General features: G+C 41.9%; 5 protein-coding genes across 7 annotated transcripts; 3 read left to right on the forward strand and 2 right to left on the reverse strand.

Moving 5' to 3' along the window:
* Nucleotides 1-23,281: 23,281 nt before the first annotated feature.
* On the forward strand, nucleotides 23,282-28,108 carry LOC105042147 (auxin-responsive protein IAA27). The gene is made up of 5 exons (XM_010919260.4): nucleotides 23,282-23,932; nucleotides 24,934-25,163; nucleotides 26,182-26,323; nucleotides 26,948-27,009; nucleotides 27,774-28,108. The coding sequence occupies exons 1-5, from the start codon at nucleotides 23,448-23,450 to the stop codon at nucleotides 27,809-27,811; spliced, it is 957 nt and encodes a 318-aa protein (XP_010917562.1). The 5' UTR covers nucleotides 23,282-23,447; the 3' UTR covers nucleotides 27,812-28,108.
* Nucleotides 28,109-34,432: 6,324 nt separating this feature from the next.
* LOC140855372 (uncharacterized) lies at nucleotides 34,433-35,017 on the reverse strand. The gene has a single exon (XM_073251257.1). The coding sequence runs from the start codon at nucleotides 35,015-35,017 to the stop codon at nucleotides 34,433-34,435; it is 585 nt and encodes a 194-aa protein (XP_073107358.1).
* A 3,687-nt stretch (nucleotides 35,018-38,704) lies between these two features.
* On the forward strand, nucleotides 38,705-40,357 carry LOC105042156 (uncharacterized). Its single transcript, XM_029264821.2, has one exon. The coding sequence runs from the start codon at nucleotides 38,949-38,951 to the stop codon at nucleotides 39,981-39,983; it is 1,035 nt and encodes a 344-aa protein (XP_029120654.1). The 5' UTR covers nucleotides 38,705-38,948; the 3' UTR covers nucleotides 39,984-40,357.
* Nucleotides 40,358-46,878: 6,521 nt separating this feature from the next.
* On the forward strand, nucleotides 46,879-50,239 carry LOC105042184 (L-gulonolactone oxidase 3). Its single transcript, XM_010919309.4, has 3 exons — nucleotides 46,879-47,547; nucleotides 49,032-49,287; nucleotides 49,369-50,239. The coding sequence occupies exons 1-3, from the start codon at nucleotides 46,879-46,881 to the stop codon at nucleotides 50,181-50,183; spliced, it is 1,740 nt and encodes a 579-aa protein (XP_010917611.1). The 3' UTR covers nucleotides 50,184-50,239.
* LOC105042165 (uncharacterized) lies at nucleotides 48,481-59,706 on the reverse strand. 3 transcript variants are annotated; one of them, XM_010919287.4, is made up of 5 exons: nucleotides 59,157-59,706; nucleotides 58,022-58,466; nucleotides 57,090-57,205; nucleotides 51,735-52,177; nucleotides 48,481-48,847 (listed from the first exon to the last, which is right to left on the reverse strand). In XM_010919287.4, the coding sequence occupies exons 1-4, from the start codon at nucleotides 59,470-59,472 to the stop codon at nucleotides 51,756-51,758; spliced, it is 1,299 nt and encodes a 432-aa protein (XP_010917589.1). In that variant the 5' UTR covers nucleotides 59,473-59,706; the 3' UTR covers nucleotides 48,481-48,847; nucleotides 51,735-51,755. The 3 variants fall into 3 exon arrangements, with proteins under 3 accessions (XP_010917589.1, XP_073108912.1, XP_010917582.1); XM_073252811.1 differs by lacking the exon at nucleotides 48,481-48,847 and adding an exon at nucleotides 50,892-51,596; XM_010919280.4 differs by lacking the exon at nucleotides 48,481-48,847 and having other exon boundaries at nucleotides 50,892-52,177; nucleotides 59,157-59,705.
* Between the last annotated feature and the right edge of the window lie 12,223 nt (nucleotides 59,707-71,929).

A 71,929-nucleotide genomic window follows, 5' to 3' on the forward strand; every position in this document is an offset into this window, starting at 1 on the left:
CAATAAATATATTTCATTTCAGTTCTGTCCAGTGTGGAGATAACTAATAAATAATTAAAAGGGTCATGAATGTTATATTTTATCAAAAAGATAAATAAATCACTGGCCCAATTTATTGGATGATGCGTGTTAGTTATCATGACCGTTGAGCTCGTCAAAGCCGGTCGGGCAGAGATACGTCTCTTTCCCCATTGACCCGGCCCATTAGACACAGTCATAACTTAGCCTAAATATGAGAGGGAGTAAAATAATTCATATACTTCATTAGTATTTTGGTGTTTTAAATGGGCTTCCTTGACGTTGGTTAGCAATAAAAGTCATTTCTTTTTGGCCGTATTGAATTCGGCTTGACAGTGATCTTAGTGTGATCTTTTTCTGCATTTGGACTTAATGATCCATTGCAACTTGTACGTTTGAAATCTGCATTAAGATGACCAAGCACAGACACCGTTAGACTTTCTTGTAACTTCTATTGATGTTATAATTAGACACTCTCCATAACGTGTGAACCTTGGACTCTCATGAGAGTTTCGAACGGATTTGTTGCAGTGACATGCGGAGTGATTTGGATATTAGTCACTAAAAAAGTAATTTGATTGATTTGACAGTTTTTTAAATTTATTTATTAATTTTTTTTAGTTAGAATGGATGAATTAATTATTCAAAATGAATATAAATGCATCCATAAAAATCAAAAAAAATAAATATTAAAAAATATTTTTTAAAAAAGATGGTACTATTTATTTATTTATAAAGAAGTTGATGTGAATATATACTTGTAAAGCCACTATGCTACGCGGCAGGAGAGGGTTAATGTAACTCCTGAAAATTTGTGTGAGACATGAAAAGTAGCCGAATATAGAGTTGCTTACTATCATTAACGAAATCTCATGAACACCAGATGGATGCCTTAAAGTATGTTTTTTTTTTAAAAAAAAAAAAAAAAACAAAGTTCGAGTGATTAGAAGCCATCAGTTTATAATATTCTTAATTCTTGCTTTCGTATGCAAAATTCGCATCATAATAAACTGTGATTGTATCTCAAGAGAAAGTCAGCAGCATGAACATGTACGTGCATTGAAAGAGGCTTAACCTACTCATGCCAACATTAGTTAGACCAATTCAAAAAACTTTTTACTACGTATCCGTTGATATGATATATTTCTAAATCATGTATACACGATTCTTGGTATTTTTTTAAGATCAGTACATTTGGTGATTGCAGCTCACCGGAGGACGATGATGGGAGGTGCAGGTATGTGAACCCACTGCCCTCATGCATTCGTCGTTTCTCGTGTAAAGGATTGCGATCGCCATATGTGTCGACCTAAATCATTCCCATATTATATTTATTCTTCAACAAACACCACATTCTTGTTGTTTTCAAGGGTACCCATTATTTTTTGAGGTGTGATTAGAAACAAATGAAAGTTTCAGAAAGGTTCTTATGGACAAGGGCTACACATGATGAAGTCTAGCAAGGCCTGTTCCAACTTGGCTAATTAGTTATGTCAATATGGTATTCAATTCTTGTCTCTTGGACAAAGTCTGATAGATAACTGTTTTCACACTTGGCTCTTGATGTTGAAACAAGAGAGCTCTCAGAGTGAGCCATGTAGGTCAACTTAATCTAGGTTAGGTTGTATGATGGGTGATTACCCTCTCCTAAACGTGCCTCAGGGGTCAAGCACAGCTTGGAGGCCATGTTTGGTTGGAATTTGCTTCATTCTGGCCAAGTCAACTCATGCCATATGCCTTTACTAGAATATTTGAACCTGGAAACCTTGGCAAATTGCAAGGCAGAGAGGCTTTAAACCATCTGAATTATAGAATGATCCATTTGCCGAGTCATTTGAGACTATACTTTGTTGGGCAAGCTAGGTGACATTCAAATTGGTTCATCTTTATCATGCTTTAAAATGTGGATTGGCCCTGATTCATTGTTAGAACAAACAACAAAGGCAAGCGAGCTACTAAGCAAATCATGCCTTCGTTTCTCATGATTAGTTCCGCTCATCAATAGCCATATTCTCGACGGTAACAAATTCTGCAATCATGAATAAATCAACTATAGGCAAAGATGGACAATATGGAAGAATGTAAAAAAATTCATTTAGAAAGACCTTGAATAATAAATGACCAAAGATATATTCATTTAGTTTTTTTTTTCTTGCTAGGATTTTTTTTTTTTTTTTTTGGGGGTTGGGGCTTACATGAAAACAAGAAAGTAAAAACACGCATGTATGCTAAGAAACCACAATGGGCCTAAACAACATTAACAGATAACCCAATTAAAGAATCACAAATGATGAGAAATCCCACTCATGTCTACCTGCAACAGTCTTGTGAATTATAAAATCACCATGAAAAATTTGAGCAGCAAGCTAGTCTACAACCTAATTCCTTATCAGCTTAATGTAAGAAACCTGCAAAGAATGAAGCAGATATCTCCAGGCTGAGAAATCCTTCAACAAATGGTGGTTATTGAAGCTGCAAATGTGAAATTTTGACAAGCAAAAGATAACAGTGGCTGAATCACTCTCAAGCCATATGTCTATTGCATTATAGATATTGAGAGCATAATGCATCCCTATCCATGCGCCTACTAGTTCTGCATGGTGTACTAAATAGAGAGGGAGTGATCTACCACTCACCCAAATGAGGCATCTTATATTCATTTAGTTATTTACACCAAAACAAGTATGGAGGACCACATTTAGGGGAAAGGGGAAGAGATAATAATGATAATTGCAAAAACATAACCATCATTACCAACATAAAGCATCATCAACTTGCAATTTGTACATGTTTATTGAATTGATCATAAATAATTTATATTTTGCAAATTATTGAATAATCAAAGCATATTATTTGTTATGGTCAATTGAATGTAGAAAAGGAGAGACACAAGGAAACAAGGAAGCCTAGATGACCATAACTAACTGCTTATATCCTAATTGTGACTAAATTAATGAAATGAAAGAAAAAAAAATGCTTTGGTATGCCCCTTATGCGCACACGAAACTGATGCTAACTTGCCAATATCCTAATTGTGACTAAATTAATGTTTTCATACTGTAGAATGAAATTAAATGTTGGAGAGAAAAGCTACAGAAGTTTGAGCAAGAGTGCAGTTTATATAATTAGATAACCTAATTGTATGTTTTTGGTTGATTTACAAACATTTTCATGTTATATATAATAAATCAGAGTCCCAGAGACGACGATTGTTCTTCCTCACTTTGCTCTCTATATATTTCTGGCTCACTGTTTAAGCAAATAGAAAATTAAATCCAAGCATTTCATTGGGTTTGCTCTCTCTCCAAGTGGAATGTTTCTGGCTCTTCTGCTTAAATATCCCAAGGGCATAGTGAAAGGACCTACCAGATTTCATCCTTTGGTGTGCAAATTCATTTTACTATATTCGGTTATTCATTCCTTTTTACTTGTTATCCAGCAGTCAATTTGATCTCATGTGGAATTCAAAAGCTTTGTATCAGCATGCACCGAACTTAAGTAATAATAATATGATATGGTCTTTAATTGAGTTTTACCAGTTATCCTAACTTTGTGCATGGCAATGTGGTATAGTTAGATTGCAGTCCTTAATGTCTTGATATTGCCTTTATTTCCACATATGACTTGATATACATCTGATGGAGCACACAGGACAATTTTTGAAGGTTGCTCAAGAGAAGATTATGGCGAACACCGATGTCTATTGCCTTCCCCCTTAATCATCCTTGAAGAGTTCTCAACTTTGAATTGCAATAGAGAAGGCTTGGCTGATGTTGATGATGATAAATTTAAATTGTAGGTTTAACCAAACCCTCATGAGTTTCTGAATCTATTTTTATTGTTGCAAATGAAGGGATTGGCTTCCCAGGTTTTAACTGCACAACTGAGTGTTGTTTTCACGTTCTTACAACCTTGGAATTTGATTTTTATACTGAAAGCATTTGGAAGTACAATGCGAAACAACTTTTCTCGGCGCTCCAACAAGCAGGAAGATAACGTGTAATTCCACAGAGGAGAAATTTATCACTTGGTCTATACAGAGATGTTATGTAAAAAATTAACCATTGAATTATCTGGATTCAGATCTCTACATCTGTGACATCCATGGTGCATAAGTCTATATGTTAGGTTCCATACTCATTGAAATAACCTTGGATAGCAACTCAGTGTTGTATGTATTCACAATGACAGTGCTTGTAATGGTTTCTTATGCAGACGTTTCTGCTTTGTTTCAACAAAAATGTTCATTTCCGGCCTAACATAGTCAAATGATATGTTGGGACTTGGGAAAGATAGCCTTATGTATCAAATTGATAATGTTTTGGGGAAATATAATCTTCTTAAAGGCTTCCTAATTTATGAAAATATACGTGAAACTCTAGTCATTACTGTTTGAGCTACTACGACTACGAGGTGGCTTTTGACTTTAAATCCTACTGGAATTCGAGTAAAAACTGCAGTTTAGCATGGCATAGTCGAAAGCAGCAGGCTATCTATTGTTTCATTGGAACTGCGTTTCCAGGCATATATTTTCCATAACTAAGCTAGCGTTAAAGAGGAAAAAGTTCCATAGAATTGATTGCCTACGTAGGAAAAACCAAGATTGGTTATACATTATGAGAGTTTAACCAGCTCTGGAATGTCTATAAGCTTCCAACCATGGCAAGTCCTATCTTTGGAATCTCCAGACGGGAAAACGCTTCAGGTCATAAGACAGCTGTTGCTTTTCTGTGGTGCTATTCGGTCCTCTAACTCTTTTATGATGGTATTATAAAGGCAAAAATTGAGGGCGAAACCATAGTATAGCATGTTCGGCAGGAAAAAAAAGATGGAAACTTTAGTTACAGCTGTAACAAATTGCAGATAATTTTTTTTTCTTTTCTTTCTTCTATATCTAATGTAGTTCTTATATTTTGCTTTCCTTAAAATTATAATTTTGATTTTTTTTACCAACAATAAAAGGGGGATTAGCATCCTGCTATCTCCGGTTTCAATTCAAAAAAAAAAAAAACAAACAATTTGATTGGATAAAATGATTTGGCATTCAAAAAAAATAGAAAATTAATTTGTCAAAAGTTTCAGAAAAACTCTGATAACAAATGGTTAAACTAAAATATATATTCTAAAATATTCATAACCTTATTTATTTAAAAAATAAGTGTAGCGGAGGCCAAATCAACAAATGATAGGTAAAAAAATTTTTTTTTTTTTGGCATAATATATGGTATCATTAATTTATAACATGTAAAATTTTTTAAATCAGTCAAAAATAATTTTATGAATAAATCATAAAATTTGCATATAATTGGATGATAATCATAAAATTTTACGCCTCCATGAAGATGGGTCCACCACCTCCGTGGCTCACCCAAACTCGACACGTATACACTGGAGGATAATAGGCCCACGTGGAGTTGGAGCCGATGACAAAGGAAAAAGGATGTGGGGATGCTATTGGGCACGGGACACCTAACGAACGGCTGGAAGAGACCTTAAAACGCAAACCAGCTGCATCCGTCCGGTTCAGCGTATTTGGCAAGTGATGACAAATCTGCCAGCTAAACCGTCTTCCATGGTTTTGATGGGCAATGCAGCGTACTCCAACTACTTCCTGTGTCGTAAATTATAGCAAGCATAAGTACACTAATGGATGTATACTGAACAAACCATGGGTCCACAAGATTCAATAGTTAAAACATAGCTATAAATTATCATGTATTGTTTGTTTTGTTTTCTTAGATATACATAGGATTATTTAGCTTGACTTTTCAGAAAAAAAAAGTTGTTTCCTAACATTTTAAAGCTGTCAAGACCAGTCTATTCTATCTATCTAAGATTCCAATTTCCAGCTTGTGTTATAATATTTTACATTCCACAAATGAGTACGGCAGTTTGTATGGACGTCCACTCTTTTTCTAGTTTTTACGGCTATTCCAGACACTTGTGATGCTGACTACTACTTGTACCATGGAAAGCATCTAGGGGTACTTACAGTACTACTAGACTGCATAAATTTTCTGAAAACACTATGTGACCATTGCCTCTATCCTATAGTTGTTTTATAACTGCTTCATGGGCTACAAGGTGTTTCCATGCTCTGTCAACAAGAATAACTATTTAATTGGCCTGAAGTTGCCGACGTCCTCAGATTATATTTATTGTTGATAAAATAAATTTAATTTAAATTAAAAATTTAAGCTACATGATTATGGATACATAGAGATGAAAATATTATTTAGATTAGTTATTATCTTATTTTATTTATTTATATTTTAAATTAAATTTTAAAATTGTATGTAATCAATCCGTCAAAAAATAAAAATTGCATAATTTCACTCTTTCCAAACTTCATCTTTTTTTTCTTCTTTTCTCTTTATTTTAGGATTTCTTCTTTTATCATTTCTACCTTAACTATTGCTTCTTGCTCTTTTGAAATGCATTCACTACCCTGATAATATGTAGATCTGTTACGGTGTAGAAAAGACCTCTTTAGTCCCACATCGATTATGAGTTAAGAGGGAATATGCTTATATGGAGTGGAATCTTCTCTTCCAATGTGAGGTGCTTTTTAAAGGACAAAACCGTGAGGCTCTAAATGATCAAGACGCATTGAAGCCTAAAAGTTTACTGAAGCCTAAAGATGGTCAGAGTCAAAGCAGACAATACCTCACGTATGCGGAGGCGGAGGCATAAGCCAACCATCTGAGCTATTTGACCCCTTGACGCATGACCGCAACATTAACGCCGTCTGTGGGATTGCCTCCTATCCACATATACTCCCTCTTGACTAGGGGACTGTGTTATAGTATAGAGAGGGCCTCTTTAGTCCCACATCGATTATGAGTCAAGAGGGAATATGCTTATATAGAGTGGAACCTTCTTTTCCAACATGAGGCGCCTTTTAAAGGACAAAATGGTGAGGCTCTAAATGATTAAGATCCATTGAAACCTAAAGGCCCATTGAAGCCTAAAGGTTCACTGAAGCCTAAAGATGGCCATGAGTCAAAGCAAACAATACCTCACGTATGCGGAGGCGGAGGCATAAGCCAACTATCTGAGCCATTCGACCTCTTGACCTATGATCGCAACATTCGGACATGTGGCAAAAAATCTGCTTGTCAGAATCATATCGTCCGACGTCGAATCGCCTTCCTGAAACGACGTCTGATACTGACATCTGATACTGAATTATCCTGCCAACATGATAATTTAAAGACGACTCTGTACCCACCAAAATGATAAAGTGGTCAATCGCCTGTACCTTAAAAAAAATGACTGCAGAATTGAGATTCGATATGACAAGAAATAACTCCCTTCATCCAATATGACAAACCATGTGGCAATATACACATTAGTTCATCTTGAACTTAAGAGTGGGGGGTAGAATCGGGGTTCGATATGGCAAGAAATAACTCCCTTCGTCTAACATGATAAACCACGTGGCAATATACATGATAGTTCACCTTGGACTTGAAAGTGGGGGGCAACCATTAGAGCAAACCAATCAACCTCCGACTTTGATCACCACGACTCCGACTGTGCATCGGCTGAACATGCAATTTCGACTCTTTATCAATCAACTGAGTAAATCGCATCGACTTATGATTGGCTGACCGATGAATGTTCGACTACTACCAATCAACAGCGAATGACTTGAATCATCGGCATAATTGGACTACTAGCCAACGGTCGCTTATAGATTCTACAGATATATGGTCGGCTCTACTGACATATGGTCGGTTAATCTGCTTAACATACCATAATCGTTGTGAATGGTTATTGACTACGTGTCATGACTATCCAGGAGAATTAACGATCCACTAACTCCATATTTATGGCCTGATAATTCAGCATCATAAAAAGCGGGACCATGTGCTCGATGGTTACATCAGAATTATCTATAAAAAGAAAAGATAAGTGAACCAGAGGAGAAGACACTTTTGAGCCAGAGCTCTGCTACTTTCAACTTTCAAATCTACTGTTCACCAATTTTCTTTCCGACTTAAGTATCGGAGGATCCCTGCCAAACACAACTCCGATCTGTGAGGACGCTGTTTTTGCAGGTGCATCGGAGGGTTTCCGTCGGACACAACTTCGGTCTGTGAGGATGTGGGTGCTCATCACCGACGGTAGGCAATAGAAAATTGACCGCAACAGGATCGATGCAGTTCGACCATTATATGTTTTGCTTGATGAACTTATAAGGTTGCATGTTTTTTCTATTTTCATGTCTTGATGTATAGAAGATACCAAACCAGTAGCCTCGAAGTAATTGACATACATTCTTCTAGGTTCATTCACTATCTCGAGCAAGATTAAATGCAAGGAGATCACAGTATTAAATACAATTGCTGGTAGGCACCCCTTTCCTAATGCTCGCTCTTGGGAGAGATTCAAGGTTCAAAACTCTAGTCTAGGCTTGGGCTTTTGAATTCCAATATCTTTTTTTTTTCTTTCTCTACCTTTTCTTTTCACTCTTTGCCACAAAGGTTGTGCAGGACGTTCATTAATTGTTGACTAAATGATGAACATGAGGAGAAAAAGATTTTTTTTATTTTAGGAGGGTATACAAGAGGCCTATAAATACAAGTATGTAGATCCAAATATAGACAGGAATAACAAGAATATGTCAAGGAATAATATTCAAGGATCCTTAATTAGACATCTTTCTAATTAGATCCAACCTTTCCAACACTCCCCCTCAAGATGAAGCGAAGATATCTCGAAGTCCTATCTTGTCAATCAATTCAGAAAAGGAGGATAAACTAAGCTCTTTGGTCAGAATATCCACCACCTGATCAGATGACCGAATGAAGGTAATGCAGATCTGACCCTGATCAACCTTCTCCTTGATAAAATGATGGTCAATCTCGATGTGCTTGGTACGATCATGCTGTACCAGATTGCTTACAATCTCAATTGCCGCTTTGCTGTCACAATGCAATCGAAGAGAAAACTTGTTCAGAAATTGTAACTCCTGAAGCAGCTTCTGAAGCCAAAGAAGTTCACATATGCCTAAGGCTATTGCTCTATATTTAGCTTCTGCCGATGATCTAGCCACCACTAACTATTTCTTGCTCCTTCAGATAACTAAATTACCCCCTACATATGTGAAATATCCAGAGGTAGATCGCCTATCATCCAGTGATCCAGCCCAATCTGTATTAGTAAATTTCTTTACCTGGAAGGTGTTGTATCGTGAGAACAACAAACCATGACCAGGACATTCTTTCAAGTAGCGCAATACTCTGAAAGCTCCCTCCATGTGAGATTCTCATGGATCATGCATGTACTGACTAATGATACTGACAGCATAGGCTATGTTGAATCTCGTATGTGAGAGATATATCAACCTTCCAACCAGCCGCTGGTACCTTCTTCGATCAACAGGAGCTCCATCATCCATCACTGTCCGATGACTCTGGTTTATTGGGGTAGCAGCAGGTTTACACCCCAATATCTCAGTCTCAGACAGCAAATCTAGTACATACTTTTATTGTGATAGAAAAATCTCTCTGGATGATCGTCCAACTTCTATGTTCAAAAAATACCTTAATGGACCCAGGTCTTTCACCTCAAATGCTTGCTTCAGTTTTTCTTTGAGTTGCTTAATCTCATAATGGTCATCTCTTATTATTACAATATCATCAACATAAACCAAAAGTATAGTTTTCTTTCCCTTAAAATGCCTATAGAACAGAGTATCATCGGTATTACTCTGTCTATATCCCATTTCTTTCATAGTCCAACTGAATCAAACAAATCAGATCCGAGAAGACTGTTTGAGGCCATAAAGTGAGCGCTTTAGCTTGTAAATTTTTTCAACAGTTGCTCTGATCTCAAATCCCAGTGGTATCTGTATGCATACCTCCTTCTGAAGGTTCTCGTAAAGAAATGCATTCTTCACATCTAACTGATGTCATTTCCAGCCAAAGTTAGCAGCACATGATGTTAATATTTGAACAGAGTTCATCTTGACTACTGGAGCAAAGGTCTCAACATAGTCTACCTCATATGTTTGAGTGTAGCCCTTTGCTACTAGCCAAGCTTTATATCTTTCCATCTTGCCTTCTAGAGTTTGCTTTATAGTGTACACCCACTTACACCCCATAGGATGCTTATCAGCTGGCAGGGTGACCAGATCCCACGTCTGACTTTTGGATAAAACAGTCATCTCTTCTAACATTGCTTTCTTCTACTTAGGTTCTGCCATAACCTTTTGCCAGGTACTAGGAATACAGATGGAGTCTAATGCAGCTACAAAGCTTTGATAAGATAGAGACAAATTCTTATATGAAACATAGTTAGCTATATCGTAACGGTAACGAGCAGGAGGAACAATTGGACGAGTACCCTTCTACTTTGCAATAGGAATATCAAGATCAGAATTGGAAGGAGTAGCAGAAATAGTGTTACCATTACAGTTAGAGGACTCTAGGAAAGAAGATTTTGAAGAAGAAGCTTCAAGCGGTGAAGGCACCTGGGCAGTTGGTGGATGCACATTGGACTCTTCTAGTGGATGCACACTGGACTCTTCTGGTGGATGCATACTGGACTCTTCAGCTATCCCAATACCAGGCTCCTCCTGGACATTATTACTATGATACTCCCCCTGGACACTAAAATATCCAGGAGTGCATAGAGAGTCATCCGAAAGAAGTAATTCTGGTGTTCCACTATCAGATGGACGACTTCCATAGTAGGCTTCAGTTTTTCGAAAAGTAACATCCATAGTAACAAGCATTCGCCGCTTAGAGGGGTAATAACACTTGTACCCCTTCTGAGTAGCAGGGTAACCGACAAAGACACACTTTAATGCTCATGGATCTAGTTTTTCTATTGAGGGTCTATGATCTCGAGCAAAACAAATACACCCAAAGACTCTAGGAAGGATCACATAATCGGTAGACCCCTTCAAGCACTGTATGGAAGACTTAAATCCGAGTGTCCTGAGAGGCATACGATTGATCAAGTATGCAGCGGTCAAGACAGCCTCATCCCAAAAGAACTTAGGAACTTGCATGGTAAAGAGTAAGGATCAGACTACTTCCAATAAGTACCTATTTTTTCGTTCGATAACTCCATTTTGAGCAGGAGTATTAACACAAGTGGTTTGATGAAGAATTTCGTGAGTGTGAAGATACGCATGGAACTCCTGATTAATATATTCAGTGCCATTGTCAGAACATAAAATTTTAATCTTGCCACCAAACTGAGTACCCACAAGTTTATGAAACTCCTTAAAGCAGTTTAAAACTTCAGTCTTTTTCTTCAATAAATAGACCCAAGTTATTCGACTAAAATAATCAATAAAAGTAACAAACCACCTATGGCCCATAAGAGTAGTAGTACTACATGGTTTCCATACATCAGAGTGAATTATAACAAAAGGTTCAGAATTTTTAACCTCAGACATAGGAAACACTCCCCTGATGTGTTTAGCCAACTCACAATGATCACAAACTAACAAATTTTTATTGCAATTTTTTGGTAAAGAAGAAAATAAATGACTAAGAACAGAAAAAGGAATATAACCCAGCCTATGATGGTGTAACATAAGTTCTGAAGTGGCACCTTCAGCAGACAATGCATACCCCGTCAAAGAAGATTTCATACTATTCTCATCAGCTGATAGATAATAGAGTCCATTGTGCAGCCTACCACCCCCAAGTATCTTCTTCATTTTTAGCTCTTGAAATAGACAATGAGAAGGCCAAAATATGACAGAGCAATTAAAATCTCTAGCAACGGAGCTAATAGAGAGTAAATTTGTAGGAAAAGATGAAACATGCAATACTGATGACAATCTCAAATTAGGGGTACAGTCAATGGATCCTTTTTCTAAAACAGAGGTAAAGGATCCATCAGCTATTCGGACCTTGTCCTGATCTGAACATGGTGAATATGAAATAAAACTATTAGATGCCCCTGTCATATGACTGGATGCTCCTAAGTTTATTACCCAGGAGTTGGATGTTCCACAAATAAATGCATTTGATAAACTATATAGAGTACCTGAGTGTGCAAAAAGAGAGGAATCAAGATATCCATTCTGGTGGCTAGGCTATCTCAGAGTAGAGGGTATAGTGCTAGAAGATGACTCATACTTTTTCATCATTCGTCGGAGGGTCTGATACTCCTCTACAGATAAGCTGTATATAGCACCCTCAGTCTCTTCAGAGAGATTGGCTTGGGCAGGTCTATGACCATGACTTTGATCTCCAGTTCTTCCACCACTACGACGACCACCATGGCCTCGACTACCACACTCAGGCTGTTTTGGGCGACCATGGAAATCCCAGCAAAATGCCTTGGTGTGTCCAGGCTTGTTGCAATAAAAACACACCTTCTCACCTATCTACTGTGGTTGCACAGTAAGAGCAGATCTTATAGAACTACTAGAGTCGGAAGTCACTCGTCGTCGTGTCTCCTCGCTCAAAACAGTAGAGAAGACTTGACCCAAACTAGGTAACATATCTCTGACGAGAAGCTGAACTCTGACAGACTCAAATTTCAGATTCAGACCATATAGAAAGTCCTGAACCCGTTCTTCTTCTAAATACTTCTGAAATCCATCAATATCAATAGGACATTGTGGAACAAAAGTTCTATAATGATCAGCCTCAGACCAGAGACGCTTCAACTCGGTGGTATATTCAGTGACAGATAAATCTTCCTGACGAAGTTGACGCAATTGAGAACGAATCTCAAATGCTTGAGCAGAATTCTACTTCTGTGAGAACATTTGGGCCACCGTCTCCCAGACCTCCTGTGCAATCTCCAGCAGCTGCACACTTCTGGCTATACTCTGTGTCATGGTATTGAGAAGAAATATCAGAACAATAGAATTTTTCATTCTCCATTGAGCCATATCCTACTCACCATTAGCAGGTTTCCATTTTGTGTCGGTGAGATATCCTTCGAAACTTCGTCCAGATATGTCGCTGGGTCATCAAGTTTTATAGCCACCTGAAGAGCATTCAGCGATCTACTATCTCTTGACGAACCACCAGATTGAGTGGCAACTGTAATAAGCCGATCCAATAGACTTTCAAGATCTTGCATAGTTATTGGATTGGCCATCTCCAAAACAAAGTATGATAATCTCACCGACACACTATCAATCAATCACCGGATACTCCTTAACTACAGACTTCCAAGCATCTAGCTATAAAATTTCTCTTTTTTTTTTTTGAAAAAAAAAGAAGAAAAAAAATAAATTAAAGGAAGGGGCTTACGTTTCCTTCCTTACCGATGACATGTTTTCATTTCTTGCCGATGAAAGACACTCGTGAACCACGGGATTGCCGAAAGATGCGAAGAGAAAAGGAAAGGTTGGTGGATTGAAGGTAGTGTTAGGATGGCGGCAGTGGCATGGACGGAGGTGGCGGTAGCAGTGGAGATAGCGGCTTGCACGAAGATGGCTGCGGCAGCAATGATGCTCGGAGAAGATAGCGTGCACAGAGTGCTGCGTGCACGAAAATGATGGCTTGATCAGAGGGGCGGATGATAGCGTGCACGGCGGAGGGGAACGAGTGCCGGATCGAAGTGGCGGCGACGTGCACGGAGGATGGGCGGATGAAATAGACAGGTGCCAAGGTGATGCTGGGAACGGTCGGATGCCGAGATGGTGTGGTGAGGTGAGGACGACGGGTGGAGACCAGACGATGGGCGTAGAGAAGGAGATCAGAATGGCAAGACGCTGGAGATGCCAGAGATTGGACGACGGAGAGGCGGAGGAGGCGGTCGTGCCGGCGGAAATGGAAATGAACGGGAAAGGAGACGGTCGTGCGTAGAGGTAGGAGGACAGATCATGCAGAGAGAAACGTGATGTGGCCTATAAATACAGGTATGTAGACCCAAATATAGATAGGGAATAACAAGAATATGTCAAGGAATAATATCCAAGGATCCTTAATTAGACATCTTTCTAATTAGATCCAACCTTTCCAACACTAAACAAGCTAATATATATGTTTGAGATGACATTTTCAAATCTTGCATTTCCTGCAACTAGAACTTATGGTATCTAAATGTTGAATATTGTTTGAAAAATAATGAGGATAACTCTTTCTCATCGGCAAATTAAAAGAGATGTATGTAGTAAAAAAAGGGATGAAGCATCAACAGGCATGCCTTTCCGCTGGATCCCTCCCCTCCCCATATAGGACCGGCGTTATCTAATTTTAAACATGCCATTTGTTTTTTTTTTTTGTGTCAAAAAGTCTAACCCAAAAAAATTTAAGCTTGAAAGTAGGAGGAGCATGGAGGGGGGAGGAAGAGAGTTAATTAGTGGGGCTCTAATACCATATTAAAATCCAATCCAAAAACTTAAGCTTAAGATGGTTATAACAGGTACAAAATATGACACACATAAATTCGTACAATCATACAGAATAAAAAAGCGAAGAAAAATAGACACATGATTTACGTGGTTCGATTGTAAACCCTATGTCCACGGGCAAGATACGAGAAAAAAAATTTACTATGATGAAAAGAGAGATACGATCACTCAAAACTCTCCAAATCTTAATTCCGGTTTGATTTCCCAAATCTTTTACAAAAACTGTCGAGATTGATAGAAAATATAATATTTATATATACCGTAGGAGTTGCCTCCCGCACCCTCCAATGATGTTAGTAATGGGCTTTGGGCCCAGTCCTATCGGCCCATGCCCTCTGCTATTACCACAAACCTCATAAAATATTTCATTCCGATCACAATGCGGGTTCTTCGGATCAGATCATAATTCGAACTCATAAAAATATCCAAAATTCAAACCACATTAATATGTCCATAAATATATAGGATTAAATAGAGTCCCTAAGTGACTTAGTATAGGATTATTCGTCGACACTTTGGAATGTTCACTTGACAACATTCTCAAATATGATGATGCATTGAATCCATAAAGAAGCACGAGTAGTTTATGGCTCCAGTAATAGGATGCATGATATTGACTAATTGTTATGATGGGATTATTGACTAGTTGGACTAGTTAAAATGTTTTCTCACTATGGGCGTGATTTATTCATCAGCCAACAGCTCCAAATCTTTAACTGCCATAGCAGGACTTGATTTTTTTGTAACTATCAATCATCTTGAAATAATATGGTAAATGTGCTATATTATAAGTCCATTTATCTTTGCATCGCTGCAAATCCAATCACAAAATTCAAGATCAACTTGTGGTGATCTATCCCTCGGTCTATATGGGTCACGAGCTTGGTCTACTCTAATATCATTTATAAAGATCAAAGATTTTACTCAAAAAGACTAAGCCTTTTGATTGATCAAGAAAGTGTTTGTGATTGGATTTGGTCATTTAGTCTGATCAGGATGTTAGAGATTTAAACTAGAAAGCATGTGAGAACTCATACAGGGATGTGTTTAGTTCCATGTCAGTTGTACTCTACGAAGATTTTGTATATTTAAACATAACCGATGAATCCAGATAATTAATACTTTCTAACTATATATTTTTGGTTATCATACACGTGAATGCGGAAACTACTCTTACCACAAACTTCACATCCACAAACTCCTACTCAGCTAAGCAAAAGCAATCCAGACGATGACGGCCACCCAGGTACATGGCTCGGCATAAACCGATGGAAGACCGCAAGTACCCTCAGGGTCTTTCAGTCATATTGTTTTAGATGGCTGCCATGAAATTTCAAGTCTCATCCAACTACTTGACAGGAGGTTTGATCCTTGGATGCTGCTAGAAGGTCAGTATGCGAATCTTACCTGGTCAATTAGAAGGTGGCAAGCAAGCGAATCACTCGGCATAGGAAAAAAAATGGTCGATCCAAAATGTGGCCAATAAACCCTACAAGGGTTGTGAAATGATTTGGAGAAAAAGTTGGCAGTGGCAGCAAATTCAGCTCTTAATTTGAACGTGTGGTAGAAAAGAATGCATGAAGTTGACATGCAAAATATATAGTTCCAACGAAGCTTGTAGATCATGGTTGCGGGATGGTCTTGGGCTCTTCAAATAGGGAGGGACAGCCTACGTAGAAGAAGCGAGCACGTATTCTAATATCAGAAGGGATGTGAAATAACGTGGGCCATGGTGGAAGGCACTTTTAACCTTATCGCTGTAACGGAGAATTTTGGACCAGTCTTAATGCCTTCGCACTTGGTCATCATCTCTCTGCTTTCTAAAGCTTTTGGTGGTGGATCCTTTTGGTGTTCTGGTTCTTGATTCTAATCAATGGTTTCCATTGCGAAAACTCCATGAAGGCCTACCACCACTTCCCTCGCCCTTCTTCCCCAGGGTCCATCTGAAGTGATGGTGTTTCCACTTCCTTGAGCTGCCTCCAAATTGCACTCCCCTCACTCATGAAGTGTTCATTGATTCAGCCCCACACATTGAAAGGATCTGCTTTTATTCACTTTACATGATGGCTGGATTCCATCAGACAAGATTGCAGTTGGGACAAGCATAGTTGGATCCTATCTGTGACTAGAATGCTGTCTGCTGTTTGTGCTGGATTGCCGAGCCAAGCCCATGTTGGTGAACCACAGCATAGACGGGGGCTAATACTACTAGCTAGGCTAGATGTCAGTGCTGGTTTTGGTGCAATGCATGCATGCACTTTTGGTTATTGGTTTTTGGCTGCTATATATAGCTATGACCACAATGCCAGCTGTTTTTGTGGTTCAGGTACAAATTGGCTGGTGGAACAGGAAGAAGGATCTGTTCTAAATGTTAACAAAACCTATGTGTATATCATAAAAGATTGGCAATTATTTATCCGTTTAACCTTGGGAGCTGTTTGCCTTGCCCGGATTCAGTGAACCAAATCCTCCTTATAAAGCATGAAATTTGTGAAAGTACTATATAGAATTTGTGAACCAAATCCATTGCCCGCATTCTACCATGGTGGGCAATGGAGGCCAGCTTGATGAAACCATCAGGAAGAAGAGGTTGAAGGGGACTGCTAATCGTCCTGCCATGCAAACCACCTACAAGAGGGCCCTGCCCGCCTAGATTGACCATCCAACAGCCTATCTCTTGGAACCACACCTTCTTTAATCCTTTCGTGATTGGACTAATCGTGGTAACCACCATGGAATGAGTCCATCAATCAAGTTTTTAGCCTTGCCAAATAAGATTCCATCATTACTCACAAGGTGATGCACTAACAATTTCAGTTGACTAGTCACATTATGGTGGTCCTCCATTCAATCAACCAAGAGTTGCAATAACTTTTGCATAATCTATGGGACCAACCTTCCTTACGGTAACTGTTGGTTGTAATTCAAAAATTAAAAGCTGTCATTGGATTTTTGTTGGCAAGAAAAGATCTTAATAGATTTCCTATAGAGAGAAATTTCCTCATAGCTATCAAACTCCTCCAAAACATGACATATTTGTATATATCTATACTATACTAAAAAGAGTGTGGAGGTCTTTTGTATTTGTCCATTATGCCCATACATGAAATATTTTTTGATTCGCAAAATGAACTCATATTATTTGATTCACAAAACAAATTTTGCTATATAATAATTATAATTATAATGTGTTATTTTTGAAGAGAAATATATGCATATAACTAATCAATCCTCTCTATCTTAACGGAATCCCATATCCAAACTCCTCCAAATCCCTCCTTATTCATATCCTAACTAATCTTTCCCTATATGACAAACTTACCCCTCTACAGATCCAATTCCCCATCTAATAATCGTATCTACAATCTCCATGTCCCGCAAACCAGCCTTTAGAATCAAACTCTCTCTCCGATCAATACTTCAAAATCTAAATATTTATTTACTGTTTATTCTCTATTTATAAATTTTAATGATGATCAAGTAAAATATCTATCTAAAATACATAATAATATTTATCTTAAAGATATATTAAAATAAATTTATTTTACTTCTACTGCAATGCATGTGTTTGGTATTCCAGTACTACTAAACAAATGAAGCTTTTGTTGAAAGAGAAGAGAGAGTCATTCATCTTTTTTCAAAAAAAAATGAAGAAAAAAATAAAAAGAATTTTTTTTTGTCCAACCTCTCTCTCTCCCACACATCCACCCCCCTTCTCTGGTGCCGGGCAATGTTATATTTTCTGATTCTTTTAGTTTATCATTAAATAAGAATTCTATCGAATTTAAAACTAATAAACAAGCACTAGCTTATGATTATACCATCTATTACTTGAGAGCTCCATCTTCAAACATAGATATTGAGAGGTAGTTCCCTATAGTGTTTAACTAGGACAACTCCTCCATTCTTATTAATAATTGGCAGTCTTATATATCATTATTTTAGAAAAAAATTTCTTTCAAAAATAATTTTAATTTAATTAAAATAACTATATTATCAAATTTAAAATATTATACATATGGATATGCTTCCCTCGGGAGAAGAGAATATTTAGTTCTCTTGAGTCCAAAATCAATAATACATGGGATACATAAATAAATATCTATACTATTGATCATAATCTATGCTATTAAAATATATATATATATATATATATATATATGCATGTGTGTGTGGGCGTGCGCGCGCATATATGTGTATCATATATTTTTATAGTTTCTAACTTATGTATCAGTTGGATGCAAAAAGAGATGATTCTTATTATGCTAGTATGCCAAAATACATGATAAAATATTTAAATTAAATCCATCTTATTGATTCTAATCTATATATGATAAAATATATGTGAATCGAGCATTGATAGATTTTAGTGTTTAAGATCATAGCAAATAATGATGTTACATCATTTTAACTGTTTATTTTTCAATCACTTGATACATGAGTTAGAGGTTTGCTAAATATATATCTTTTGATGTCTTTGTTTTTTTATAGATATAGATCATGATCAATAGTATGAATTTTTAATTTAGATGCCCCACAATTGATTTTGTACTTAGGATGAGTACATATGCTTTTCCCTTGTGAGGAGCAAAGTCTATATATATATATATATATATATATATATATATAAATGGTTAAAATGAAAATTGTATGTTCTAGTATTCTTTAATGTATACATTAAATTAGTATAAAAATAAATGGTTAAAATGATATGAGATTATGTTTTACTATGATCTAAATATTATATTTATTGATTTTTAATACATATAGATTTAATATGCGTAAATCATGATCATTAAAATGGATTCTCAATTAGATGTTTTGCCATATATTTTGCACACCGGCATTATAGAATTCAATAATTTTTGTGTCCATCCATAGCATAGATAAAAGACCAATAAAGTATGTGATATTTGGTTTGCGAGCATTTTTAATATGTAAATCACAATCGATAATGTGAATCTTTCATTTAAATGGGTCATTACTAATTTTAAATTTGAGCAAAATAGATACCATCTTTTCTCAAGAGAAGCATAGCCTCATATATACATGCATGTGTGCATACACACATGTATGCACATATATGTATATGTATGTATGTATGTATAGCTATCATATCATAACTGACCATCTATCTAGTCACAACTTAATCTATTAGCTAGCTTTATTTGGCAATTAAAGATTTGTGCAGCATGTGAGATAAGGTGATAGAAAATTAGGGTCCCATGTACTACTTATCCAATCACAGATTCCCACAATCGACCAATGAATTGAACTGTGCCTGGACAGGTAGCCTTTAGCAACTTTCTAGTTGAATTAGCTAGATTATTGTGCCTTTAGTAAGCCACAGCACACCCACCATTGTTCCATCATTTTCGGTGCATATGATCAAATATAGTGACCTATGAATGAGCTAACAGGACGCTGATCAGAAATTTGTTTTGTTCCATGTTATCCTTCTTAGCAAATTGCCCACAAACAGATAACCATCAGAAATGGATGATTTGGACGATTCATGACCTGCCTAACCAAGCATTTAAATACTAATAAAATGGCATTTTTGAGCCATAACATCAGCCGCGGCATCTTAGTAGATAAAATGACCATAATACCCTTGAGGCGGTCTCTCGCCAACGGTAAGAAATGGAGTCGATGGATTCCCGTTATTCCTCACCTTGGGTGCGGTCCCCTCGCTTGCACCGGGTGCAATAATTGAGATAGGCTTTGGATGTCAAATTTTGTAATTTTAACCAAGGTTAGGGTCAAGATGTGCGAGTGCCGCCACCCCACAATTCGGCCGTTGAGGGATGAGGCCGAAGGCTCTCGATTCAATCCGATATGGAGCTTTATTCCGTGGGGCACCACTGGGGCCTCGCTGCATGGACGGCCAGTGGACAGGGTGGTCCAATGAAGGGTACAGTAGACAAATATCATGTACCATCACTGAACAAGAACAAGGAGCACGGATGGCGAAGGGGAGTGTGATTGTGCCTTTAATTTCCAATAGCTACTTGCCGCATGTGCTCAGCGTTACGCATTCCATTCGTATTAAATACGACTTTAAAATTTGGCAGGGAGTTGGAACCATAGATTGTGCTATCACCAGATTTACGATTCCATCTGCCCTTGGCGTGGGAAGAGGGTGTAATCTTGTGGTGTTTTCCTCATAAGTGGACGTAGGGAGCCACCGAGTTGTCTTGTACTCAACAGGACACGGTGTTGAGTTAAAAGACCGTGGCTGATTAGGTCAAGAGGGGTGGTCCATTCCGTAGGCCATCTTGTTCCATGTCACGACAAAACTGTTGGCTGTGAATGACTCCATTGGATAAGACGATCTCATACTGCTCATCGATGGGATAAGAATTTTGGCTCATGAACAATGCTTGAATTGATGCTAGAAGTTGCTAAACTATTGTTCCTAGCACATTGACGTATAACATTCACCAAGAGACACTTACTGCTCGATTAATTATTCATTTGATCATCATTTTACATTTAGCCCCTTACACCGCTCTGTCGAGTGTTATGCACAGTGATATTGCAGTATTAGCATATGTATTTATTGTTAGACCATGTATTAAACATAATGACTCTATGCCTATTCTACGATATATACAGGATCAGGTGATCAAATTTGGCAGCCTTCGATGTTTTATCTCTTGTTTGCAAGTTAAACCTTTACCTCTCAGTAGACCGGTCTGAGCAGATTAATCCGGGCAAAACTCCAGCTTATTTAGCTCCATCAGATTAGTTTTTAGTGGCAATAATATTTATATAAAATTTTCAGTCAACATGGATAAGGTGACAGTTGGCAGGTCAATGCAGATGGAAGACGTCAATTCTCCCATCCAAAATAAATGGACCTGGGCAGTTCATGAGTCACACAATAAACAAAACAATTTATGGCTTTCGTGGGGGATTCACATGGAGTTCTACACCGTGGGAAGGAGATTGACAGCATACCTCTACCACCCACACGAGGGGGGCTTTTAATGCTCCAAGGCCCAGGAATTAATGACCATTTTCGCTTTCACGACTTACTACTTCACATTCTCCTCGCTTTTGTGTCATAATCCATCACCGATCCAGTGGCACTTCTCCTTTCGCCGAGAGAAGTTTAAGTGGTTCGTCAACGCATTCGTTGTCAAAGAAATATATACTTCAAGAATCATTGACGGGTAATATAGAACAAGACGGCGTTCCTTGTCGGCAGTCCTGCCAGCTGTCGGTCAACGTCGTCGGTCTTCATCGGTCACCGGCAGTTGCCGGTGGACGGCCGGTCAGCCACCCTCCAACGGCTGCCGTCAACCCGGGCGCCAAGCATTGCCCGTCGTCGCAGTGACGCGACCGATCCATGCCGTCCAAATCATGATCACAGTGAGCTTCGCATCAGATCAGGTGTCCGTGCCGAACACCGGGCACACGGAATTCTTTCTCTAGGCCGGTGGCGGGCAGAGCTGAGCAGCGCGATGGTGACTGCTTGGCTTCATGGCATTGGAAGAGTACGGTGTTCGGTATCTTATGGGACGGCACGGCTTGCTATGGCTTGGTTGGATGGTTTGGCATCGGACGCTGGGGTGAGATCCTTAGTAGTGCATGGATGGCGAGCCGTTCGATGCGGTGGTTCAACGCTGCGGAACACAATAATGACGGATGATTCAGGCGTGGGTGGTGAAGAATTAGAAAGCTGCGTGCGAGTCTCACGCCCAAAGGAGAAAGAGAGACACTCAAAGATCATGTCCCATTTCTTTCTTTTCTTAATTTTTTATTTAAAAATGCCATTCCTGATGATCCAAGGCAGGGTAATTAATTGTCGAAAAATATGTGTTTACTGAAAATAGTTTTTTTTTTTCTTTTGTATTTTTAATTTAGGAACAAACAGACAATCGTGTTAAAGAGTCCTCTTGTTCTTTCTGGTTAGCATATGTCTTACTTTTTGTTTCTTTATTTTTCATGTCGTGTAGCTTCCGAAAGAAAAATATATTCTAAGTTTCTTAAGAAGAGATGCGGTAAATATGCAAATCTAGAATAGAAGTTTACTTCTTGGACCAGATACTATAATGCTCAACATTCATTTTATGCAATCAAAATAACTTGCGCTTTTATTTCCATGCACACTGGTTGCCCAGCAACATTATTAATTATCATTAATTTTTTTGATTTTTTTCAATGAATAATTTTATTATGGTTATTACTTTCTATATTAATAGAGACTTGTGCGGAAGTACTTGGTACCGCTGCAAAAGGAATTTATACCACTTTAAACTTTAGTCGGCGATTAATTTTCTATTTTATGTCCCTTAAAAGGTTGGTGCAATACAAAGGAAAAAGTATGTATTGGTTGGGGGGAGAGTTGGATTATTCTTTGCACGCATCCCACATACAAAGATAGGATTCAGTGGTGCTGCATCACATTTGCCCGCCATAAAGTTGATGTTTTCGTTATTTTATCCGATTCTTTTCTGAAATAAAGAAACAAAATATTATCTTTTCTTGCACCGAAAAGAGTTGAAAACAAAAATGAGATAAATGCGCACTTGGACACACTCTAATTTTAAAGGCCGACCGTTGAAAAGAACAGCACACTTATCAGAATTCCAGATATTAAAAAAAAAAGAACAAAATCAGAAAATTATGAACAGAGCGAACGTTACCTGAAACCCTGTCGGGAACTTTCAGTCCGCTGTCGGTAGGTCGGCCCCCAAAGGTATATACGCTTCCATCAAGTTCTCCTCTCTCCTAATTTCGCTCTTTTTCTTTATGATCAATAGTTTTCCTCTCCAAACACTAATATAACGAAGATCATTACCCTGTAGAACTAAGCAACAAAAACAACAAAAAGAAAAACTAAAAAAGGAAATAAAAAGACCAAAGCTTTCTCACATCTTTACCACAAAACCAACTCTATTATAGGCCTCTCTCTCCCCTCACTCACAACCCCCACTCAAACAAAGTTCGCTTTTTTCCTCCTCCTCCTCTCGTCTTCTTCTCTCTCTATCAATTCTCCATCAATTCTCAATTTCTCTTTCCGCACTATTGCTTCCTGTTCGCTGGAATTCCTCTGAGAAACCACGGCTAAGTTTGGATGACATCGCCCTTGGAACACGACTACATCGGCCTTTCGGAGCTCTCCTCCATGGAGAGCTCCGACAAGCTCTGCTCCTCCTCGTCCTCGCTCTCCGCCGAGGACGATCCAAAGGTCGGCGCGCGGGCGCCGGCGCTCAACCTCAAGGAGACTGAGCTCCGCCTGGGACTCCCGGGGTCCCAGTCCCCTGAGCGGGAGGACGGCCCGGGCCTGACCCTGGGGCTCCCAAAAAGCTTCGTCTCCGGCGCTAAGAGGGGGTTCTCGGACGCCATTGATGGTTCCGGAAAGTGGGGGTTCTCCGGAGGGAGTGGATCTGAGGTGGAATTGGGGAAAGGCGGCAACTTGTTCTCGCCCAGGGGGGAGAATGGCGGGGGGAAGCACACGGGGCCGACGGGCTTGGTGAAGGATGTCGGTGGGGCGGCTGGAGCGGCGGGACAGGAAAAGAAGGCCCAGGCTTCGGCAGCTGGAGTTGCACCTGCTGCAAAGTAAGTTCTTTTGTTTATTCTTAGCATTTGGAGTGCTTTGATAATGGAGAAATGGTAAGGTGATCTATGAAGTTGTTTTGCTCCTTTACTTTATTTTAAGGTTAGAGGTCATGTCCTTGCGATTTTTTCATGGTAATGAGAAGGGAAAAAAATGGGTAATTACCTGTTTTCCTTGGAATACTGTTGCAACGGTTCATATTTTTGTGGATTTTACTTTGTTACTGGTGGTTTCGATGAATTGATGTCATCACAACTGCTCAGGTGTCTTTGTATCGCATGCTTGCGTTGCGTTGATTTGTTGCTAACTATTTTGTTCGATAATCCGCAGAAAGACTGAGGGAATTGAGATATAGCAAAAGTTTTCTGGTTGCTTTAGTTATTTCTACTCTGGATGCTTATGAATTGGGAGATACGTGGTTGTGATTGCTTTAAAATAAAGAAATGATCCATGTAATTGCTGATTTCTTTTGAGATTGTGAAGATTATATCGTGGTTATTTGATGAAGTTTGCCCTGTTTTATTGTGGCTATTTTAAAATCTTATCCTGTGGTCTCTCTCTCACATCCTCGTTATATCTCATTATGATGTTTCTGGTGTGGTTTGAGTCAGACCCAATCTCCACAATTATTCTGAAAAATTGACCTTTTATCAATTTTTTGCTCAATCTAAAGACATAGTTTCTCCTTGTTGCCTCTCTATTTCTTAATTGGTTCTCTGTTCTTAACTTATGGAATTTATGGATCGAACTTTGATGCATACGCTATGTTCTTGCAATGAAAATTTTCATGTTTGCTAATTTGTGGATATAATATAAAATTTAAGCTATACTTTTAAAAAAAAAAAAAAAAACTTTCACTACCCTGTTTTCTTGTTCCTCTTGAAGCATAGAAAATATATCTTGGGTTCTTCATGAGCATTGTGTTTAGATATGTTATTATGCTCATAATAGGGTAGTCTACAGGTTATGTTTATTGTTGCCTAAGAAAAATGTTATCCAACAGGGCACAGGTAGTTGGTTGGCCCCCAATCCGTAGCTACCGGAAGAATACAATGGCTTCAAACCCATCAAAGAACAAAGAGGATACTGAAGGGAAACAAGGAACAGGATGCCTTTATGTCAAGGTTAGCATGGATGGAGCCCCATATCTCAGAAAAGTTGACCTCAAAACATACTTGAACTATAAGGAGCTCTCATCAGCACTTGAGAAGATGTTCAGCTGCTTTACCATTGGTGAGCTGTGTTAATTTTCAGTGTTCTTAGATTTTGCCCCTTAATTGTGGTCTTGTGGGAAGATTTTAGATATGGGTTTGGCATCTTAGGCTCATTTCCAACACCCTGCTCCACAAACCCCAAAGGGCGTTCACTCCTCCCCCCATATAACACACACACACACACAAAAAAAAAAAAGCACGATCATGCACACAAAAGGTCCTCCCACCCTCTCACTCTCTTCTCTTCCTTTTTTTTTTCTCTCTCTAATCACCATATAAGCATCCTATTTAGAGGTCATACCAAGTTCAAATGAAAAACTCTTGCATATGAAATTATCATGTTGGCTATACTCTTATGTATTTTTTCATTTACATGCACTTGAATAGACATGAAGGTACACCATGATTGCTTTACTGTCTCTATTACTTTTTTATATCTGTATGGTCTTGTAGATTATTGTTTGAAAAGTAATATATCTGTATGGCCTTGTCGATTATTGTTTGAAAAGTAATATATCTGTATGGCCTTGTAGATTATTGCTTGAATGTAATATCGTAAAGATAAAACTACTAAGAAAATCTTATTTACTATTCATGTAAATCTTTTGGAGCCATTCCTGCATATGTTAACTATAAGATTATAGTGCTGCATCTTTTTACTTCTGTATTTTTCAAATTGAATTTATGCAGGGATACTCAATGAAAAGAGCTTACCTCCAAAATAGGAGGTTTAACTTTAGCATTCTTTTTCAATTTATTATTCTTCGGATGAAAGGATATTCAGAACATTGCTTCAGTAGTATTTTTATTTCAATTCTTCTTTCTTCACTGTGGATGTTAAAAACTTTTCAGAAAGCTTGCATAAGGCAATATCCTCTGGTTTTGCTTTTGTTTATCTCAAGCCATAGTTTTTATGCAACCCAAGAATGTCCCATCATGATGAGTAAAAATTATTATTTTCCTCAATATTATTCTGTGGCTCGTGCAAGTGTCTTTATGCAAGGATGAGTTTACTCTTTTAATACGTGGCATTCCAGGCCAGTGTGGTTCACATGAAATACCAGGCAGAGATGGGCTAAGTGAGAGCCGGATGATGGATCTTCTTCAAGGATCTGAGTACGTCCTTACATATGAAGACAAGGATGGTGATTGGATGCTTGTTGGTGATGTTCCGTGGAAGTAAGTACAATCTTCAGCAGATTTATGAATTTTATAGTTACAATGAAGAAGGATAGATCGTAAAGATGTAGTTGTGAGGATCTATCATTTAAATCGATTTCGATGCTGCAATGATGTTAGCAAGTGAGCATGTCAAAAGGTCCCTAGCTATCAAGATGGTAGAAAATAAACCTAATCTGACCCATATATAGATCAATATTATTGAGCTGTTTTAAGCTAATCATCATCATTTAAACAAATACAGTATGAATCATTTAAGTGTTCCACTAATTTTCACGTATTGAATCTTTTGTGAAGTGAGTTCCTCAATGTTAACCTTGGCTTCGGTCAATTTGATCTGTGATTTATAGAGGTAATGTCTAAGTTAAGACTCGGGCAACATCATCATCATCATCATTATTATTTTTTTGGCGAGGCTATACCATGTGCTTTTCCAGCTTGACGTAAATTTCTTCATTTTTTTAAATTTTTTTTCTTGTGGTATCATGATGGATAACTTGGATATTTGTTTTTCTACTTCTTTCTACTGTTTCTGTTAGTTCTGATCCATTCCTACTAGATGATTTTTCATTGTCGTGTTTCATTTAATTTGACAACTGGTTATTCACTTGTTGTCATTTGCAGTATGTTCACTGACTCTTGTAGGAGGCTCAGGATCATGAGAGGTTCAGAAGCAGTTGGAATTGGTATGTACAAACATGAATAGCTTTCATCTTTTATTGATTCTTGTATCTCTACTGCTTTTACTTGGTTAATGGACTGCTTGCATTATCGGTTACCCTTCATCTGCAACATCATAGATGTACTATTTCTTCTAATGTGTTTCTAGTCTAATTCTCCTCATCCGACCAATTATCAGAGCTAAGCATAAACTAGTGCTTTTGTCTGGAATGATGCTTTGCATCGTTGGTAATATTTGAAATGATGTTAATATGGCATACTTTATGTGAGGATCTTTCTTTTAATGCATTTTGGGGCAAGCATAATTACCTGAACAGAGTTCCTCAGGCATAATTATGAACTCTTCCATGATTGTCCTGCTGTTGTGTTATTGATTCTTTAACTAAAGGCATAATTATGAACAAAACTAGAAAGGTGTAAAAAGGGAATCATTATGAAGTTAAAGGATCTTTACAATCTGTATGCGTTTAGAGGCTACTGTTTGTTTTTTACTGTTTAAACAATTTTGTAAAATTGCATCACCCATCAAGTATTTGTGGGGCCTATATCAAAATTTTGTTTTTTAGAGTTCATGATTACTGCACCGCATAAATTCTACCAGGTATATCTGGAATGTATGTCCTCTTGAATTTTATAATAATTGTTTCTAAATTATCCAGTAACAAGAACTGAAAATGTTAAATTTTTGGAGCATCGCTCCCTACCATCGTATGGTTATCATTAATATATTATATCTTACATTTAATGGGCTGTGTCTGTCTACTTGCAGCCCCAAGAGCCATGGAGAAGTGCAAGAGTCGGAACTAGCTGCATTTTCATCCAACAGCTAAGACAAGTGGATCTAATGTCTGCAGGGGCCCTTCTTAAAAGATGTAAGGATTCATCCAAGTGCTCTCTTTATACCTTATGGTTTGTTATACATGGAGTGAAACTTGTATGTAACTTTCTCTTATTTCCTAGGGACATAATGTTTGTTAGGTTGTGTCAGTCTCTGTTTCCCTGCCTTGTCATTTCTGTATGTGTAGATGATTGGCTTGCTGTCTGTAACTGCTATGTTTGAGCATTACTTCCCGTGTGCTAATGACAATTGCAGGTTTCTTCTTATTTTGGTAGATAAAGTTATTCGGATGCAAGTCTATACCCTTGTCATGTCCTATATAAACCAGGCCTTTTGGTTACCACATGTATCTGAGTACATGATGAAAGGCCTAAACTTTATTTTGTATGGATTATAAAGTACATTTCAGCTGAAATGCTACAAATATTATGCTATCCTTTGGTGATGATTTAGAACATATATGGGTCAAAATGATGAAACGGCCTGGACCAGGTGGACATTGTTACGATGATTTTGTTGATAATTTGATGATTTGAATTTTTAGGGGTTTCTGATGCTTACCCCCCCTCCCCTCTTTTTTTTTTTCAAACCAAGTCCCACTCGGAACCTCATCTTTTAGCAAAGAGATTTTTACTAATGAGAATCAAGACGCACCTAAACGCATGATGTTCCAATTCTGTGATATGTTCTTTAATAAGAAACCTTATAATTAATATATACATATTGGATCATCAGACAAACAGTGCAACCCTTGCCCCACTTCTAGCTTTAGAAGCATGGTGTAGGGGCCTGCATTTGTGGTCTGTACTTTAGTGTTATGATATTGTAAAATGAAGGCACTAAAGTCCTCTACGGTCATCATTCAGCTACAATGATGAATGGAAGGAAAATTGGGAAGGTTGGTACGTTTATGTACACTCAGAACCAAGCTTCTTCTCCCTTTTCTATTTGTCATTATAATAAAATGAAATGATGTTTCTGTTTTCTTTCACTTATGATGATGTCTCTTTGTTGGTGGGCATGTGAAGCAGTGAAACTTTGAACCCTCCCATTTCTTGTGAAATGATGTCTCTTATTAAACAAATTGTATCCAAAGACATCATCTTCTGGTTATATAATCTGATTGTACTCTCCGTATGCAATGAAAAGTTGTAATTTCTGTGGATGTCAAAATTATTCATGTGATTAACAATCTAACTGTGCACCTATTCTTATGTTATTTTTCCTCCTCCAATCAAATTGTTAAGATCCTACATGAAAACCGGATATTTAGATGAATGAGCTCAAGACTAAATAAGCACCACAAGAGTTCTTAATATATCCGATGTGGGATTATTATTCTTCAACACAAGTCTTTCCATTTAATGAAAGGATATCGTCTTGGCGGATGAATTATTTTTATCATTTTATCAGTCTGCACTCGGTGTAAGAGTTTCCAATCCATATTTTTGAATTAGAATATTAAATCCTTTTGGCACTTAACATTTTCTTCTCTTGAATTCTTATTATTATATGAACACTCCCTTCAGTGAGAGCTGGTTAGGCATTTTAGGATGGTATGAGAATACATTCAAGATAATGGCCTTTAAAGATATAACATGATTTATCTTGGGATAATTGGCTAATGTGATATCAATATGCCAGCTGAGCCTTTTTTTTAAAAAAAAAAAAAATAGTTCTCTATTCAGGTAATAATTATTAGCTATCGAAAAATAAAGTCTCAAAATGCCAATTGAACTTTTTACACTATATCAGCTGATATTTCTATATTGCTTTTAGATATTATATATCAATCTAAATTTGTTGATAGATTTCTTGAATCTCTCTATCCTTTATCTTGGTTGAAACTGGACCTGGGCATTGTCTGGTACCTGTTTAGGTTAAGCTAAGGTTTAGCATCATTCCTGATATGCAATAAAACATATTTGCAGGGGCATGAATTAAAAAAAAAAAAAAATCCAGTTTTGATCTACATGGTGTAGATCTTTTTCTTAGCATGATTTTACATGAGATTATCGGATGTTCGATGGACAACACACTGAAGAGTTTTCATTATATATAATAGAAAATTTTGGTAAGAGATAGTAAGAGATTTCAGATAATGCAAAAAATTGTAATATAATGATTTGGTGATCTATCTGATATTTAATGTATGTCATTTTTTTATTGTCATTTAACATTGGATCAGGTCAGGGCTTGCTTCAAAGTTGCTCAGGCCTTAAACTTTGGGCCCAATCTGCCCTGATGAACAGGAACTGCAATGTCTAAGGTACCCAAAAACTGATAAATCATATATCAGTTCATGTGTATGTGCCATCTGACCAAGCTGCTAAAGTTTTTGATAATTGTACCAAAAGACTTGAGATCAAATCCCATCTTCACCGACGGTTTGGAGGGTTAGGGTTGGGGGGAAATTATCATACAACAAAAAATATCGATTCATGCCATCAATCAGCAAACCACTTGGCTATCAAAACCTTACAGGGTTGGGGGTATTTGTGGAGTCCTACTCCTACCTCTTGTTTTGTGGTTCATTGTCTATAATCCTTTTATTAACACAAAAAGAAAAAAAAAATCTTATGGCTCCTCGGTCAGTAGGTACATGAGCTAACATTCTCTCCTTTCTGGACCTGACGGAGAAGCTCTAATTTATATTTGGTGGTCATCTTGTATTATACTTGATACATTTGTGAAATACTTGGAAAATGAAAATTAATAAAGCTAACTCCAAACAATTGGGACAAGATTTAATAAACATGATTGTAAATGTTTAAAATGCTGGCACAACCAATTGTCACAGAGATCCTTGTAACACAACCAAAACTGTAGAAAGCACTCGATGGTTCTCTGTCATCCTCTGAGGAATCGGTCCTGGCAAATTCTGGACCCCAAACAATAAAGCCTGTAATTTGCTCATTTGAAGTCAGCCACTGGTACAAGTTTAAAGCCTGGTAGATTTGTCAGGCCCTGCTAAAAGCCTGGGCGGGTCCAGGATAATTTCATCTTGATAATTCCACCACTTTTAAACTTATAGTTTACTACCCATAATCCTCTTTAATTAGGACATTAATATTGATTTTTTTAATATAAATGGGTATTTATACCAATCTAGCATGAGTGCATCTTAAAATGTTGAAAAATAAAATATCCTGCAAGGCTTGGGGGCCGATTTGGCCCTGATGCCAAGTCCATTCACCAGTATGCTCAGCCACAAAAGAAGCAATCCAGTCAACGGTGCTGTTTGCCTTTCAAAAGATATGCCAAACAGAAACCACAATGAAGTCATAAAAATAGAGCCGAATATCATAGAGAAATGGATGGGCCTAGGACTGCGATGTGTCACTCCGAATCCAGTCTATCATGGTAGCCGAATCTCCCTCAATCATGATCTTCTTTGCCCGCAACTCCTGCTGGGCACAGATAATGCCTGCCCAAGCGACACGGAGCTCAGCACCTGGGACAGAAGGCTCCAATAAGGTTGATCCCCCTGCTACCTCTGACACTGCCATCAAAGTTTATCTTGATACATTCTGGAAGAGGAGGCACTTAGGAAATAAAAATAACCCTCCAGATCGCTGCAGGAGCAACAAAGGGGCCCTAGGAGTCAAATGCATCAAGGTGCGGCCGACAGCGTCAAAGTGGCTGAACTCAGTGGCTAAGTAGTAGGCCCTCTCTAATACAAAGTGAGCAGGAGTCACCTCAGCATCAAAGATCAGAATATTCTTAGAGAGCCAGATCTGGTAGGTGACATACACCATCCTACCTCCTCTCCCTAGGCACAGGTAGACCTCTCTGCTATGCTTCGACGGATTGCATCCAGAAAATGATCCAGCCAAGGACCACCGCTTGCCTCCCACGATTGTTTGTCCACACATCTCCATATCATCCTTGCTCTTGGGCATCGCAAGAGAGCGCATACCCTATCGACTCATCCTCCAACCTACATATCTGATAAGACACATCGAGCTCCATACCTCTGTCCTAGAGTAAAGTGCACGTTGGAAGATGGTTCCAAGCAACCTTTCAAAGAAAGAGCTGTACCTTGGGATGGGCAGTCACCCTCCAGATCTAGGCAGCATCAATCCTGGCACTCACCAGTCGCCACATGCCTACAGATCTCGGACAGATCTTTCGAGGGGGTTTTTGGGCAACAAGATCGACCCCACACCCTCACATCATGGCTGCGATGGATAGGAATCGGAATGGTGAAGATCTGATCTGCAAGTGGGCCATTGAATAAATGGGTGATATCCTGAGCTCTCCAACCCCTAGCGTCAAAAGTAATCAGGTCATAGACATGAAGCTGGTCCGCCATCTTAGTACTGATGAAAGTCGGTCATCGGACAAGTGACAAACTAAAAATTCAGGCATCTTGACTCACATCCACTGACCTCTCATCTCCAATCAACCATCAAACCTGAGCCAAGACTGTCGGGGCACGAGCATAAATCTCCTTCCAGATGAAAAAGTAACTGCGAGCAGCCTGCACCCCTGACTCCACGTTCCATATCGAGCCCTCATCATCTTTCTCCACAAACCATGCGACTGAAAAAGAAATCTGATAGCATGCCTGATAATCGGAGCCTCCCTCCTGACAAACTGAGACTGAATCCCAAAGCCTCTATCCTCGACAGACTGACAGACCACCTCCCAGGACAGCAAATGGATCCCATGACCATTGCATCCTTAGCCCCATAGGAACTGTCGGAAAAGCTGCTCTAACCACCTCAGACAAGAGCTCGACACAATTATGTTCGCCAGAAGGTAAACAAGAATGGTACTTAAGATCGATCTCACAAGCGTCGTTCTACCCATCATGGAGAAGGTGTTGGCATGCCTGCCCTCAAGATGATCTTAGATCCACTGCTCCATGTGCCTACAGTCAGTCCTTCGAAGGTGCCGCCCAATGAGAGGAACACCTAGATAGGTCAGGACTTCAATCTGCTCCTAGATCCCTCATCTCTTTCGAATCGCCCACTTTACCTGGTTCTTCATCTTGGGACTGAAAATGATTGTAGATTTCTGTAGGTTCACTAGCTAGTCTGAAGTCCGACAATAGGCCTCTACGATAGAGGTAAAATACCTCGTATTCTGAACCGTAGCTCACCCAATCAAGAAACAGTTATTTGCAAAAAGGAGATATGATAGAGGCTGAACTCTAGGGGTGGGCTAATAGGGCTCCTCTACGACTCTTGAACCATCGCCCTCAATATTCAGGATAGAGCATTAGCACATAAAATAAATAAGGAGAAAGAGGACAACTTTGTCGTAACCTAACTGTCGAGTGAAAAAACTCTGTTGAAGCACATTTATCAAAATGACAAAACTTGGGTGCTCCACATAGTCCATGATCCTGTCGATGCATCTATCCTGGAAGCCGAGCTCCTGAAGCATCTAACATAGGAAGCGCCAGTCCATCCGATCATATGCCTGCTCCATGTCAAGCTTAATCATCATAAGATTTCGACAGTCAGGGCCGTGCTGTAGGTCATGCATAAACTCATGAACAATCAGGATATTATCGGAGATGCACTGGCCACTAACAAAAGCTCCCTACTCAGGATTGATCAGATGAGGGACAATCGGCTTCAATCTCCTAACCAAAATTCTAGCACACACTTCATAGAGAGTGTTGAAAAGGCTGATCAATCTGAAGTACCCCAGATTGGATGCATCGGGATGCTTCTGAATGAGAGTAATCAAGGTCTTCTTCTACTCAGTCGGGATACCTCTGGAGTCAAAGACCATCTGCATAGCCTCCACCACCTCCCCCGGATGATAGGCCAATATCGATGAAAGAAGGAGGGAAACCATCCAACCCAATGGCCTTATCCTCCCCCAGAGACCAAAAAGCTTCTAAAACCTCCTCAGCGGACATCGAACAAGCTAGGGCCTCATTCTCTTAATCGAAGACATGGACCACAGGCCGGGATCCCTGGAAGGGCATGCCCTTACCCAAAGATGCTGTCCATCACACTCTGAAGAATTGAAAGATCTGTTCTTTGATCTCCTCACTGTCATCTACCAGTCTACTGCCTAATACGGTTGGTAGACCTCTGAATCATAATGAACTGATGGAAGAATCTAGTATTTCTATCACCCTCCTTGATCTATTGCATTCTGGACTTTTGCCTCCACAGTGTCTCCTGCTGTCTCAGTAAAGAATAGTGCTCCGAGGGCTTCTAGTGGAGCTCCCTCAAGTCAGACCTCTGGAAGCTCCCTTTCTGATCCTCTCTCCTCTGTAACTCCATAATATCTGCCTCCGTCCCCTCAATCCGTCTAAAGATATCACCGATCTCACGCATGTTCCACCAAAGGAGTCTGCATCTGGTAAGCTCTAGCCTTCAGAACATCTAGTATCGTGCATCTCCATGAACTGACATCCTCTAAACCTCCCTAACTAGCTCCCACGATCTCGGATAGAGGGTCCAAAACTTCTCAAACCTGAATGGATCCCTAGGAATGCGTGGACTATCTGTGATAATGAGAATCGGATAATGATCAGATGCAATCCTCGGTATGTGTTGAATCTAGTGCCTCAGAAAGCGTTGGATCTAGTCAGCAATGGCAAAATTCCGATCAATACTCTCTCAAATCCTAGCCATCCCATCTTGATTGTTGCACCAGATGAATTTAGGACCAGAGTAGCCCAGATCAATCAGGCCTGCATCATCGATGAACTTCCTGAACTCTCTGGACTCAATGCCGTCAGTATATTGCCTATTGCCCATCTTCTCGTGGGACTCCATAATGCAATTGAAGTCTCCAGCAACAAGTGAGGGTAGGCCCAATGATACCATCCTGAAAATCTCGGACCACAGCTCCCTCCACTCTTTATACTCGGTGCTCACGTACATCTCGGATAGAAGCCACAATCCTTCGGTTGACTCAAATATGACTAATGCTACTTGTTGTTCATATCTGTGGAAAGCATCCATCCTAATCGAACCTTGCCTCCACATCATCAAGATTCCTCCTGATAGGCCTTTAGATTCCACGGCATAGGTGCTCCACGCCATCGAAATCCACCGTCTAGCATGAGCAAAACTCGCCCCGAAGAGTTGTGTCTCGAGCAAGACACACACGTCCGAGCCATGCTGCTGAATCAATCTGCTAAAGATCGATCGGAAGAAAGATTTCCCCACCCCTCGAGTGTTCCAGATCAACAACCGCATCAAGCATCTAATAGGGGAAGAGGGTCCATACCAGGACCCCCCTCAGTCTGAGCAACATCCTCCAATCCAGTTGTCGTCAAGTCCATCACATATGGGCTCACTCTCTTCTCCTAGATGGCCTGTCTCAGTCGGACAATAGCCTTCTCGTGATCTCGGACCAGGCTTCTCCTCGCCACATCATGTGCACTAGAGTCTCTCCTTTGGAGAGCATCGGATCATGCTCCATCAGAGGTCCTGGTCGCTAATCTGAATGCCTCTCTTCAGCAGGAGCCTTCGAGTCAGACATCACCTCCTCCAACTAGATCAAGGCCCTCTCATCCTTGCCTGGGGTCGAGGTCGAGAAAAGGAAGACCCTAGGTCCTCCAACGCCATCTACTAACTCTATATAGGCCTCCGAAAAGGTCAGGGCCTTACCTTTCACCTTACTTAAGTTGATTGGCCCTTTTCTGGATGTACTGGACCTAGAACTCCGCCCACTTAGCATCAAGGGGGCCCGGCCCGCATCAAATAAGCCCGCCTATGCACCTCCATTGGGCCCCAACAGGCCTTCGCCTGCATCATGGCCCAGCACCAGCGGACCAAAATGGTTCGCAGGCCCAGCAGCACGTGGGCTAATGCTTGGGGCAACTTCGGCACAAATCTCAGCACCCATCTCATGCACTCCGACCGTTGGAGCAGGCCAATAGCGAACAGGCGATCGACGTTGTGCGAATTTCATGAGGTTCATCCAGCCATCCGCACCCGCACCCAAGTCGGCCCGGCCTGAGTCCATCCGAGTCATCTTCGAATCGGGCTCAGGAGGCCGGGTTGACTCAGCCTTCTTCTTTGTTGGATCATCCGACCTCATCGGCCCAAACTGCCACCGATGGACCGTCACCATCCATAGTCCCGGAAGTGAAGTAGCCGCCGCTGCATCCCGCTTAACCCCTTTGACCAACGCACCTGAAACAACCCCTTCCCCACCGGCCCGTGCAACCGGCCGCAGCGAAGACAAAGGCCGTCAAGGCCCTCGTAAACGAAGCATTGCCAGAAGGTTCCCTCCGGGCCCATGATTTGAGCTCTCAGTCTCAACGGCCGGGAGAGATCCACCATGACAAAGGCCCTGACGAACCCAACCCTCCACCTCTCCGTCGTGTACTTGTCCATGGAGGAAAACTCGCCGACCGTTTGCAGGAGCCTCTGCAACGCCATCTAGCCCCAGTATCCCATCGGGAGCCGCGGTAGCCTGATCCAAACGAAGGTGGAGCTGATCGCCCCCTCTGATGGGAAGAACCCCAGGTGCTAGGCTTCCACCACCACCTGCCCGGCCACCACCCATGGCCGATTGAGGACCTTGTCACGCTCCCCAGCCTTCTAGAACTTGAAGAGGAAGAACCCCCTCTCCAGCCCATGCCCCACCACCTCGCCCTTCAACCCTGCTTGCAGTCGAAACTCCCTCACCACTGCCTCTGCTGCCACCCGCTGGCCAAAGCCCCGAGCCACCACAGCTGTAGCTGTCCAGCTCACCGTTTCCTCCCTAAGTTCCTCTTCCGGGAAGCGGATCACCTCTGGGAACCACTTGAGGAGGTCCTCCACCTCCTCCAATGACGGTTCTGATGAGATCCACACCGGGCGGCCATCCACCGCCCTTCTTCAGTTCAAATCCAACCTTGTTCTCACCTTCGAGCTTCCCAGACGGTTCGCATGGGTGCCCACCATGTTCTTCCGGTGACCAAGCGCGCTGCGGCCGAAAGAATCGCTGGCGATCAAGGAAACGACGGCCGCAACAGGAATCTCAATGCACAACGAAAAATTTCAAACGGTCACTATTTAAAAACTCATAGGGCTGCTTTCTTGGTAGCCCCTTAATATTGATAAAAAGAAAAAAACTTATAAGAACATCAGTTAATGTGTTTTTTCTCCTACTCGGACTCAAGTTATAACCTGTAAACCCCTAATGGAACATGATAATTACTAGCAAGTCCTTTCTTGCACCGCGTCATGTAACTAATAATACATATCTTATGTGCAATCTAGTCCTAGCCTGCTTTGTGCTGTGACTAATTCAATCGTCAAACATTATAATTTGCATTATTATGAAAAACCTATATTGTAAAGCATTAAAAAGAATATATCACCATAGGATTAGATTAGTTCAAACTTAATTTTCAAGTTATTACATGAACCCCTTAAATGATAATATTAGTAGCTTTGCTTTCCCCTTTTTGCTCCTGTCATAAGTGGAGTTTGGTAATCAATTCATCTAATCAATCTGTAGGCAATTAAGTAATGTTACGTGCCTCCGTTATAGCCACATAAACAATACTCTTGCCACATGGCGAGAGAAGAGCTCTACAACTCAAGCGATTTATTGCCGAACATGGATAATTGGTAGACACTCGTCATGGGTCTAGTAAAATTTTCATGTGCATAAATGGATAACTCGAAGCATTTTTCCGAGACAATTAGCCAGGACTCTTTGTGCTTCCAAGGCTCAACACGGTCAACAGGTTTGCCCTGTTGTTTTTGCGGATTTACCTACTTCAATTAACTCGATAAAAGCTTCTATTGTTTTCTCATAAATATGTCAAGAGTTATTAGATTAACGGTACTAAAGATTGGATGGTAACATAGTAGCTAATCGCACATGATGTACTTCATGGAGGACTATGTCAAATATTTTCACTGAATTACTTAATATTTTATTTTCTGAATTTCATAGATGTATTTATTCTAGATTACTTTCATAACTTCAATTTACTGGAAAAAAAAAAAAAAAAGCCTTGATTCGGTTGGGATAGGCTGCCTATTAAGCTCTCTTTCTAGGTTCTCAATGTTGACTACCTGGTAAAAACTGGAGTCAGACTTGATGCTCGAGCGACCTTAAGGTCAATCCACTTTATAGCACGTTCCTAGTTAAATAATTGCTTGGACCAGTTTGCACATGCAAATTTGGGCTTAATCTCAAACACCCCATCCCCGACATTCGCAGCACATCCCATGTGAAAGCCACATGTCACTGAGCTGGTGCAAAAGAGTGAACCAAATGGGGGGTGTGCGGTGAACAAAGTGATCCGGGAAGAACATTAGAGTCTGTTTCACTACCAAGCTATAGTGCTCTCTTGAGTTACCCCATCACTGCTCACCCGTGTCAAATTCTTGCTCTCCTGAAGCACATATGGCGAGGGTGTTGCCATCCGAGCAAGCGCTTGCTGATGAATTGGGGTCATAGGTTTTACCAGAATCTGTCATAATTTATAGGAGTTTGGCAGAATCTTATCTCGCCGCTGTGTTAGTGCCACAGCGGCGATGCTTGGCGCCCGATAACATTTTCTTACTTCCATAGACCGCACAGTGTCGTGCTGATCGATCCACGTGCCACGTAACAAATCTGAAACTTTAAACCAACCATTCCCTGCCACATAGATCCATCTCCTTTGCCACGAACAAAACAGTGCATACACTGCCAAAGCCCAACAGTAATCAATGTTACGGCACCCATAACAAGAAACACGGCCGTAGCAGAGTCTCAGACAAAGTGGGCCCATTGCAAAGCTCTACAGTTCCACAGCCATACAACCTCTCTGAACCCAGCGATTTCACACAAAAAATACACTACTTTATTTTAAAACTTCCTTTGATTGATCCATTTCACTTAGCCAATGGAAGAGCAACGAATCGGATATGTTTCCTTTTTTGTGAACATTGGATTCTCTGAGCTATCTGCTCTTCTCTCTCTCATCCTACTCTGTTCTTGTACAAAACTCCTGTCCTGTATAAGACTCGCACAGTTAGTACAACCCCCTCCATTATTTTATACAAACTCTCCCAGCTCCCCCCCTGCTCTCCTCGCTTCTCACCCCCACCCTCTCGGGTTGGTCTGATGCTATTCTAGCTCTTTGTCCGGAGAGTTGAGCAAATTTATGATATTGCCCCTCGCTGGACCACCGCCATGAGCCGGAGCCACCACCAGCAAAACCCTCAGCACCCGAAGCTTAAACCCCCGCCGCGGCCGCTCTTCTCCTGTGGGATTTTCCGCAACTGCACCCAAGCCGCCCTCAGCCCCACCGCTCCTCCGCCCTCTGCCACAACCTTCCTCCCCTCGCCTTCGCCCCCTCCGCCACCCTCCGCCTCTCCTCCGCGTCCTTCTCCTCCGGTCCCACCACCTCCGGCCTCCGACCCGACACCGACGATCGAACCTGATCGCCCTCCCCCTTCCTCTTCTTCGTCGTCGTCCTCCTCCTCGTCTACGTCGCAGAGTTTTACCCAGTGGCGCTTCCCGCTCCACCACCACCACCATCACCAACCCCCGACGGAGGCCGATGCCCGCCCGGTCGCGCCGCCCGACTCCGCGGACGACCTCGCCGAGGCCTTCCACGCCGCCAAGATCCACTTCGCCTCCGGCGCCCGTCTCCCCGCCCTCCGCCTCCTCGAGCGCTCCCTCTTCCCCGACCCCTCCCAGCCCGGCGTCTCCTGCCCCCCGGCGGTGATGGCCGGCGTGGTGGAGTCATTGCGTGATCCAGCTTGGGCTCGGCCGGCCGCGAAGGTGCTTCTGGCGCTGCTGCTGGCGGAGGCGAATCGGCAGGCGGCGGTGGAGGCCGGGGCGGCAGCGGCGGCGGTGGAGGCGGTGGCGGCGTCTGGGCCGTCGGGGGCGACTGCGGAGCGGGCGCTGGCGGCGCTGGAGCTGCTGTGCACGGTGGCGGAGGGAGCGGCGGAGGTGCGAGGGCACGCGCTGGCGGCGCCGGCTTTGGCCGGGGCGGCGGAGAGGATGGGGGGGAGGGGGCGGGAGTGTGCGATCGGGGTGCTGACGGCGATCTACGGTGGCAAGCGTGCGTCGGAGGCGCCGGAGGAGGTGGCGCGGGCGGTGGTGGCGGCGATGCAGGGGGAGTGCAGCGCGCGGGGGCGAAGAAAAGGGGCGCAATTGCTCCGCTCCATGCAGGAGATCGGACAGCTGGATCTGGGGAACGACGGGTGGAATGCGTGCTGATTCGGGGGACGATCGGACGGCTGGTGATGGGCGGTAGGGTGGGGTCCAATGTGGGTGGGTGTGGCAGTGGGTGTCTGTGTGGGAGAGGATGAGGGGTAGGTGGTGCGAAAGGGATGTGACGAGGAGGGGTCAGTGTCAGAGTGTGATGGAGCCGCTGCCGGTGGTGATTGCACCCTGCGGTTGATGGTTTTCGTGATCCGGTGACGTTTTGGAGGTTTTGTGCAGTGTTTATTCTCGTCTCCTGTATTTCACTATTTTTCACTTATTTTGGGCTTGTGATTTATCTAAATATGATTTCATCACCAAGTAGTATGTAAAGCAATGTGAAGTCCGTATGATGCAAAGCAATGCTACACCCACGAATAATTCACATATCTTATTGTATATAATTAAAGTTGCCTGGAATTTTTTTCATTTTCATAATGCTCACAACTCACAAAATTGACGTTCAAATACAGAAGCTTTGGGTTTCTCGACAGGAGGAAGGGTATGGCCCAATGAACAGCCCTAGTTCATGTACCTATGTTATATATGTCATGGCAGGAATTCTATACTTCACTAGCTTTAGTTACTGATATTATAAGTTATATGTAATGCAATCTTTTGTTTGTAATAGCAAAAGTTTTGTTGTGATTTAGTATCGAAAGCTGCATAGAGTTCGGAGAGGATTTTCATCGATGGAGTTTCTGTAGCTAGAGGTACATCTATTCTTCCACAGTATTTGGATTTCTTTGCATCATTCCACTGCGGTGTTGATTCAGTATGTTTATCGAAAGACGAACAATGCGATTGATGTGGTAAATCACTTTGGGGACTGAATTGATATCTGTGGAATCTTTTATATCTTAATTTTATGAGCTGTTTTCACATCAAAATGGTGTAATCATTTATTTATATTTAAAAAAAATTATATAAAGTAACATGATAATATTCATAGATATTTGCTTAAAACTATTCTAAGTATAAAGGGGCTTGAACTTTAGACAAAACCCTCAATCCTTGATAGTTTCCTGATTTCTTAAAAAAGATAAAATAAAAGTTATAAAGGACAAAGGTTTGCGTCTGTCTTTGGGCTGACTTTCCATATTCAGACACCTGCTCTCTTGCTCTCTCTCTCTCCCTCCCTCCCCCCCTCCCCGGCTTACAAAGCCTGACAAGCTTTTAAATGAACCTGTCGGTAAACTGCTACAGGGTCAATGGAATAATGTCCTCCGCGATGGGACAAAGCAATAAAACAACGGAGAGAGCATCAACTCAAAGCTCAGCAAACCGATCATCGAACTTTGCTATTAACTAAATCTGAGATTTTAAATTATTTTTTACAAGGATTATGTATCTTAGGTTGTCTTAGTTAATGGTTTAACTGGATGAATTTAAAATGTTTTTAACTTATGTTGGATTATTATCTCAAAAAAGAAAAACTTGTGTTGGATTATTAACTAGGTAAAATGTGATGTTCCTCACCCCCCCCCCCCCCCCCCCGGGAAGAAAAAAGAGAGCAGAAAATATGAGGTCTCGTTGGTCACACAACAAGTAACCTGTAGAAATTTTGTTCATCTCATTCTGCACGTTCTTTTGTTTCCCAGTCAAAAAAAAAAAAGAAAAAGAAAAAAAAAGTTGTTGTTGGATATTGCATCCTTCTCTAGTAGACCGTTACATAGAGGATATAATCTCTTTTCACCAAGATATAGAGGATATAATCCCTTGAAAAAATAATATTGGAGCAGCAGAACTCCAATCATTCAGCAGTCAAAGGGACCATGGAGCACAAAGTAGGATTTTCTTCTAATCATGTTTATTTAGACAACGAGATCATTCTCAATGGGGGGAGCAAAGACTTCTGAAAACAAAGGAACTGACTAACTTTAACATCGATCAATTGAGCTCAAAATTAAAGCAAACAAATCTCTGTCGAGTGGGCCATAGGAAATCCAACATCAGAAATCCAGCAACTGTTAGCTCACATGGAAAGTAATCCGAAAGCACTTATGGGGCCTCTTTCACATGACCCATCAGAGACTAGTGGTCCCAGGAACGAGACCATCAAACCTTGTGGATACACTTCTATTCAAAGCACCAAAACCACAACTGGGCCCCAAAATATGTGTTTCTATCTCGAACTTGGGAGGCTAAGGTCTATGGTTAATTTTCCTATCAATTCTCACCGTCAAGCTTTCTTCAAATATCTGTTTTTATTTATTATTTATTATTTATTATTATTATTATTTATTTTTTTGCTGGTAAGGATTCCCATTCATTATAATTAACATTTTGCCTTCAACTATGGATTATGATAAAGACACCTATTAACAATTTTACTAAAACAGACACCTATTAATAATTCCCAATGATTACAAATACCTTTCCACTTTTTTTGAGGAAAAAAAACAGGAGTATCTATTTATCATTTGCTATATGCTGTAAGCACCCTTTTCCGTCCCCCATGTATAATCCTCTTAGAAGACCTTATTGTGCTGCATCATGATTGCATTTTAGCTACATAACCATATGACATATTTTTAGATCATTTAAATGCAGCACATGCTCAATAGACACATGATCAATAGCCAGTTCTGATTGTTTAACTGTTTGTATGCATCTTGCACACTTGATTAGATAACATATCGGTTAATCAATCATAATTAATATAAGAAAGCAAATTGGGTGGGTTGGCTTGGTCTAAGATGGTCTAAGCCTCTTAGGTCAAGCTCATACCAGCTAGTGTCAAAACCCAGGACCAAGCTCAGCCCGATGAGCAATAGCCGACCTCGGGCTACGATCGTGCTAATCTAAGTTAGTTTTGGGACTTCTCATTTTGGTGTAAAATTAAAAATTTATAAAGTGATCTCTCATTCACCTCTTCAATGTTGATTCTATAATACTAAAATCACTTCAATGATTTATGTATCATATTATTAGAAGGAAAATCTTTGACATAATCGCTAACTTCTATCTCATCCTGTATGAATTAGTTATCAAACTTGCAAGCTATTAACAATGGGTACAAATATCTGACCCAAGTTTAGTCCGCCCAACAGAAACTGATCCATATTGCCCAAATTCCGGGCTGGGTCGAATGCGTCAAGGGCTCGTGGGGCCCAAGTGCATCCCTAGTGGTTATTGGACCATTTGTGCAAACAATGCCTGTAGTCTGCTATTCATAAAAAATAATTTTGATGTCATTATTTTGCTTCAAGGAAGGGAGGTTTTTGTCTATCCCTCATATCACCGGTGGGTTCACCGATTTGATCTAGAAGAAGTCAGTGATTGGCTTAGTGGTAGGCGAGGTTCCACTATGCCATCGACCCGTCCATGTGTTGCACCCATCCCCTATTATCACATCAATGAGATGAGCTGGGCAATAATTTTATAAGTGATTGATAGCAATACTTATTAGATAACCGCAGCGAATGAAAGCATATACCTTTGCTGTATGTAATGGAAGCTGCAATTATCCAAAGAAAAAGAACTTATGTGGAGTTTATCATTGTCCGTTTTAAACGTTTGATTGTGTTGTGTGGAATCACATACAAGAGAAAAAGCACTCCTAAAGGCATCAACTCAATCAACAATAATTCTTGAGAAGCCCATCGTAAGTACCTTTATTATAATTCCTTAACAAAATCTTTTTTCTCTATTTTCCCTTTCTTTACCGAAAAATTAAATTCAAGAAAAACTCTAACTTGAGGGGAAAAAAAAAAATACATCTACCATGCACTACTACATGGATATTGCGTTCTAATTTCGAGGTCCGCATGGATTTACAATACTTGGCTGATCCACCGTCTGATAGCTTAAGCTTTTTGGACCGTGCGTCCAGTGAAAGGTGGTATCGGAGCCCATTTGCTTCACAACCTTATCAATTTATTTAGTTCCTCACAAGGAATATCAGAATTGTGTAGGACTGAAGCCATGGGTGGGTCCTCTCTCGAGCAGGATCCAATCTGTGATGAAGGTGTTATGAGGTTGGGTGGAGGAAATTGTTATTATCCCATATCAACTAATAAAGGGGTGCTACCAAAGAAAACAGGTCTACACGCTACCCATGTAGCATGTTTTTTCCCCTTAAAATGATACTGGCCCCATACAAATGCTGTCAATTGAATATAGTGTTGCTTCAATTATTGATGTGTATATCAAAATTTAGGAAACTAATTAATAGGTGTTAGTCTATAATTTAAAGGATACATGTCACTATCCTAGTCATTTTAATTCAAAGTAAGTGCCGTATATGGTGGATGGTATCATTCGCGCACTATACTGTTATTTGAATGGTATCATGTACCCGATGGTCTCTTTTAATACAAAATTATCAAGTCCAACAATGTGATAGATTGGATTATATCATTTGTTACCGAGTATATCAGAGGTTGGACTTAACGATAGGATGGCGTCTGCCTTTTTCTATTCTTATTTTTTGAAATATACTCACATTAGAATAATATGATGGTTCATACCCCCGCCCCCCTCCGCCCCATCAAAAAAAAAAAAAAAGCTACCGAACAAAGATCCGACTCTGACACATATGGAGACAAATTCATCTTAAAAAAAGAGACCTCTCTAACATACATTGTGTAGGTTGTTGGTCGTAAAAAGTTGGTGTTTATGGAAGAAAAGAAATAATAGAATATTCTGCTTCCACACTTTCTGGGGCAGAAAAAACGGTGGACTTCGTATTGCAAAAATGGATTAAGAATACAGGAATCGGTTGGTTATCCTCCGAGCTCAACCCACTCCAAGGACACGAAACGTTTAGATAAAGGCAACAACCAGCGACTTGACCGCGTTGAGGAGACTTACGTGGGGAGTGCACAAGGCCAAGCAAGAAAGCCACATGAAGTTGCACCGCTTATCCCGCTTACATCAGTGTAGCTGAATGCCTGCTCGTGCATCACTCATATTAGAAGCAAACCATGTACATAGCACTAGATTAATAATATCATTATGGGGGAAGTGCCTCACTTCATTTTTCAAAATAATAATAATAATAATAAAGTACAAAGATTATCAGAAAACCTCGGATAATTTATTTGCCATATTCTTAGAGATCCCCCTACCATGGATATCAGCTTATGGTTTTTATGGATGAGGTACAGAGGACCCATATTTGATATTCTAGCAAAATTGCCGGCTTCCCATACTGATGCAAGCTGGCACATCTCGGCTGAGGTCCTGGTGAAGTTGAAAACCATGCTTCTGATCAACGGTATGGCCCTGCTTATGGTCTCTTAAAATGGAATACCAATCAGAAAAGCCTTCCATAATTGCCAAACGAAAAGGAGTTACGATGAGACAATCCATCAAATTATAAAAATCATATAAAAATACGTAATATCGGCCACGACACCATCAAAATGGGCTCATTGGAAGTGCAGAAATGCAAATCCTCAACAAACTCTGATTTTAGAGAATTCCTGCAATTGAGATGCATATTTTTATAGTCATGCAACTTGGGGCATGTATCCAGTAAACCAAATTGGTTGATTTTTGTTACGGCTGGAATCCATCTTAGATCGGAGGCATTAGAACGGGGTGACGTCTGGTGGATCAATGACAGCCAGATCTGTAAAAAAAGCTTCCATCGGAGTTGGCTCCGACGAAGACCCTTGAACGCTCAAGTCAGATTTTTCACAGTAGTTGAAAAAGAGCGAACGTTTATGAGAGAGAGAGGAAGCATACCTTTCTTGAGATCTTCGGATTATCTTTTATAGGTGAGGTTGGAGCCTTGAAGAGAAGCGGGAGGCTATAGAGGACCTTTTTGCCCCTCATTGTGTCTCTAAGCAATATCGTGCCTAGCATTTTGACTTTCTTGAGTTGGTGAGTATTGTCACCTCATAGCACGTGGGACTGCCACTGTTAAAGGTAGGAATCATCTGATAGGAGCCGCTTGTCTTATTTGATGAATGATGTGACTAGACTGTAGGAGGGCCTCTTAGGGTTATCATGACTTTCATAGCTCGGTCTAACAGTTGCAGGGAGAATTCAGATGGGGGCAACTGAATCAAGGATCAAGAGGAATAGACCTTAAGAGCTGGCAGCAAGCTCGATGCGAATACTAATATTGGGGCCGATAGCCGAAGTCCAAGTGACTGATGTCAAATGGCCAAAGTGGCCTGTTCCCATATAGAGGATATAGCCCGATGGGACTGTGCGAGGATCGCTCTCCCCAGAGTGATGGGTTGTAGTAATGCATGGCTCCAAGGCTGATTAAAAGTAAAGATCGACCAAAGATCTTCGAGAAAGACGCCAGAGCTAGAACTTCCCTTGGATCGATGCCTGACAATGTCACCTCATAGCATATTGGGGAGGAGCCCCACCTATTGATGGCATAAGTTGAAAATCAAGATCTGAGAGTGGAGAGGGCTCGTCTTATTTATGATTACTCTCATTTATTAATGGAATGATACGACGGACTATAAAAAAACCTCATGGGGGCTAATAGTCAAAGCTGGGAGTGGAGTCAGATCCAAATGATTCAAAGCAAATACGTGATGGTTAGTGCGATTCAGAAGCCCTCTATCCCACGCCTTCGGCGAATACAAAAATACATTCCAGTTTTAAATGAACATATTGGTAGTGCAGGGACCACACGCACTCCATTCACAGTAGCACCTTGGAGCACAAGCAGTGGTAGGCGAGAATGGCCCCAAGCAACATATAAGGAACAAAAGCACCTCATAGGCAGCTAGCTGTACACTACTATAATATTCTGCGGATCCCTTTCAGACACGAAAAGAAAAAGCAAAAGCAAAAATCCAAATATACACTCCACAACACAGAACAAACTTGCATTTAAACCTAAGATAACACTTCTCCCCTTGCCTCCCTTCGAAGCCTGGTCCACAACCTAAAGAGGCCAGCAAGAGTCGCACAGAATCCACCCACCTCGCACGAGATGGCCTCCCTGATCTGGCTTCTTCATGGCCTCCTTGCAGTCATTTGCTCGAACACGAGGCCGGCCCTGGCGATGCCGCCGGCTCCACCCGTCAAATGCAACGCGACGGGCTGCCTGCTCTCCAACGCCTACGGCGCCTGGGGTGACCGGAAGGACTGCTGGGTCCAGACTGTCGCCTACCCGACGACCGAAGACGAGCTCCGGTCCGCGGTAGCTCGGGCCAGTCAGAGGAACCAAAAGGTGAAGGTGGCAAGCGGATTCTCCCACACCATTCCCAAGTTGGCCTGTCCTCCGTCGGAGAATTCGACGCTTATAAGCACGGCCAAGTACAGCACGGGGATCGAGGTGGACGTTGAGAAGATGACGGTCACGGTGGATGCCGGAGTAGCGCTGAGGGATTTGATCGATAAGGTGGAGGCGGCGGGGGTGAGCCTCGTGGCGGCGCCGTACTGGGAGGGGGTGAGCGTCGGCGGGGTGGTGAGCACGGGATCGCACGGGAGCTCGTGGTGGGGGAAGGGCGGGGCGGTGCACGACCACGTGGTGGGGCTCAGCCTGGTGGTGCCGGCCGGGAGATCGGAAGGGTATGCCAAGATCGTCAGATTGGAGCATGGAGATCCACTTTTTAACGCGGCCAGGGTGTCACTGGGACTGCTGGGAGTCATCTCCAAGGTCAGTATGTTGTTCCTTGGGATTTGCTTGACTGATTCTAATATTGCACCACGGTATGACTGAGATCAAGGGTTTAGGCTGATGGTTTTACATGAAGATTTGGCAGCCTACCCAACGCCTCCCATGAAGGGTAACGATTATTGGCTACACCAGAGAGCCCAAGGTCTCTGATTAAAGACGACCAGTATCGTGATTTAAAAAAAAAAAAAAAGGGTTGACTTGGAGCTTCTTTGGATGTCCAACCGCCACAGCTGGGCCTGACACTTGAGCTGGAGTTGGGTATGCATGGACCATTTGCATATCCTGATCCATCTAAAACAACCTCTTTCCTTTTCTCAAATTCAGGAAATTGACATACCGTAGCCTTCCAATGTCACTTCGAATTCTTTGTTTTCTGGTTCCGCCCTAGCCCTCCTAGAAGCATGAAATCAAAACATTTGGCTTCCTCTCTTTCATGGATTATATTGTCCTCAATTTTGCTCTCAATCAAGCAATTAAGTCTATACATCTCTCTGTGTAAAAGGAATCACAAAAGGTAAAATTCTTGCAATCTTCCTCTAACAGAGCCTTGCCATCTCTCTCATCTCGGACGCCTTTTCTGTAGGCAGTCACTAGTGAAGTTTCTCCTCATTATGAGGGACAGGACAGTGTTGCCGTTTATATCGGCACAATACTGATTACCAAATACCAGGTCCAACCAAAGTAGCTCAATGAGCTTCCAAGTCATGCATCATGAATGCCAACAAAATTCAAAAAGCTCAACAGACCTCAGTGCTCCAGAGGAATTTCAAATCATAACCTTCTCCATAAATAGTGCACGCATCCCTTCGTTAACTTCCGGCAGGAAATAAAGTGGAAAAGTTACAAGGTAGAGTTGTCGAGCAAAAGGCCTTGATGATGCCCTGTCAAGGAATGATCTCATCTAGAGGACAATTTCAACAAAATAGAGATTGGATCCCAACAAACTTATCCTTCAAAGCATAGTTCAGATAATATGAACTATTGACAAAGTCCAGAATAAGAGTGGAAAATAGGAAATGGATCGACTGATTACAACAGACCATGCATGGACAATTCAACATGTTTAACAATAAGGCCGCACATGACAAAAACATTCAAGCCAACATACATGAAATGCAGTAAAGCACCTTCGAAGCATGGGCCGCAGAGAGGACAGAGTTGTTTAATTCACATAGGGATGTTCGTCAGTCTATGCATCGTGCAATGGTATAAATTTAGTCACACAGCTTCTCTCTTTTTCCGTTTTCCTCTTCTTTGTTTTGGGCATCAATTTCATTTGCTTCACAATAAAGAACAAGTACAACAATTGGTATTGATGACATAAAACTATTTTGAGAGACCGACTAATCTTTTCCCGACTTATCTTTTCATTTTTCCTTTTCAAAAAACTTTTATCATATTTGTTGGGTTTTCGAAATTTTAACAATGGACTAATTCTGTAAGGTTTTGAATATAAACTGCAGGTGACTCTCTCACTAGAACGTAGATTCAAAAGAAGTGTAAGTTATTCTTATGAAGATGACAGTCGCTTTGAAGATGAATTCCTTGATCTTGCTCAGAAGCATGAGTTTGCAGACATCACCTGGTATCCATCACAGCATAAAGCAGTCTATAGATATGATGATCGAGTTCCCTTAAACAGCTCTGGTGATGGTGCTAATGACTTCCTTGGGTTTCAGTCAAACCTCATTGCGGTTTCCAGTACAGTTAGAGCGACAGGTACCTTTTAACCCTATCAGATCAAAAGAGTTATCCTTGGCAAATGAACATCAACCATTAACATTTCATAATGTTGTGCAGAAAAGGCACTAGAGAAAGCCAGGAATGTCAATGGAAAGTGCACCCTGGCAGCTACAGAAGTGGGATTCAAGAAATTAGTGGGCAATGGCTTGAAGAACAATGTAATTTTCACCGGCTACCCAGTTGTGGGTTATCAGGGTAAGATGCAGACTTCAGGTTCCTGTCTACACTCACCATCATCTAACATCTTAAGCTCGTGTGCATGGGATCCAAGAATCAAAGGACTGTTTTTCTACGAGACTACAGCCATCTTTCCTGCTCCAAAATTCAGAGACTTCATTCTTGATGTCAAGAAGCTAAGAGACCTAAAGCCAGAGAATTTCTGTGGTATTGATATCTACAATGGATTTTTAATTCGCTTTATTAAGAGTTCAGAAGCATACCTTGGACAATCTGAGGATTCTGTTGTTGTGGATTTCAACTATTACAGAGCTGATGAGCCTTCAATACCTAGGCTCAATCAGGATATTTGGGAGGAGGTGGAGCAAATGGCGTTCTTCAAGTATGGAGCGAAGCCTCACTGGGCCAAGAACAGGAAGCTTGCTTTTACAGGAGTGCAACAAAAGTACCCTAAAATGAGCAAGTTTCTTTTGGCAAAGAGGCAACTAGATCCTCAAGATATATTTGATAGTCAGTGGTCAGATGAGATACTCCTTGGGAAAGAATCGGCCAAAGATGATGGGTGTGCCTTGGAAGGACAGTGCATCTGCTCAGAAGATAGGCATTGCAGTCCAGCAAAAGGATACTTGTGCAAGCCAGGTCTTGTTTACAACAAAGCTATGGTTTGCAGATATACAGAATCTTCGGCACAGTGATGATGTCTGATGAGAATTCTCAAATTGTTTTCCACAGCCTATGGCAGTAACAACCAGATATTGTAACCAATATAATTAGCAAAAACAGCCATATTTTTAGGCAAAGGTCAGATCAGTACCGATCAAGCCATTCAAGCGTGCCATCTTTTAGATGTTGGAAATGATAAAAATACCTTAACAAAGGCATATGATGTCTAAGCAGACGACAATATCTAGAAAAGAACAGTAGGATTCAGAAAACAGAATACAGGAGATCTAGGACAAACAAGCTATCATATACAAAATCTTAGTAAACATAATTCATCATAGAATGTTATCAAGGAGTTTCTGCTGCAATGAAGGAAAGGTTTCGTTCGTCATCAGAAACAGCACAAGAACAATTACAGATATAACTAATGATGAATTAGTAATCTAGGAAATGTGTGGACCCCATACTGAGAAGTATGAAGTCAATAAACCAGGATGACACAAGTTGAAGGTATAATTTACATACAAGACAACACAAAGAATTGAAATTCACTTTCTAGATGGTCTGCATGTAAGAAAATACCAGAACCTCCCAATCTCATAATAACTATTGCAAGTAATTTATCAGATATAGAAATGTAAGATATAGAGATGCTAAAACTATGCTACGTCTTATGTTCCTCCACCATCAGCTCTGCACCAAGCAATAGCTACAACTTCACATGTTGCTTGCCTCTCTAGTATGTAAATATGATCTCTTCATTAATACATAGATACTGAAGAAGTTTTTCTAATAGTTCCAACCTTCCACTATTAAAGTGTTGTTTTCCTGAAGAGTGGAAGAAGGAAATTTTCTAGGATAAGCCTACAAATTTGCAAATTACATACACCCCTCCAAAACACGTCAAGAAGTAGCACATTCCCCATTACATTCACTTCTTCACCAGATAACCCATCGTCCACCTCTCAAACCCCCTCACAAAACAGCAAATTCAGACATGTTCTATCACCAATTTGACCACCAAGAAGAAATGAGGAAAGGTAAATAAGGAAGGTGAAGTGCGAGAGAAGAAGATAATATAAATTCTGACTGTAGTAAATTTTTCCTGCATAGTTTTTTGCAATCATTCAAACAACAAACACTAAAGACAAATTATGACAGGATCCTGTGGCATGACTTAATTAATATAAATTACTAAAACTTTTTCATCCTTAAGAGTTGTTATCCATGAATCCTCAAAAAGGTCTCAGAGAATAGGAGGGAATTACCTAAGATGGGATAAGCGAGTGCAACATCAGCAGGGATGGATAATCAAGAAGTTAATGATTCCAGTTTAGCAAGAAAAGAAATGACGAAAGCAAAAAGGATACAATATGATCATTAAATTAACTTACCACACAAAAGTCTAGAAGTACTCCATATATGATGCTGATGTTGCGAATCCACTAAAACGAAAAACATATAGTTTTTATGGAAAACGGGAGTACGGAGGCAATAGTAAAAGCTAAACAAGCTAACAGATGAAACAGGTTATAGATTCCACATGCCACACATATGGGAGGCAAGAAACAAAAGAAAGGCACCTTCAAAATCCCTGCATATGCTTAAGAGGTGGGCGTGGATATCTGAAGATATACCATCTGTGTATATCCATTGAATACTGAGTTTTCAAGTCTTGCTAGACCAAGCCTCTGAAATAAACCATACCTTCCATCTTCAATAATTGGATCAGGTGCACGAGCAGGGTCATATCTAGTTTGATGGGTAAGGGAGGGACCAGCCACTGGTGGGAGCTCCCAGTATACATCCAACACTGACTCCACAAACCTGCTGTTTTGAAAATGTTCTGCATACGATATTGCCTTATTGCTGTGGTTAAAATCATCTCGCATGTATCCTCTAACACCCCACCATGCTTCTCCCTTCCCACAAAGTTCATCGATGTCCACAGCCTTCTCCCAGAACTTTTGTCTTTTCATCCTTATTCTTGCCTCATCGCTCTCTCTGAAGCAGCTATGCCCACCACCTATAATAAAAATACAAGTTCACAATGTTAGGGCAAACGGAACATACTTAGGGTATCTAAGGGCAATAGAAGAGATAAAAAGTCCGAATTATCAACCATTTCCCTACGCAATGCAATGCATTGCACTCACTGCACATAAAACACATCATTCAAAATGTTAAATAAATAAATAAAATGAGCACTATTCTTTTCTGAAAGACAATTCAAATTACTGAAGGCAAGAAATGTATCTCCCAGTGGCAGTTCTATGCAGGCATTGAAGGGCTTTAATTTCTGTGCTGGACTTGCAGATGGTCATTGATTTCAGACTAATGGCTCAGAATGGGCATGTGAGGTATATGTGGCTCACCATACAGGTATAGAAGATGTCACAAAACTTACTGATCTTCCTTTTATCAATTATACTCACCTGGTTGAACAATGTTTCTCACCTGGACAATTATTTGAGATCATATGCCAGCCTAACAGACAACGAGTAGTTTGCTAAGCAGTGCATCCTTAAGATTTGAATATGGTTGAAGCAACAAGGCTTTCATGATAATCTGCATGATCTCGTGGTGACTTCTGATAAGTCATATATTTTTACAATTATTTTAAGTATTTTAGGTAGTTAATGGTGCTAACATCTTCCAAAAACCCTAATTTCATAACTAAGTTGGACTTTCTTGCAAAATTAAATATTTTTAATAATATTTTTTGAAAAATATGAAATTAGAGTACTTTTATGAAAAAGTTGACTGATCAATCTAAGCACCAAAATAATTTCACACCCACTAGAGATTTAAAAGAAAAAACAATTTACATTTCTTCCTTATTTGGCAGGTATACTCAAATCGTAGGAGACATTCAAAACGTCAGGACTTTGGAACCCTAGCCGGCCAACCACCACTTGAAACCCTACTCTAGGGCACAGAAGGAGGGCGCCAACAAGGGGTAGGCGGCAGCAATATGGGGCGGCCACAATGAAAGGAGGCGGCACAAGGAATAGATGGCAGGTTGTTGCTTGAGGCCTATCCAAAGGAAGGGAGATTCTATACCAAATAAAAATAATTATACATGGAATAAAATCGTGAGAAAAATACCACCTTAACCCCAGCCCTAGCCCTATTTAAAGACCCCAAAACACCAGCACTATGATATCATCAAGGAGAGGGGGCGGCACAAAGAAAGAGAGGGTGGGCAGCAAGGCTTGGGTTGAAGGCTGCTTTGAGGCAGGAGGTGCTGAAAAGAAGAGTATTGTTTCCTACGCCATCTCCACGCCAACACCAATCTGAGATCAAGATCCAAAGAGAAAGAAGAGAGAGGAAACCAACATGCTCTAAGGAGGTCATTAACCATCTTCTCGACAAGACTGCAGAATCTGCTTCAAGAATCTTTGTTATAAGCTTTCTGTTTATTTCCTGTTCTTTGCTTTTACGTTTCTTTAAGTTTCTTGTAATTAAATTCTGATTTTAATCAATGAAAAGTTAATTTTATGTTCTTTAAATTTCTGTCTTTTTAATTACAAGCTTTATTTTTATTGTACGTAGATGATAGGATCTAGTTAGTAGATCTTAGTACTAAACTTTTCTTTTATGCACTTTTAATTTTTGATTACTGTATTTCTTTTAAAATTCTTGCAATAGGATTTAGATTTTAATTAACACAAGATTTAAATTTCTGAAATTAATTTTTATTGCAAGTAGAAGTTAAGATCTAAATAGTAGATCTTAGTACTGAGTTTATCTTTCAGCACCGTTTAATTTCTGTCTTCTGTTTACAATTCCGTTTCAAAAACTTTCTTTTTCTTTTTATGAAAGTCAAAGTTATCAAATCAAAGCACTGTCTTTTCCATGGATTCGACCCGACTCGCTGCTCTCTACATGTTTTTCAATTTTTTTTAAGAAGTCGGATATTTAAACTAATAAACACGTGTCCTAACAACAACATCGTGCAATATCAACTTCCAATGTGATGATCAACCATTTAATATCCATAGAAAAGACTACGGCAGATTAGATTAAGGGAAGATGAAGCAAAAGGATTTTCTTTATTTGGAACAGAAACAAGGAAACCTAAATTATCAGTTGAGATACTAATACAATATAGGAAGACATGAGTGTCCTCTATGACAACAGCAAAGGAAAATTCAAGTATGGCAGAAGATAACAATAAAAATAAATGGCATGACGCATAGATCTGATCGAGGAAATGGGAATATGATGGCAGAGAATTTCAAGGAACACGCATGCAGAAAATCTCTTGGAAACAACAGATAAAGAGAATTTCATAAACAGCATGAAGGAAGAGAGCTGTTAGAGACAACCATCTCAAGTTGTTGAGTTAAAAGAAAAGTTTAATAACACCTAAAAGTGTTTTTTCTTTGCCTCAAACAAAAAACAAGAAAAGAAAAGAAACTGTGGTCCTCCTAAAATGGTGAGGAAGAGTGGAAAAATATAATTTATGGAAAATAAGGATGCCTTTCAGAAAGACCAACACTGGACGAACCACAAGGGTGGAGATCTGCTTGGAAGAAACCATAGTTTTCTTTTCCGGCCAACAGATCATATCTACTGTTTGAAGAAAAAAATCATAGTTTCAAGTTTTAGCACATTCAAGATTCCATCAGTCACTTTTCAGATGAGAATACATTTGGTCTCCTACTTTTCATATGAGAATACCCCTTAGTCTTTTTTTAAAACTTTCAGTCTCGCTTTAGCAAAACTTAGCAAAATGGAAGTTTGACCAATCAACAAATGCCTTCTTTTTTTAGAAGATAAACAGAGCCATACTAACTATTTTAGTTTCCTAATTTGATTGCTTGATTCACTCAATTCCAATGACAAACCAACTGAACTATTCTAAACCACTTAGTATTGAAATTCAGAATTTTAGATTAATAGAATTATTCATTTTAGTATTCTACAGCTCCATATGGTAATATCGCTGTTTAAATGCAGTGCACACAGCCATACATGTATTTGAGGTCCTTTGACCCCCACCCCACATTGCATATATGTGGTCATAAACTCATACTACATATGGACCAAAATGACTATCAACTTATAATTGTATGGCCATGTATATGGCTTGCTTAATACTGTACAGCTGCATATGTGAGCCCAATTAGAATTTCTGAGCCACATAGCCCACTCTAGTTAGGGCGTGAGGTGATGAGTTGAAGCTAATGGTTAAGTTTGACATAGGTTTCAAGTGTGCTTGATATGGGTATTAACTGTGTTAAAATGTAAATTATGTTACGTTTATTGCTATTAGGTACTAAACACTAAAAAATAAGCACTAACTGTAAGTATTGTTATTAATATTGCTATTATAAATAGAAAAAATATTACTATTGCTATTGTTGTTATCATTTACTTAATCATTCTGCTTATTTTTAAATAATTAAGAAATAGTAACTGCATCTTCACCTGCATATGCAGCCCATATACCGCATATGCACCATGCAGTATTGCAGTCCTTTGATCGCATGCATACTGCAACTGTCTTTTAAAACATTAGGTAATGTTTCTTTTTTACATTTTATACACAACTATTTTTATTTAAATAACCGATTCATATAATTTGTACAAAATGTAATTGAATTTTTTTCCTCTCAAACATATGCATTGCACAAATATCAAGGAATGCGAAGAAAATTACAATAAACAAGCACTATGATCAAGTACATTCCTCATTTCCTTTATAGAATGCATGGAGGCTGATGAAAAGTGTTTAAAAGAGAGAGTTTTTGTGAGCGCGAAAGGGAAGCGCCGATGCATCCACATTTGAGCCACACATGCAGAATTTTTACACTTTCACTGGCCAACACACACTGCCCATGAGCTCTTATTTCTGTTTTATCAGAGAAAATTGTCTTCTTCGGTTATTGAGCTCTCCTTTCCAAAACATAGGTATCAAACAGCAATATCCTCTCTCCCCCTCTCTTCCCCACCTCCTTTCTATACCAACCCATAAGACCTCAAGCCAAATTTGTCAAAAGGTTCAGAACCCCTTCCATGTCTGGATGCTACAGAAGTAAAACATATATATATATAAAAAAAAAAAGCAACAATGAAGCATGTCCAGTAAGGAAATAAAATAAGTAACAACAAGGGGTAAGCACAGGGAATAGTTTAGTGGAGCTGTGCTAAGATCTGAGAGCATGCAATCATCCATCTTTGGAACCTTTTACCACTAGTTTGCAGGAAAGGAAGGTTATCCACGGCAATGGTTTCCCAATCTGCTCATTTATTAGTTAGTTGGTTTCTAGGGATAACCTAGAAGAGCTTTTTTTTTTTTTTTTTTTAAATAATCAACCCTTTAGGAAAGCTTGTTAACCAAGATTCTAGCTAACCATTACCAATTCGAAGACATGACATTCAGCTTGTCAACCAGGTGCAGCTGTCTGGTATTTCTCTTAAAGTAAAGAAGCATTTAGGAACCAGGATCAATACCAATTATACAAAGACAACCACAAGTAGGTACAATACACTAGATAGAAGTTTCTGAGTACCATGTTTTAAAATTTAGTTGATGGAACCTTTGCATATCCTACGGACCACTCCATCTTCTAAAACACATCATGCTCTTCCTATGTGGAAATCTTTGCAAGATCAATTTCCAATAACAAAAGAACTCATCCTAAGTTAATAGATGCTTTCCTATTTGCAGATTAAAGATCCTAATTTTTGTAGCTTCCTGGGTTGGTTTTAACATGTCACCTATTAATCATACCAGTCACAATGTCAGCTAACTGAAATCAAGAAACAGAACAGTGAGTTTGAAGTTTGGACTGCTTCATCCATCGAACTTTGTGAGGTGTCGAGAATTTAAATAATTGATGCATAGCTAGATGCAAGCTTGCACCCATGAAAATGCATGAACAAGTATACATGGTACATAAAAGCCAAGGAAGAATACAAGTACGCACCTCTAATATAAGATTGATCACATATTTGCCTTAAGGAATAATGGTCGCCAGTTCCAGTATCATAGTTATCCTCAAATATTAGATGTCGGAATCCAGCTTTTAGTGCCTGCTTTAATCTGTTTCAGCAAGAACAAAATCAAAAGCCACAGCTTATGGGAATATATGCTAGAGCAATAAATGAAGATAAACAAAGTTATTCAACTTCTTAACTTATGCTCCTGCAGAGATCACTAACATGTATAATTTATAAAGGGATGGACTATGCTTTTCTCGAGAAGAAAGGGTATCTATTCCTTTCAAGTCCAAAATCAATAATAGAGCTTTTAGCTCAGATCCAAAATATTATATATTTCTGCGGTCTCTAAGCTATGCATTAAATGGGTACAAAAACCGATGTTTTCCATTGTGCTAGTGTGCTAACATACATGATAACATATTAAATTGCAAATTCATCTTATTAGTCATAATACATATGTTAAAACATATAAAGATTGATAATCAATAGATTTTAATGCTTGGATCAAAACAAAACATGGTCTCACATCATTTTAACCATTTATTTTATACCCACTTGATGTTTGGGTTATAGATTATCCAAAGAAAACATGTGAATTTTGGTTTCTGAGCATTTTTAGTGATAAAGATCATATTGACAATATAAATTTCTGATTTGAATACTCCATGATTGATTTTGGAGTTGAGATGAGTCGATGTCCTCTTTCTATGAAGAAGAGCAAAATCCATTTTTTTGTGATTGCGAGTCTAGATAATGATTACATAAAAGTTCAGAGCACCGGCGGGAAAAAGAAAATTTTCAGTAACACTTGGGTTGACTCTACTAGATAAAATATACTACAGTTTAAATTTTTATAAAATACGGAACACTTATGTGGCTTGGATGGAAAAGGACCAAATACTAGGCATGGATATACCTCTTCAGCTCATTCTGGTGATCATCAAAGAATACCAGCACCCGGCTGAGATCTGAAATCCCATGCTTCCTAATAACACTCGCCCAGTTGACACTTCCAAAATCCAAAAAATCCTTGCCAGTAAAGTAAGTACAGTTCGCATCAACATAGGCCGGCCCCTTCTTTAGATACTTCTCCGGGTGTCGAGGAGAAAGCGATATAATCCATGTCTCTGGCATTGCTTGTCGAAGGACCCATGTAGAATGCCCCTTGAATGCACCGCTCTCAATCATCAGATCTGGCTTGAGCCAACGGACCATGAACCAGAGTCCAAAGCTATGGTCAAAGCCCATCCCAAACTTGTTGTTCTTGATCGGACGGGTCTCATAGATCGGCACAAACTCTTCCAAGCCTTTGAGTAGATCCTTTGTCGTCCACTCTACTGTTTTGCCATGTTTCGATCTGCCTTTTGCCAAGAAGAAGAATTAAGAAACCATAGAGTGGCAGAGAAATTCTAATTCATTGAACCAAACACCAAGCTACGCTTATTATTTAAAATAAATTTTCAGCCCATTCTTCTAGTTCATCCAGCCAAGCAGACTAAAGAAGATCGCATCCTGATAGCAGAAGACCGGCAGTGAAGCCCTGAGGAGCAAAATCGAGAAGAACACTAGCCAAACAAGAAATGTATAGCAAACGTTGAGAAAGAATGCTAAAATTTCCACAAGTAAAAATCGTGTAACCTACCGAAGAATCATGACACAAAAGGCAATTTAAATGTTAGATGAAAACCATATAAATTCGAACAACGGATAAAACTTCTCGGAAGATTCCTTAAAAATTTTCCAGGAGTCCCATTATTATCACATCTAAACTACCAAAATAGACAAGAAATATCCGAAACCTGATAAGCGACATGCAAAGCTCAGATGCAAGAAATACAAAAAAGGCAACAAGAGATTATTCCAACAAGTAATCACAGAACCGAATCAAATCATAAAGCCAAATCTAAGAAACCCTAAATTATTCACTCAAAAAATAAATCAATATTTTCCGGAAGATCAGTTAAAGAAGCAACAAATCGAGCAAATAAACCTCAAGAAACCCTCCATTTCCGCACATCGGAATACGGAGAGGACAGATTTAAAGGGCTTACACCAGGGAACGCCGAGGGAGCCGAAATCGGTGGCGAGGCCCTCGAGGTTGGCCCCAAAGAGGGCGTTGCGAGCAATGGAATCGTGGGCGGAGACACAGATCACCGGGCGCGAGCGAGAGAAGAGGAAGCAGGCGACAACGAGGAGGAGGAGGAGAGAGAGGGAGACGACGAGGCAGTGGGAGCCGGAGCCAAGGCGGGCGTTCTTGGAGATCCGGGAGGCGAACGAGGCGTGCTTACGGATCTTGGACTCATCGTCGCCATCCTCCTCCTCCGGGCACGGCGGAGACCGCCGAGCCGAGAGCACACTCTCCTGCATCTCCTCCGCTTTTTAGCGCTGCCGTGAGAGCGAGCTCGATCTTCCCTGCTTTTCTAATCTCTTCTTCCGGGGCTCCTATCTTTTTCCCTTTTCGAACTGTTTTGTTTAGTTTGCGGAGTGCGAGACCAAAGGGTGCGGGGAGGGGAGAGGGAGGCGCGGATGCGGAGTAGGACTGGAAGGTTCCGTCTGTTTTAATGTTTCCGGGATTGGCGTCTTGGCAGGACTCAGCGGTGCCAAGTAAAATCGTTGGGCTTGTGGGCTCTGCTGGCTTGTTCGCGGCATCCAGTCTCCACTCTCATTTTATGCCGGTGACTCGGGGTCGCGTAGAAGGATGCATCTTTAACGTGAATCCACCGTCGGATTGTATAGTGGCCATTTTAAGAGCTACGAGGGTGATGTGCAACACACACCCCCCCCGCGCCCCCCCCCCCCACTTCTCTTTTTTTCTTTTTTCTTTTTTTTTTTTTTTTTTGGTGTTGATCCCAGCCTACTTCATACATTACAAGTGAACTTCAACAAATCTCAGCCGGGATTTATTAGAGATAATACCTGCCTTGTGGACTACCTTGCATCCTGTTGGGTATAAAATACCCTCCAGTCGAAGTTCTCGAAGTTCATGTCAGGAGTGATCCTTCCGAGATTCTACCGACATCCAACTTTCGACAACATCTTTCCGAACCTCTCCGACGGCTGAGCCTCCGCAACGTTTCCAAGTCCTACCGACGGATAAATCCCCACCAGTGTCGATCGGATTCTCCACGATGGACGGACTCCATCCAAGTTTCTACGGTGGTCGACCACCTTCTAAACTTCGTCCGAGCTCCTACGGGAGCCGGACTTCTTTTCCGAACTCCGACTGCAGGTAGACTTCGTCCGAGCTCCTACGGAAGACGAACTTCAGCCCCAAGCTCCTATCGCAGGTGGGTCTCATCCGAATTCTGGCAAGAGCCGGACTCCGAACTTCTACCACAAGCGGTCTGCTCCGAGCTACCACTACAAGTGGTCTGCTCCGAATTTCTACTACGAGCGGTCCACGTCGGATTTCTACTGTAAGCCTCCACCTGAGCTTCTATTGTGAGCGAATTTCTTTCGAACTTCTATTGCAGGCAGGCTTCGGCCGAGCTTCCTCGACAAATGATTCCCATCCGGACTTCTACGGAGACCGGACTCCGACCGAACTTCTGTAGCGGACAGGTTCCGGACGAACTCCTACGACACACGGACTCCAGCAGCCGGACCCCACCAGCGGATGAACCTCTCCAGCGCCGTCCGACATCCACTGCCGGTCGACCTTCTGCCGAATTCTGCGTGAAATCGAACTTCGTCTACGAAAAGCCTCTGACCGAGCTCTTACAGCAAATGACCCTCGCCTGCAGTACTAGCGCCCAAGGCACCCAACGGTGGAGGGCTCGTCAGCAACATCCGAGCTCCTCTCAGATGGAGAGCTACCTCTCTCTGTCGGACACCTCAATCGAGCTTCGGCCGACAGGCCTGGACTCCCTGGCAGGCCACAACTCTGCTCCACTTCCTGTGACAGATTCCGCGCGGCTCCACCACTCTTTGGCAAGTCGCGACAACAAACACTACTCCACTCCCCGTGACAAGCTCCACGTGGCTCTGAACAGCCCCTGACGTCACTACTCTCCGCAACAAACTCTTTATGGCCTTGAACGGCCCACTACCAGGCGGTTACAAACGTCGCTATCAGTTTGTTGCATCCTCCGCCTATAAAAAGGAGACCCCAGATACGTTATTCTCTAAGCTCTAATCTCTATCTCAAAATTCTGCAAAATTTTTCGTTCGAGCACTCCATTCTTGTTGAGGCAGAGAACTGACTTGAGCGTCGGAGGGTCTTGTCGGAGCACCCCCAACTTTGGTTTAGACTTCCTTTGCAGGTCCCAGTGGCGACCGCGACTCCCTCGACTCCAGCTTCTCCGATGCCGGCAGATTTTTACACCAACAGGATTGGCGCTAGAAGAAGGGCTGTTGTCTTCACAGTACCTTTATTCTTAAAGGAGCGTTCAACGGGACCGCCTCCGGTCATCTTCTCCGACATCCTCTTCTCCTTCCTCTACTGGATCTTCGCCCGATGCCTCCCCGCAAAGCATCCACCCGATGATCCACGGCCTCCGCGGCCAGATCTCAGGCTCCGGCCTTACCTTCAGTTTTCCAGGCTCCTCCTCCTCCGGCAACGGCGATTGGCACGGAGCAATTCGACCTACTGGTTCAGCATGTCAGAGGCCTCACTGAAGCGGTGCAGGCTATGCAGCAACAGCAACAGCTGCAGGCGTCAGTGCGACTGGAGAGAACGTCGTCGGAACTCCAAAATTCGATGGTAGGATGGGCCACTTGGGCCAGTCGCCCCGCCTTTCCCGGAAAGACGAATCCGAGGGTGGAGAGCCCTCAGTCAGATCACGATTCTACTCCTGAAAGATCTATACCTCCATTCTGCCAGAAGACCCTCGAGACCCGTAGTCGAGAGGATTTCCTGGATCGAAGGCTCCAGGAGATGAACCGGTGGATCGAAGAACTCCGCCACACTCCCCCCGCTTATGGTGAGGATATTTGCACTGACCCTCCCTTCTCTCAAATGATCATGCAGGAACCGATCCCGCCAAACTTCAAGCTCCCTCAATTTGAAAGCAACGATGGGACTTCGGACCCAGTTGACCACCTGGAGGCCTTCCGGACAATGATGCTACTCCATGGCACGCCAGATGCCATCCTGTGCCGAGCTTTTCCATCCACCTTGAAGGGAGTAGCGAGAAACTGATACTCAGGGCTGAAGCCGGGTACCATCTTTTTCTTTGATCAGATGAGCCACCAGTTTGCGGCTCATTTTGTTAGCAGCCGGCATCCCCGGAGGGGTTCAGAGTCCCTCATCAACATCAAGCAAAGGAAGGGAGAGTCCATTCGGGCTTACGTCAACCGTTTCAATGTCGCCGCATTGGAGGTCCGGAACTTGGACCAATCGGTCGCGATGGTCGCTCTGAAAGGCGGCCTTCAAAAGAACGACCTTCTATTCTCCCTGGAAAAGAAGTATCCCAAGAATTTTGCCGATTTGCTGGCACGGGTAGAAGGATACGCCCGAGCAGAAGAAGCCTTCAAGATGAAGGATGAGGAGACCGTGAGAGAGCGGCAGGCAGGAGACTCGAGTAAGCGCGCAGTCGAAAAAGGCCCGAGAGAAGCTCGGCCACATTCTCGAACTCCTCCCAGGTACAAACGCGCCCAGACTCCTCCCTGAGCACGCAGGCAGAGAAGCCCGGAGTGCAGGGTTCGGCGGGGCTCTCCCTCAGGAAGATTCCGCAGCTATGCCCCCCTCAATGCGTCGAAAACCCAGATGCTGATGGAAGTCAGAGAGCAGCTCCCAAGGCCAGAAAGGATGCGCACACACCCCGGGAAGCGCAATCCTAACAAGTTCTGCCTCTACCATCATGACCACGGCCACGACACAGAGGAATGCATTCAACTCTGAGATGAGATCGAGGAGCTCATCAGACGAGGTCGGCTCGACAGGTTCATTCGACGCCGGTCTGAGGGTAGAGAGGATCGGCCAAGGGCCCTGCCACAACCTGAGCCACCGAGGAGGGAAGAGCAGTCCAGAGATCGACCTCCAATTGGGATCATCAACTCCATCTCTGAAGGACCTTGACGGAGAGCAGACCTTCTACAGCCCTGAGATTTGAAAAACCCTGTAAATGTATTACGAACGACTTCGCTTTAAATTAAGATTCCTTTCAGATTTGCATATCTTTCTCTTTTTGCATGAACTTGTAACGACAGGAGATAACCCCTTCAGACAACGAAAATAGATCCTAATATGGGCAAGGCCGAAGGCCCGATTATTTTTAGACCGGATAGGGGGAGAGGCCCTACAACGCCCTTATGTGCCCCCACAGCCATGTTAGGGATAGGAGGAGAACCTTGCCCTAACATGAGCAAGGTCGAAGGCCCGGTTATTTTTAGATCGGATGGGGGGAGAGACCCTACAACGTCCTTATGTGCCCCCACAGTCATGTTAGGGATAAGAGGAGAACCTCGCCCTAACACGAGCAAGGTCAAAGGTCCGGTTATTTTTAGATCGGATGGGAGGAGAGGCCCTACAGTGCCCATATATGCCCCCACCACCCTGTTAGGGACAGAGGAGAACCTTGCCCTAACATGAGCAAAGTCGAAGGCCCGATTACCCTTAGACCGGATGGGGGGAGAGGCCCTACAGCACCCATATGTGCCCCCACCATCCTGTTAGGGACAGGAGGAGAACCTCACCCTAACATAAGCAAAGTCGAAGGCCCGGTTACCCTTAGATCGGATGGGGGGAGAGGTCCTGCAACGCCCATATGTGCCCCCACAGCCCTGTTAGGAACAGGAGAGGAATCTCGTCCTAACCTGAGCTGAAATCGACTGCATCAGAAATAGGGAAAGAACCTCATCCTGACACCAACTAAGGTCCGGTCATTCGAGACCTGATAAGAAAGAAGAGAACCTTCTCGACGGCCCTTCTACGCTACCGCGACCCCATAAAAAGCTAGAGAGAACCCTTGCTTAAAAGGAGGAAGGAGAAAGAGAAAGAGAGATCTACGGTCACGAATGAAAAGACAAATCAACACGATGACGGCTAGGAACCTTCAAATGATGTCGACGTCGAACAAATCAAAAAATACAAGAAATTCGGTAATGACGACCTAATACAAAAATGAACAAGGAACCTTCGGACAACATCAACATCGAACGAGACAAAAATGGAAGAAGTCTGGCGGACGATAATTCAACACAGCGCGCGGGCAAGGTAACAAAAATCTCCTTTTCATTTCGTTAGCAAGGTATGCGTTACAGAGCCTAGAAGGCCAAAAAGAAAAAAAAAATGGCAAAAGAAGACACATAGAAGGACGAAAGGCAAAAAGAGCCCTAAGGGGGCCCGGCTTCTTCCGACTTCGAACTTTCGGCTTCGATCCTCATTAGGGAGTGTCTTAAGCTTTCGACTTCTTCTTCTAATTCTTTCTCCCTCATTAGCATCTCCATATACCTCCGATGAAATCATTGGCTTTCGTTCTCCGCCTCTTGGAGTCTCTTTCTCAGGATCTCGGATTCCGCCTCTGCGTCCTTGACCGTCTGCTGCTCGTATACCAGCTGGATCTTCAACTGCTGCAGCTCGGCCTTCCCCTCTCCAAGGGCGACGGATAGCTCTTCTATGGTTCCTCTCAGGGATTGGAGTTCGTCGGGATCCCGAACAGGAGCAAGCTGGGCTCCTTCAAATAGCTGCCTTTGAAGGCGGGCAACCTCGTCGTCGCCATCCTGAGCTTCCTCCTGTAGTCGTCCACCTGCTTGCACCAGCCGGTCCGATACGCATTATAGTTCGCCTCAGCGTCCTGGAGCTGTTGCTGAAGGTCGGAGAACTTCTTCGACCATTCTCGGTCGCTGTCGGCCCGAGTCGAAAGCCAGGACGAGCTTCCTTCCAACTGACCGATCCTCTCCTGTGCAGCCGACAGCTCCGCTCCAAGAGAGCTGATCTTGGAAGCTTGAGCCCAAGATCGGTCACTGGCGCGCTTCTTATGTTTCTCGAGCTCCTTTTCGAAGTTCGCTTTCCTCCGGCTATACTCCATGATCCCCTTCACGTGGAGGTTTCGAAACTAGGTGGCTTCCGCAGTGGCCTCAGAGTGGCTCTCCCTCAGCCTGCGGAGTTCGTCCTCCATCTCCTTCGACTTTTTTGTTAAATGACGAACTTTCTTCCTCAGATGTCGGATCGTGGACTTCAGCGGAACTCCCTGTGGTAAGAGAAGCGCTTCGGCAGGACACTGCCATCGAGAGACAAAAGCGTCAAGACGCGGCTCATTACAAAAAAAAAAGAGAGAGAGCAGAGAAGCCCCCCATAAGGAGAAATCCAATTTTATTGATTGAATGTTTCTTAAAGACAAAAGAAAAAAGAGAAATCACAGTAAAAGAAAAATACAAAGTCAGAGGTCTCGGACCTCCGAAGCAGGAGTTGGGGAGCTCGGTATTCTTGGAAGGGGGGCTGCGGTGGCAGCGGTAGCAAGAGAGGGCCGGGCTTTATCTTCAGATGCCTCGTCCAAGAAGTTGAAGTCGAGCTCGAAATTTTTTTTGACCATCTTCTCTTGGCAGAGCTCGAATCCTTTGATGAATGCATCTTGGCCGAACTTGACGTTCAGGTCCCTCATCTCAGCAGAGGCCTTGAACTCCTCCACCGCTTGGACCCTGACCTCCGAGATCAGAACCGAAATCTGCTCCATCAAATTTACGACCTCGGCCTCGGCCTTCCTCACCATCTCCTCCGAGGCCTGCTTTTTTTTCTCAAGGGCCTCTTGGAGGTTGGCTACCTCGGCAGCCTTTTCCTTGAGGCGGACGGCCTCGGCCCGACGGCCCTCCTCCGCCTGGATGGCGTCCCTCCTCACCCTGTTCGTCGCCTCGATGTTGGCGAGGAGCTGATGCCCGATCTGCAAGGGCGGCCAGAAGGTTAGAATGAAAGTTGAGAAGTTAATTGAATGAAGGAGCGAGGGGAAAGAGGAAAGTGAATCTGTTTACCTCGAGAAAGGACCCTGGAGAGTCTCAAACCCGCTGTTCGGGATCGGCGCGAACGATCCTCTGGACGACTTTGGGCAGGATGCACCCGTCGACTAGTCGCTTTATCAGGTCCCTGTCATTAAAGGGATTCTCCACCGGCTCTTCCTCGGAGCCGTGGGATTCTTCGATGGCGGCTCGACGGCCGCTGACCCTGCGGGCCACCATCTTCTTTCTCCTCCCCCTCTCAACCCCTGGCACCTCCTCGAAGCGGGCCCCCGAAGCGGGAACCTCGGCGGGAGAACTCCTTGAAGAGGCCCGGGGAATCGGGGGCTTGGCGTCTGAAGGAACATCGACCGTGAGAGCCTCCTGGGCAGGCGTGGCCAAGCTCGTTTCCTCCGTTTTGGCCTTCTTTGCCGACCCGGAGGCCACAGCACCTTTTCTTTTGTAAACCTTGAGGCCCCTGGCAAGCATCCGTGCTGCTTTGGCATCCATTCCTAAAAAAAAAAAAGAGAGAGAGAAAAAAAGATCAGCAATGGAGTGAAAAAGGAAGAGGTGACGTGCAGTTAAAAAAAAAAAGAGAAAGAGGGAGAGAGAAGAAGAAGAGAAGAAGAAAAAAAGAAGAAAGGAAAGATGGAATACTCGTAGGATCCAGGAGACTCAAGCCGATGTTGAACATAAACTGTTCCTTCAGAAGGTTGGGAAGGGAAGGAGTTGGATAACTAAGAAGCTTTCGGGCGGCCTGAAGGTCGTCCTCCCCCAGGCTAGGAGCCCGACGAACAAAGTCCCTCAGGGAGCCCCAAGGGGGCAATCCCAACTCTAAGGTCGAACATTGGACGTAGAGGTACTTCCCCTTCCAGTTATGGATAGAAGAGGGAGCACCTTTCAACAACCCCTTCTTGCCGAACTGGGGGGAGAAGTACCACCAGTCCTTTGCCGAGGGGTGGCGCTTGAAGGTATAAAAATATCTAAACAAAGAAAGAGATGGCTGAACTTCGACTACATGGCAAAGAGAGAGGAACCCTATCAAAAACCTAAAGGAATTCGACGCGATTGAAGCTAAAGAAATGTCTAGAAAACGGAAAAGAACGATGATGAAGGATGGAAGCGGGAGCCGGAGCCCAGCACGGAAGGCCTCCTAGTACAGGCAGAAACGGCCAGGTGGGGGGTGCTAGCCCGGTCGGCGGGATCAGGAAGCTCCAGATCGTACTCTGGAAGAACTCCATACTGAACCTTTATCAGTAAAAGTTCGTCCGGAGTCAGAGAATAGGGAATGACGCCCGGTGCAAAAATCAGATGAGGCCCAGCCCAAGATGTGGGTTCGTCTACAGTATGAGGGTTCTGGGGGACTGAGGCAGACGAGCTCCTGGAACCGCTAGAAGTGGAGGTGTCAGAAGATATTTCAAGCAAGAACCCTAAAAATCTCAGAGAGATCAGGCGAAATAAGAGGCGAAAGGTTCGTGGGGGACCAAACAAGTGGAATGCGACAGAAGAAAAATGGAGAAGAAGGGGCACCTAGAGGGCAAGAGAAGGAATGAAAGTTTCGGGACTAACCTAAGTCGCTCCGAAGGATGCAGAGGTACAGGGACAGGGATGACTCGAAGAACACCTAGGGCCAAAGCGGACGTCAAGGAAGGTCAGAGCTCTCAGAGAGAAGGCGGGCACCAAGAGGACTTTCAGGCAGAATAAAACTCCTGGAGGCGGAAGGGCGGGTTTAAATAGATCCTAGGATCTGGCGCTATAATGATCATGGATCTCCCCAAGCCGACCCATGTTCGCCACGTGTCCCACTCGCCACAGCGGGCGGCTAAAAGCGGCTGACAACTGACAAAGCCATTACCGCACCATACCTGGGACAACGCCCCAGTGGAAATTCTGAAAAGTCTTTTCAGATCGCCCTGATTTGAAAAGACCCCGGCACGCACTCATTAAATGTCAAAATATCTGAGGGCGATCGTGCACAGGATTCAAGGGAGCAACTTCGACTGTGAAAATTTCTCTGTACTTCCTTCATTCGAAACTCGAACTCGGAAGTAGGGAGACTGGTGTTGGGTATAAAATATCCCCGAGCCGAAGTTTGTGTCAGAAGTGACCCTCCCGGGATTCTACCGACGTCCGACCTTCGGCGACATCTTTCCGAACCTCTCCGACGGCCGAGCCTCCGCAACGTTTCCAAGTCCTGCCGACGGATAAACCCCCACCAGTGTCGACCGAATTCTTCACGACGGACGGACTCCATCCAAGTTTCTACGGTGGTCGACCACCTTCTAGACTTCGTCCGAGCTCCTACGAGAGCCGGACTTCTTCTCCGAACTCCGACTGCAGGTAGACTTCGTCCGAGCTCCTACGGGAGCCGAAGTTCAGCCCCAAGCTCCTATCGCAGGTGGGCCTCATCCGAATTCTGGTAAGGGCCGGACTCCGAACTTTTACCACAAGCGGTCTGCTCCGAGCTACCACTACAAGCGGTCTGCTCTGAATTTCTACTACGAGCGGTCCACGTCGGATTTCTACTGTAAGCCTCCACCTGAGCTTCTATTGTGAGTGAATTCCTTCCGAACTTCTATTGCAGGCAAGCTTCGGCCGAGCTTCCTCGACAAATGATCCCCATCCGGACTTCTACGGAGATCGGACTCCGACCGAACTTCTGTAGCGGACAGGTTCCAGACGAACTCCTACGACACACGGACTCCAGCAGCCGGACCCCACCAGCGGATGAACCTCTCCAGCGCCGTCCGACATCCACTGCCGATCGACCTTCTGTCGAATTCTACGTGAAACCGAACTTCGTCTACGGAAAGCCTCTGACCGAGCTCCTACAGCAAATGACCCTCGCCTGCAGTACTAGCACCCAAGGCACCCAACGGTGGAGGGCTCGCCAGCAACATCCGAGCTCCTCTCAGATGGAGAGCTACCTCTCTCTGCCGGACACCTCAACCGAGCTTCGGCCGACAGGCCTGGACTCCCTGGCAGGCCACAGTAATGGCCACGACTTTGCTCCACTTCCTGTGATGGATTTCGCGCGGCTCCACCACTCTTTGGCAAGTCGCGACAACAGACACTACTCCACTCCCCGCAACAAGCTCCATGTGGCTCTGAACAGCCCTTGACGCCATTACTCTCCGCAACAAACTCCTTATGGCCTTGAACGGCCCACTACCAGGCGGTTACAAACGTCGCTATCAGTTTGTTGCATCCTCCGCCTATAAAAAAGGGATCCCAGATACGTTATTCTCTAAGCTCTAATCTCTATCTCAAAACTCTGTAAAAATTTCCGTTCGAACACTCCATTCTTGTTGAGGCAGAGAACTGACTTGAGCGTCGGAGGGTCTTGTCGGAGCACCCCCAACTCCGGTTTAGACTTCCTTTGCAGGTCCCGGCGGCGACCGCGACTCCTTCGACTCCAGCTTCTCCGATGCCGATGGATTTTTGCACCAACACGTCCATTATGCAGGACCACCTCCTTCCATATGTCCTATTTGGTAAAGAAAGCTGAATGGCAGCCTTTAATTGATATATTTGAATCCAAGCTTGCTGGTTGGAAAGGGCTGTCTCTCTTTTTTGAAGATTGGCTTATGTCTGTGTTCTATCCACCCTACTTTTATACTGCATGTCAAATTTTCCCTTTGCAGAAGAAAATAAACCTAGCTTTGATGAATTATCTGTGTTTTTTCTTGGTTCTAAATATTTCACCTTAGCTTTATTAATTTCGAACACCAAACTCATCCATACACAGAGACCGAGCTTCTTATTTTATTCATGCTTCTGAAAACAGGCCAAATCTTCGCAAATCAAATATCTGATATTTTCTTGATGAATAATGTGGGTAACGCCATTAATCCTTATTTACCCTAGAGTCCATATTCTTTTGAAAAAGACAAATTTGTGGCATGGTATTGAAGAAACGAGTCCAGTGTGCTGTAGAGGTTTCCCACTTGTCATGGTTCAATTTGGAGCTGGCTAATTCTTGGTGTCATGCGTTGGTTGGGGTCTATAATAAGATTCGGGCTTCCGTAAGTCTGATATTTATCTGCTGAGATAACGTGTCATCAAATTAAAAATGGCTGAACTTAAGTAAACTTAAAATAAACTCGCACAATAACTGGATCTGTTTCATATAACTTAGACCGAACCCCGAGAATCTGGAGCACTTATATAACTTGAATCATCTAGTACCAATTGTTTCCTATGAGCATATCGACGCTTTTGAGGTGTAGCTGGAATAAGTAGTTTCTGCCGTTATTCCACTTGACATCTACTATAAATGATCTTTTGTGCAGAAGAACACAATGATGTTATTAGCAGGATACAAGAATCAATAAGAGACAAGTAAGTAGTCCAACATACACGAATAATTGATGCAATGTTGTTGCTTCACGATCGATCATTGACATGAAAATTCTATACATGATTAATCTGGAGCAAAATTTGATTGCATGAACTAGATCAGGGCCCACCACCACTGCTAGCATATGCCTTGGATTAGAGAACCGAAAACACGCAAAACATTCCTTCTCACCACCTTTGTCCTTTTATCTTTTTCCTCTCTTCACATGTCCCTCTCGAAAAAAAAAGATCAATTGCATCAGACGAACAAGGCACAAGTTATATTATAATCCTAAAAACCATCATTTGGCCACAGGAAGCTGGAATAAAGTGTTTTACTGTTGATGATATCCTAGGGCATCCCAGAGCCAGAGGCCATCTATCTCCTGCACTCAATGAAAAAAAAAAGAAGAAGAAAGAAGCAAAAACCTAATTATATATATATATACAAATACACACACACACACACACACACATATATATATATATATCTCCTGCACTCAATAAAAAAAAAAGAACAAAGAAGCCAAAACCTAATTTTACACACACACACACACACATACACATATGTATGTATGTATGTATGTATGTATGTGTGTGTGTATATATACATATATATATATATATGTATGTATGTATGTATGTGTATATACATGTATATATATGTATCTATATATATGTATGTATATGTATATATATGTGTGTGTGTATTATTTTGCAGAGTGATTAATTTATAACACAACCTTTCTACCAAAAAGAGCTGCTGTCACCTTTTTTTCACAAAGAAAGCCATCCCGAGCAGTGCAACATTTTTTTCTATCTCTAAGAGACTACTCGAATTGTTAGAATTCGGCTTAACGTTAACCCTTGTGTACTGATACATGTTTGACATAAAGACCAAAAATTTTATATTTTTCTGCGTTTTTGTTGCAGTAATATTCGGAGTTATCATCTATTGATGCTAAATAGCCCAAATCGTCTTGTTGGCGGTATTCGGCCCATTCTATTGTGGCTTTCAGCGAGAGGCTGTGAATCTGCGCGAGTGACTGGCGGATTGGACCAGGGTTTTCGCAAGTCGTTCCATGGGAAACTGATGGGTTGGGCCTCGTCTAAGTTGGACTGGTTCAAGTGTTCCCAACTATTGGGCCTATCTTAATGGAAGTCTACAAAGATTGCAGATGCCACTGTTCCAATTTTATTCGTAGCTAAGTGACAGATTGTACTTCAAGGTTAATATATTTTACAGTATATTTTCTTTTTCTTCCTTTATCTAAATGTTATTTTGCAGATTATATATACGATCATTTCCTTGTCGAATTACTACTGATACGGTGACTACTATTATAAACAGTATGATGGTTATTCGTCAGCATTCAGATTTGAACTTGAGGCCCATCGCCTGGAGAGATGGATGCCAACCAGCTGAGCTAACAGCAATTTATCTAGCATGAATTTTTCATGAGTTACAGCCATGGAAAATATGATTCTTTTCATCTCCCTCTCATGCAAGCTCTGAAATAGTTATGAGAAAGTGATAGTTTTGTGATCGTACTCCTTAATCCCTGGTGCAGTGATGTTGTATCTTTCTGATAAAAGAGTTTGGAGAATGTTTTTGGCG

Source organism: Elaeis guineensis, chromosome 2 (genome assembly GCF_000442705.2).
Source record: "Elaeis guineensis isolate ETL-2024a chromosome 2, EG11, whole genome shotgun sequence".
In the NCBI taxonomy this organism is placed as follows: Eukaryota; Viridiplantae; Streptophyta; class Magnoliopsida; order Arecales; family Arecaceae; genus Elaeis; species Elaeis guineensis.

Bases quoted from the DNA above. Each gene is read 5' to 3' on its own strand.
- LOC105042184 (XM_010919309.4), top strand. From the start codon at position 46,879: ATGGCCTCCCTGATCTGGCTTCTTCATGGCCTCCTTGCAGTCATTTGC. The intron at 47,548-49,031 runs GTCAGTATGTTG...TATAAACTGCAG, and splicing joins TGCTGGGAGTCATCTCCAAG to GTGACTCTCTCACTAGAACG. The intron at 49,288-49,368 runs GTACCTTTTAAC...AATGTTGTGCAG, and splicing joins CAGTACAGTTAGAGCGACAG to AAAAGGCACTAGAGAAAGCC.
- LOC105042165 (XM_010919287.4), bottom strand. From the start codon at position 59,472: ATGCAGGAGAGTGTGCTCTCGGCTCGGCGGTCTCCGCCGTGCCCGGAG. The intron at 58,467-59,156 runs GTAAGCCCTTTA...TCTTGGCAAAAG, and splicing joins CTCCCTCGGCGTTCCCTGGT to GCAGATCGAAACATGGCAAA. The intron at 57,206-58,021 runs GTATATCCATGC...TTGCTGAAACAG, and splicing joins CACCAGAATGAGCTGAAGAG to ATTAAAGCAGGCACTAAAAG.
- LOC105042156 (XM_029264821.2), top strand. From the start codon at position 38,949: ATGAGCCGGAGCCACCACCAGCAAAACCCTCAGCACCCGAAGCTTAAA.
- LOC105042147 (XM_010919260.4), top strand. From the start codon at position 23,448: ATGACATCGCCCTTGGAACACGACTACATCGGCCTTTCGGAGCTCTCC. The intron at 25,164-26,181 runs GTGAGCTGTGTT...GTGGCATTCCAG, and splicing joins GTTCAGCTGCTTTACCATTG to GCCAGTGTGGTTCACATGAA. The intron at 26,324-26,947 runs GTAAGTACAATC...TGTCATTTGCAG, and splicing joins GTTGGTGATGTTCCGTGGAA to TATGTTCACTGACTCTTGTA.
- LOC140855372 (XM_073251257.1), bottom strand. From the start codon at position 35,017: ATGCGGTTGTTGATCTGGAACACTCGAGGGGTGGGGAAATCTTTCTTC.